Source organism: Ambystoma mexicanum, chromosome 7q (genome assembly GCF_040938575.1).
Source record: "Ambystoma mexicanum isolate Mex_15411 chromosome 7q, UKY_AmexF1_1, whole genome shotgun sequence".
Classification (NCBI taxonomy): Eukaryota; Metazoa; Chordata; class Amphibia; order Caudata; family Ambystomatidae; genus Ambystoma; species Ambystoma mexicanum.
The window spans coordinates 126,964,720-127,036,808 of NC_090941.1; positions in this window are offsets into that span (position 1 = coordinate 126,964,720).

The window sequence follows — 72,089 nt, forward strand, 5'->3', positions numbered from 1 at the left end:
CCTCTGCCTGCATGTGGGTACTCCACATAGGCATGCTCCCTTGCCCCTCCACCCCCCCCTCTGCACCCCAATTTCACCTTTGCACTGGTCTGCATCAATTTTGCTGTTAAGTACTTGCCTGTTCCTGCGTCCTGTCTACATGCTAACTTCCACCAGCCAACCTGCCAGACATATGCTGTGTGGTACATCCTTTGTACTTTATGCAGGGTGTCTCACTTGGACTGTGCCGATGCCATTCATGCTCCATGTGCATTCCATGCATGCCCATATGTGTCCTTGACTGAATGATCATTGTAGTACGTGTCCAGGGTGACCTACATTACATGGCATTTCATCAGCTGTTCCATGGCCACTGTGGCTCAGTCCTGTGTCGCACACATGTTTAGGGTGTGACAGTCTGTGTGGGTCACAGGCCTCAGCCCGTTTCATGCCCAATGACTCTGTCCAACTGGTGTAGTGTCTTCTTCATACGTGGGTGTACTCCAGAGGTTTCATCATGTGACCTGCTTACTGTTCCATCATCATCCGCTGTCACTGGACTCACATGATGCAATTGATGCTAGTCAACACTGTCTGTCAATACACAGGTCTATGGTCATCCTTTTGATACCATGCAAGGCATCCCTGCATTTGCACTTGGGGGGAGGGCTGGTTTGCTTGTAGCCATGCTACCCATTGCATGCACATTGCACGTGATGCCTGAAGTTGACCTTGCACTGCCTTCACATTTTCTGACACACATCATGAAGTACTTGTACATGTAGATAATGAGTAACGTACACATTTGCTGCACTGCATCAACTCACTTCTGAGCAATATAACCCTTCTACATGCCTAATCACAGAAGCAATGTCAAGTTGACCCATCATGCATGGCAGGTTCTCTTTTGTGTGTGACATGTCTGCTTGATGTGTTTGGTGTCTGTGTGATGTCTATGTGTGTGTGTGTGTTGTGTGCTTCTAACATGTGTAGTGACCTTTTTTCTCTCTACTTTTCAGATGATGACGCAATGGAGCCAGAGGATGGTGTTGTCATGCCAGGCACAGGGTTGCTATCACTACAGCAACCCGGCACAAGTGGGGGTCGTGGGGTGGTAGGTCATGAAAACCCACATGTGCTACAGTCCATCTTGTCTTTGGCTGGCAATGAGTCCAGCCCTGATGACCACTCTGACGTCCATGTCGAGTTGGATGTGCATCAGGTCCATATGTCAGGGGTGAGTGATTCTGATGTGGGCACTCCTCTGTCCGCGACACCTGCACTGAGGGGTCAGACAGTGTTGGAACCTCCGCCTGTGATGGATCGGGGTGCAGGGTCACCCTCCACACCAGTCACTGATGTACCTTGGCCATCACGTTGACGGGGGCATGTAGTCGTGCAGCCACGGGCGGTGCCAACACAACGAGGACACCCGGTCCTTAGGTCCCGCAGGTGTCAAGCCCAGCAACGCGGTGGACGCACGCTACCGCGGTATACTTAGTGGGAGCAAGACATGACTGCCAATGATGAATGCCAGGGGGCAGCAATGGAGAACATCGCTGTGAGCATGGAGCGTGTGCACCAATCTATGCTCCCCCCTGCTAGGCAGGTGCTTCTCCAGCAGCGGGCGGCACGGTCCACGGCCCGCTCGCTCAGGCTGGGCATGGCGGCCTCAGACAGGGCACGCCGGACTGAAATGTCTCTGCGTCAAGCAATTGCTGCTCACACAGAGGCACACATGGAGGCCCTGAGGGCTGAGTATGAGTCCCTCAGATCCACTCTGGGTGTCCTCTTGATGTGCCAGAGGGCGCGGTCAGAGGAGAGGTTTGAGCAGCTTGAGCATACCATCTCGGCTGAGCTACGTGATTGCCGGGAGGTGCATCAGTTGTCCAGCCAGGCCTTGCAGGATGAACTCTGTGTTACACGTGTTATCTTGCAAGAGGAAGCACGCGTATCACGGGAGGTTCTGCATGCAGACCTACGTGTCATTGCCACACAGAACCAGGCTCACCCGTCCAGCAGACTTGCTGCCGACAAGGGGCAAGCTGTGGCTAGGCGTGGTCCGGCTCCTGTGCCACGTCCTCCTTTCCAGGAAGAGCCAGACTCGGACGACAAGGTATCTCCCACATAGGTGGGGCTGTGCAGGCGTTGAGCCATGGAGGTTTTTTTTTCCTCAACATCATCGCATGTGGGTGTTGAGCAGCACCCTGTACCTCCCCCCTCCTGGGTGCCCCCCCTGGGTCGTATGTGGCCATTTTTGATTTTTTTTTAGTTTAGTTAGTTAACTTTCAATTTGATAGTTAGTTTATTTAGGTAATGTAGGTTTTTCGTAGTTAGTCTAATTAGTTAATATAGTTTAAAATTGCTTGTCTATTGTGCTTTTATGTGACGGTGGGGTGCTTTGTGGCTTTTGAAAGCATCCACTGTCTGTTCCAGCTGGTATTTTGTTGTTGGACAGTTGCCTTGCCCCACAGTGTGATGGGCATCCTGACATTGTAATTGTGGTATCCTATGTACATGATGTATTCTGCTGATCAATGGCTGTTCATGTGTTGTGTTTACCTTTCAGGTGTGAGGGTATAGTTGTGGTTTGACATGCTGGGGTGTACACATGGGCAATGTTCACATGTGATGAGGACACTGATGGTCACTTGATTGCACATGCATGTATTGAGTGCATGTCCCTACTGACACACACACTCGCACTATGATCCACAACATGTACAACCACCCTACCATGTCCACATGTGTACTCAGTTTGCCTTCTGGGGCCCACTGTGTCCCTGCAGCACATGATCTATGACCATTTGTGGATCCTCTACATGCATGATTTTTTTTAATTTAGTTTGTCGTTTTCATGTGATGCTCAGGGTGTGCGTCACACACAATGGCTGGTCACTATGCTGTGTGCTGAGCAGTTTGTTGCAGGAGATGGACACAGCACACATATTATGCAGTGTTGATTTTGCCATGCACAATGTGCATGTGTACAGGCATTCACTGTTATGTTCAAGCTACAACTGTTGTTATGCATTTGGGTATGACTTGCTTTGTGTGGGAGGTTGTTGGTCAGTAATTTCATCTGATTCCATGTCAGGCATCATTGTCTGACGCCACTTTGAATTTTTCACATGTCAATGTGTACATTATTGTTACTGTGTTGGTGTTTTGCTATTGCTTGCCATGTCATGTTGTGGTTTTGGTGGCTTTGTGTGACATACCAGTGATGGTCATGGCCTGTTTTGCAGGTCTGTTTAATACACACCTTTCATATGTACCTTTTGGTCACACAGGATTGGTTAGGTTTGAGTAGCTAGGGATGCACACAATGTGGCACTTCCATGGCAACATTCTCAGGGTGGTAAGGTTGTGACAGTTGACTGTCTCTTTGTCATCATTGATTGTCACCTGTTATGTGCCAGGCCTGTGTGCACTCCGCAGGGGTGGGAGTTTAGGTGAAAAATGTGGCCACAAGCTGGGTCCGGGCTGCCTCGCCACGTGCCCTATCCCCTCCCATGGGCAGCGCCTGTGCCTGTGGTTGGGGATGTGGGGGCACCACCATGTCCACCAGTACGCTCTGCCGTGTTGCAACATTGTGCAGGACAAATGCTGCCACAATGATCCTGCACACTACTGGGGGTGCATAGAGTAGCTGGCCGCCAGAGCGGTCAAGGGAGCGGAAGCATGACTTGAGCACTCCGAATGTGCCCTCCACTCTGGCCCTGATTGCAATATGGGCAGCGTTGTATCTTACCTGGGGTGGTGTGGTGGGGTTCCGGATTGGCGTCATCATGTGGTTGCTCAGAGGGTAGGCACTGTCCCCTGGAGAGGTGATACTGGTTGTGATTATTGGGGTTTGTGTATTTGTCTGTGTGTGACATGCATGCATGTGCACGGGCATTTGTACTCACCTAGGAGCCATGCGTCGCCATGCTGCCCAGCTTCCAGGGCACGGCTCAGGGCAGACATTCTGTATATGAAACTGTCATGGGTGGAGCCAGGGTAGTTTGCATAAACAGAGGTGATGATTCCCTTGGCATCGCATACCACCTGTATATTGATGTAATGCCAGTGCTTGCGTTTTCGGTAAATGTGCTCAGTGCCCCTAGGTGAATTTAGGGCCACATGGGTGCAATCTATGGCACCAATCACTTTGGGGAAGTGTGCCACCCTGTAAAAGTCCTGGACAACGGCCTGCCTTTCTGCGGGTGTTCTGGGCATGTAAATGTGCCTGCGGACTGAGGGGCGCGCAGTCATGATTGCCAACACCTGGTGTAGGCAGCGTGACTGCGTTGCCTGTGAGACCCCCCCCACTATGGCAGTAGTCTGCTGAAATGACCCAGTGGCCAAAAAATGCAGGACATTGAGCACCTTCTACAAGGGGCTCAATGCTTGGGAGCAGAGGGTGGGGGATGTAAGGTCATCTTCCCACTCCTTGACCAGATCTAGGATGATACGAGGTAGAAACCTATACCTGCCGTAGACCTGGTCATCAGGCATCCCAAAAAGGCTAGTCGGGGGGGCAAATGCAGGCCCTGGCTATTCTCCTCCTCCTGCGGTGTCCCGCGATCAGTGCTGCGACAAATGGGGCATTCATCGTAGCGATATGATGTGTTTGTTGTTTGTGCGTGCTTTTATACCGTGCGCAGAGACGCTTACGCCTGCCTTCCTGTGGCGGACGTGTTGATGCCTGTGCGCGTATTTTAGCATGCGCTTGTTTCCCGTATTCAAATCCATGAATACGAGTTGTTCGCGTGCGTGTGGACGTTCCGTGTATTTGCCTGCAGTACTTCCCCAGTTACGCCTTCTTTTTCACGCGTTGTTCCCCAGTCCGTGCATTGCGCCCGTGGCCCGCCCCCTTTTTGGTGTTGTGCTTGCCCCTGTGCGCTTCGCGCACGGTGTTCGGGTTGTTGCAATGATGCGTGTGCCCGTGTGCGCCACGCAGGGATTTGGCGCACAACCAGTGGAAAACACACACAGCGCCTTCCTTGAATCGTCCGCGTGCGCTTGCTTTCTCACACTTGCGCCACCTTGCGCCACCTTGCGCCACCTTGCGCCACTTTTTTCAGCGCACATTTGTTCCATGAATCGGCCCCAGTATGATGTTTGGATAACCGACTCCTAACCCCCAACAATGAAACGTATGACCAAGATGGTATTTGTCTTTTTGCGACCTATTCTTTAACGTGTGATTCCAGTTGTAGATTTAGAGCCCTCTTTGTTGCATCAGATGGACATTTCAGACCACACATCGACCTCAAAAGCCTCACCTCTTCAGCCAGTAAATCTTAAATTGTATCAACACATAGCTAAGGCAGCCTCTCAATAGGTCTAGTGATGCATTCAATGACTGTATTTTAACCCATGCCCAATAATAAATTAACCTGTACTTGAAGCACGTTTTCCCAAGGGTCTAAGCCCACAGGCCTTTGAGATCGCTGGACAAGAAGATTATGGTAGTGAATGAATTGGAATGTGTGGCCCCTAGGGCAAATGTCAAATGGTTATTTATTAAGTAACAGCACAAGAAGTTGCCTACTCCACATGCCAATGCAATGAGCCCAGCTGACCGATTGACCCGAGAAGCACCATCCCAACACCACGTGTTCCTGAGCCAACCACAGCACTCTGACCCTATGACACCTATAGGTGCCCGCTCTTAGTGACCAATCCCAACTGTTCATGTGCCCCTTAGGCCTTCCCTCTGCTTGATGACGAATTTTGTGTATAGAAGTACAGTGTAACGTGTTTTCTGCAGAGCGCTCTCTGCGTGAGCAGAGTAGATTCTGCTTGCCCTATTTAGATAAAAGCCTTTTCTTAACACCAGCACTTGGTCTTGGTCTCATTCCCTCCTGGGGTGTGTCTTGATTGACTCCATTGGGAGAATTAACTGTATTTTTGGGGGCCTCTCACTTACAATATCAAGAAGGAATCTATGAATGGCAGAAGAGACCAGGAGAAGGAGGAGAGGGTGAAGAATACAAATGTAGGAACTGTGCCCATGAACGTCTTCTCAGGAAGCGTTGAGACGCAACGCTTTGGACCTGTCAGGAAGCTTTTTTTCTGGGTTTGTGTCAACGTGACGTGCCGCTGACATGTTGCGCATTGGATTGTGGACGCCATCTTCGAATGGGCACCGTAGGCTCCATTGGTGGTAAAGACTGCATCGGCGGTGCAGTGCTCAGACTGTAACAAATGACATAAGCAGGCAAACCTTTTGTTACAATTGCTGAGATTGGCCCATTAAAGGAGGCTTAAAATAGACAATTCAAACATTTAAAAATTAGTAAATAGCTTGTTGAAAAAAAACCTTATTTGAATCATTTTGCACTTCAGAAGAAGGATTTCACTGGACATTTATTGGGGGTGGGGGGGGCAAACACTTTCCCCCAGCCAGTCAATGGGAACAATTGGAGTGACCTACTGCTTGGACAAGGCCTCACTGCTGTCTGGGCAATGAACCCATGTATGTGCTCTCTGGCAGCCTTTCTGGTTTGGAAGGGCAGATGACGGACTTACCTTATTCTTCGAGGCCTTGGAAGCAGTCCCATAGCAACTGAAAATAAATGGAACATTATACGGCTCTGCTTCCCGCTTTCAATCCGACTTAACTGCTTTTGAGTCATTTCAAGCTTCTTCAAGATCCACAGAGCTGACTTTATCCTTCTGCACATTTCCGTCCAACTTGAACCATTTCAACACTGACTAAACCCATTGGGAAGCATCTGACTCTGACTCCGCAACAAGTCAACCCACTGGAAAGCATCTAACATGAACCATCTCAACGCTCACTCGAACCTTTCGGAAGCATACAACTCAAAATGTCTCAACACCTAATTCACAAACTGAGAAGTATCTGACTAGAGAGGCCTCAAAGCTGTCTTGACCCATTAGAAGTGCCTGGTCGAATGCTGGTGCAAACTTCTAGAAAGCACCTAGTAGCCTGTTTCAATGCTGTGAAGCCTACAGAACAAGACAAAACGGTATGTTTGGTCATTTGTATGCCATGGCCTTGTTATAGGGGTCCTAGTGACATTTTCAAATGCACTTGTTACCTTTTTAAGAGATAGCCATGAAGTTGAACATTTTTGCAAAAGTAATTGCCTGCAGACCCTTTCTTCATACCCAGAGTGCCCCCTTCCATCCAACATTCTGTATATTGTGTGCATTCCCTTACAGTGTATGGCTGCTCTTCTTTTAATTGTTTGCATATTATGGGCCTCATTACCCGGTAGGCGGTGAGCCATGGCGCTATTAGCGCCATGGCTCATGCCGGTAAAATACCGGCACCGCCTTGGCGGAAAGGGGATTTACCGCCCCATTCCAGGGTTGGAGGGGCGGTAAATCCCCCTTCCGCCATTGCCCTTCCCCATTCCCATTTCTGCCCCATAGGGCTCTATGGGAATGGGGAAGGCGCTAATTACGGCACCGCAATTTTGCGGTGCCGTAATTAGCTCTGAGGTCCCTTAGCGGGTTGGATTTTAACGCCTGCAAAAAGCAGGCATTAAATCCCCCAACCCGCAAAGGGACCTCGTAGTAAGGCGGTAGGGATTTACCGGTACTGGTATTTTACCGGTAGCGGTAAATCCCTACCGCCATCCGTGTAATGAGGCCCTTAGTTTAATTAGAGACTCCTTTTTACATAGAACATTGCTTGGACTTGTATCTTATTTTGGAATCACAGTTTTATTGTTTTTTGCTAGCTTTCTTGCTGGCTCTCACCCCTCTTGAAGAGAATAGCCGGTCAGATAGCACAGTGAGGTAAGTGTTCACCCCTGATATCTGTGTGCAGCCCACTGTGGCAGGTTAGAACCCCAGCAAGGTCAACTCAGCCTTTCATCCTTCTGAGGCCGATAAATTGAGAACCACTATGTGGGATAATAATGTCTTCTGTTATTTCAGTGCTCTGAGACCCTGGGTGTGTAGCGCTATTTCAAAAATACATTATTATTCTTATTATTATTAATTATTATTATTATTATTATTATTATTATTAATAGCCTGCCCCGGTCCATGCTAACTTAAAGAGGCAAAGGAAGTATACCTGTCAAGTTGTACACGGTTCACATTTGTGATTGTGGTCACTGATGGTTTAATAGTAGTGTTGGAATGATTAGGAGATTAGAAACCATTACTCATCCTTGCATCCCTGCAGATCAATGGTTGTTTGGTCAGATGCATCCTTTTGTTACTCTTCTGTAATTATTGTGCAGCGCTTTGTTGTTCCCCGCCAGGTTTGCACTACATAATACCACACACATACATTTATGGTAAGAATGTTGTCCCTTTGGGTGCAGAAAATATGTTTTCTACTGCTGCAATCGATTTCTTGTCAAAACATAGGGTCAATTTGGGATTCTTTTTTCGTGTACTGTCCACATCAAAGTGTTGGCTCCAGCAATAGTTTCAGTTTTTCACTAATGTATTTGTATGCTAGATATTGCTGCAGTTCCCCTGTTTCGAATATGAATATCAGCTTTGTTTTCAAATGTTCACTTTAGAGATTGTCTTCACTTTATATGTATTTACATACATTGACGGTGATCATCAAATATTAAGGTTCATATCTTGGAGACAAAATTATCTTTCTAGTATTGCAGCCATACATGTGAATAGGTTCCGTCTCATAAACCGGAAGGAGATGTGCCAAAAATAACGTTCTGCTTCTGAATTAGGCATTGCATTAAATCACTGAGTAATCCCTCCTGTTTGTTGCACTGCTCTCGTAGAAATGTATAGTGTCATCTAGCCAATCCTTGCTTTCCAAAACCACAAAATATGCAATTTGTTGTCAAGGTGATGTAACACATACAACACGTTTGGAGATCTTTCAAATTATTTTAGAATACATTTCACATTAAAAAAAAACAAAAAAACAATGGAAGTCCATTTTGACTACAAATGCAATAGCCAAGAATGATATGGAGGACTGTTTAAGTAAACAAAATGTGAGAGAAATTGTTATTATTCTCGTCCATCTCTTAAGACAGTGGTTTTGAACTGAGTTTCATAAAGTGCATGAGTGAAGTGTAAAGTTTTGGTCTCTGAAATCTTTTGCAGTTAATAAAAGAAAAGTCTATCACGGTGTGTTTTTCTTTCTATAGAACACTAGAATTAACATATCCCATATTTTAGACAATAATCTTAAGATCTGTTTATGTCTGTGGAACAAGGGAACATATTGTGGTTCATTAACGTTTACAAATGAAACGGAAAGACAGAACTGGTAACCAAACAATGGATATTAATGAAACAACTCAGACGGGAAAATCAATATATAAGATAAGGAGCCAAGGCTGTCTTCATAATGTGCTCATTTCTGAATGCAGTTTACCTTCTGAATAATGTATGTATTGATCTAATTACATAAATATTGACTTTTTTTGGAATAAATCCCTTTTTTATCTTAGAATAATTGCTACATCAATTTCTGTTTTATGTAACGTTATTAAATTTAGACTTGTTAATTATATTGAATAGGGGCATGCCAATGAATAAGATATGAAAGGTAAAATCATGGTCTAGGAGAGCGTGCATAAACAAACATATATAGATTGTGCTGAATATTATGCAATAGAAAGATGTCGTCGGTCACCATGTTTAGATGCATGCTAGAGCTCTGCGTGTATTAGTTTGTGTATTACTCTGTTAAGCCAAAAACGATTTACACAATTTGTCAGTATAATGTGTTTGGTGTATACGATTTGGAACTGCAGACAACAGCGCTTCATAAATAAATAAATAAATAAATAAATATGAACATACATACATACATATACATATTACACATTTCATGACGTGTGTGCTCTACCCAGGTAATCCAAACATGGGCACAAGTCTTCAATGACAACCAGTAGCTAGAGGGAACATATGTTTGTAATCTAGAAACCACAGCCAGTGACAGGGCATTTGGTATATCCCTCAGGTGCTTTGCACTTGGGTAAATTCTATAGTGTGGAATGGTGTTGCCAATGTTCCAACACGTGTCATGCTTGCATGGTGCCTAACAAGGCAAAATCGTTTGGCAGAAGGGAGGCATTTCACCCAGAATCCAGTGCATGTTGTCAAACACCTACACTTGAGAAGGCCCTGTAGAGACGAGGAACATATTGGCCATCAGTCAACCCCATACAAGTACAAACTTAACTGAGTAAAAAGCAAAAGGGTGTACACCTTCCTTTATTACTAAATATGTTTGCTTTAGCATAAATGGAAAGCTACCATTCTGCCCCGAAGCTCTAGCTGATCCCATGACACTTGCATGTCAACTTGCTTCACTGGGCACTCCTGTATGGATGCAGAATCACTCCACCATCACAGGTCACCACAATTGTTTATATCGCTCATGTGCACAAATAAGTCTCATAGCTTCTGCGATAAATCATGGGTGATACTTGTTTGAGGTACATGGGCCATGGCCAGTATAATGTTTGGCATTGCACGTGTGCAAGTAAGAGTACGTTTCAATTTAAGTGCTTGGAGGGCAAGTCACAAAGATTTACTAATCCACTATTTCAGTTAAACCACTGCTTAGCAAGAACACATGGCAGGTTGGTATCTTCCCACAAAAGAGTCTGGTCAATCGCAAATGCCATTTCAGGGAATGTGGGAGACAGTGACAATGCTCCGGGTGCAATGCCATGGACAGTATTTCCCGGCAGATCAGAATTGGTGCATGAGGCAGTGAAGGCCATTTTATGTCATCATTTTGAGAAGCACAAAACTGAGCTCTTTTTTTTTTTAAGCTGGGAGATTTGCTGTTTTGATGTGACACAGGGGATCTCTGTAATCAATCTTTGTTTTATTTCTGGAGAGGGAGTATTCAAGTTGTTTTCATTTTCTAAAAACCTGGAAAAGAATTCTAATAAATAAAAAATATACACTAAAATGACAGGTTAAACTTTGTTCAGATTAGTTTGGTGCAATGTTTTGGGTTTTGAAGAATAACTTTAAATGAAGGATAGATATTGTAAACACTGGCATCCTACTTCAGGATTCAGGTTGGAATCCTTGTGCATAGGATGGAATCATATGACACTCACTGAAACTTTAGTCAATTCAATTCAATTCAATTCAACTCAAAATGTGTTTATTTAGATTGATATACAATCATAAAACAATAGACATATAATCATAGCATATAAAAAACAGTCAACTAAATGATTCCATCAGTATTTAGGATGATGTATTCTAGATATAACTTTTGATCTTTTATAATATTCTTTTAACAATGCCTATGATTTTCTGCTACCTTAAGAATCAATTTTTCGTGAGAGTCTTTCTGATGCACATTGCCTGTCCAATCCCAATATCTAGTGTCCCTGCTATCACTGCATCTTGCAGAGTCAGGCAGAAAAGAAAAGCAGGTCTGAAATGATAAAACCATAATTGAAACAGACTGTATTGTTTTCCTTCTGATGACATAATAGGTTGGGCAGAAAAAGGTAATCGGCCACAGTTTCCAGATCAGAAGGACAAAAGGACACATCTGGAAATCACACTGTTTCCCAACCATTTCCCTCCTACATCCGTATTTAGAGGGAGGGGATTACATCTTAAACACACTAAATCAAAATGGCTCCTATAGTTGAACACCACTCCAAATATGGTTGCAGGCTAGATGAGGAAGAAATCACTAGGTCTGCTCAATAAGTGGGTTTTAGCAGATTTAAATGTTCTCTGTTAAGATTCAGCAGTTCTAACAATAGTACCTTGACCTTTTCGCTACTGTATTTATCAAAACGCTCAGGATTCTGAAACCAATGACTGACATTCATGGAAGCTAAGGTCTTCTTAACATGCGATAACCATTTAATCTTACCAACACCAGCACTCGCCATTACATCTTTAATTATTTCCCTTTGATCATACAGTTCTGGGGTTTGCTCAAATGACATGCCTTTGCTTTTTAGGCTTTATGATGCCTGCTAACTTGTAACTAAGAGCCTCCTGCACCCGAATGTAATCTTAAATCTGTGTTTCCTCTGTAACAGCGCCTCGATGCCTCATGGGCTGCAAGTGCGCTTAACAAATGCAAATAAATAAATAAATAAATAAAAGACCCAGTACTCTGCTAACTGATGAATGCCCCCTATAAACAGAGAGCAGGTGTTTGTTTGCTTTCCTCAGCAGGCTCCCTTCTTTGGAATAGCCTCCCGCTGCCTCTTTGACTTGAAAAGGACCTCCTTAAGTTTCGGAAAAGCCTCAAGACCTTCCTCCTCTCCTCTTCCTTCACTCCCTCTCTGCATTGCTAAATGCACAGTAGCTTAAGTGCAGAGCCCTTATGCATCCTCGAGGCCCTGACCACTTCTTTCATCTCAGCTGCTGTCCATCCTCTGCACTTGCTTCGGTTCACCCTACCCTTGGAGGTTGAACTTACCCTTTCATCATAGCACTTCACCTGCTGCTCACCATGAGCACCGCAGCACCTGTCTCATACCAAGAAACGAGCTGGGGGTAGATCTCTGTCTTCGGCTGGGGCCTCTCTCTGGAACAGCCTCCCTGACATTCTGAAACTTGAGGAGAACCATCTCTGGTTCCGGAAGCACTTCAAGACCTTACTCTTTGCTTCTGCCTTCACTCCTAATCTACCCCGCTGATCTGTTCTGCTTTGGCATCGTGTACCTGGGAACACTCTGATTCCAGGCCCAGGTACTTGCTCAACTTGCCACGCACCTGCACTGCCTCCAGGCAACCCTTGCACTTGGGTCTGTTTCCGTAACCTTACAGTCCCCCCCTTTTTTCTGCACTTATAAGACACCCCCTGTATGTGCCTTAAACCTAGCACTTGCCACTTGCTGGATGCACTACCACTGTTGTTGTTTGTTATTTATTTGCTCAGCACTTTCCACTTCTTCCCCTCCCCCCTGAACTCTCCCCCTTCCCCCTCTCCTGCACTTGCATGTTCTCAATGTCACTGGGCCTAGTAAGATCGTTGTTTTTCTTCTCCCTTGTTCCCCTTCCTTGCTTCGTTGTGCTCTAAAACACCTGTGCATGAGCACTATACAAATAAAATAATGATACAAATAAAATATCAATGCCACCCTCCCCTGCACTTGCACGTTCTGAACAACACCCACAAGGCATAGTAGCATCATCTGCCCCTCCTCACTATCTTTATTTAATTAATTAATGATTCATTATTGTTGTATTTACATTTTCTTTCATCACCTGTCCCCATTTCATCCCTTATCCATCGACAATCCTAAGGTATTCCAATAGCCAAGAACAACGTCCAATCCAAAATGCCCAAAGCCAAAAGTCCAAGAAAAAAACAGAAGAGGCAGTCCACAAGAGTTCCAGAGATGCCCAGAAAAAGAGGACAATCCAAAGACGAAGTATCCAGGCAACGCAGAGGTTCAAGACACACAGTCCAGAAACCAGGAAATTAAATTAAAACACAGCAAATGGCTAAGTACTGTAATACATTTGAAAAGCGATATGTGCTGTTCCAAAATCACCTTTACACTGCTGAAAGGCAGACTCTCATGCATCACGTGACCAATATGTGAGCCCCGTGATTCTGTGAACGTCACATACATGTAGTGCAATATTGTCCAGGGGCACCGACGAGCCTCCAGTGAAGTCTGCAGGGTTGCTGTGACTGTGGTAGCAGCTTTCTTGTATGGTATGTCCACTGCAGACTGAGACTGGGGAGGCAGCGAGGAGAGGCGTCGGTGAAGCAAGGTAAGCGATTTGTTGGGAGGTGCCGGGCAGCGTGTAACAGGCCTTCACCACTATGAAGCACGAGAGAGGTAAAAATGAATGCTGTGCCCCCACTCCTAGGAGGCAGGTGAAAATTCAACAGTGCCCCACCCCTGCCAGACAAGAGAGACCTACAAATTGAGTGTGCTCACCCAGCACTGAGAGACATGAGAGATGGGCACCCTCATCCCTGCTGAACCAGACAGATGTAAAAATCGAGTGTGTGTCCCCAACTCTGCCAGCCAGGAGATGCCTAAAGCAGGACAGGCAAGACATAACCATGAAGTGTGCATTAATTCCTGCGGGATAAGAGAAACATAATCCTTGAATGGGTGTCCGCACCCCTGGGAGACAGGAGAGTTGTAAAAATGCAGGTTGTGACCTCACCCCTGCCACACTTGAGAGACGTAAACTTTCAGGCTGCACTCCCACCCCCGCAAGGCAGGAGAGATGTACACATTGAGTGTGCAAATTAATCTTTGCAGTCACTGGAACATCTATGGTAAATTGATCATGCACACCTGTGTTATGTATTGATAATAGATACAAAAAATGCATCTGACTGATATGTCACATAATCACTTTTATTGTTCATCACCATCACTAGTGCAATGCAATGTAATCTCTGCAGGCTCTACAGACTGCGCTATTAGTATGAAAGGAAACCACAGAATCTGCCATCCCCCCACCTCTGCCCAGGCTGCCCTCTCGATTGGGACAGAGCAAGCCAGCCATCCTCTCATGTGACAAATATGTGCTGCTTACTTTCGGGAACATGTGGCAGTGCTCGTGAAAACAATGGCATCTTGCCATAATCCACTGAGATACAGGGATCGTTCATTTTAATGAACGCCAGTTGTTCTAACTGGGCTACAGATATGCATCTCCAGTAATAGGGCCAGCAGTATTAACACGTGATCTGATTGTACACTGCCTGGGAAGCAGATCAATATGTTAATGGCTACACGGATAAGTGTTGCTGGCCACACAGACTGCTTGGAGGAAGAATACTGCAGTGGATCATTGTCTTTGTCAAGCTGGCCATTTGCTCCTAAAATACACATTCAATATCCTTGTAGCTCTACGCCAAATAACGCTACCTGTTTCTTTTCAAGGATCAGAAACATTGAAAAATTAAGCCTCTGAAATCTAGTCCTATAGATGTGTGTCAGAGATGCTCACCCTGTACGGGATTCCTCTGGTCCTGACACTGTTGCAGAGAAGAGGGGACTACCAGATTCAAATAGACTGCTCACTGGCTTTTGGGATGCTTAGTTGCTTTTGCTGCCTTTCCTTCAAGCCTTTGCTCATCAAGCAAGTGATCTTACAAACACCCCTAGTGTGCAGTCTTACACGTTCCAACATTGTCCTCTGTATGTGTTGTCCTTCTGCCCACAGTCTGTGATGCATCCATTTTAACCTTAAAATGGGGATCAGTGAATGATGGCAAAACATATTCAATGGCTTCTATCATGCACTTTCTTAGTGGGTGATTCTGAAAGATAGCCTGCTGTTCTATCACCAGCTGTGCAATATCTATCTCGCCAGTGTTATCATGTTATATTTTTTTCTCAAAAACATTCTCCACCCTCCCCACTCCCCATATGGTTCCGACTCTCATATTCGCCTTACTTAAATTGTATGTAATGAACAATATCATGAGTGGTCTTACATTTCTTCTCTCATTCATCAACCTCCCAGTACTTCTAGTGTGTGGGTCTGTCGTGTGTGGATCGCTGTCCTGCCTCTTCTATCATAGTGATTATCTAATATATCCTTGGTATGTAGCCAGGCATAACAAACATAATGAGGGCTCCCAGTCTCCGTGGACATGTGATGTACATGTAGTCTGATGATAGGTATGTCAATAGCGACCCCCATTTTCTAGTGGAGCTGTTTCTGTTTTCTGTTATATCGGCGGTCACCTTCTCTAGAGCTAGGAAATTCCACAATCTAACCACCAAATGTTTATATGCAGTGTGTCTCATTCTTTCCATCTGGGGGCTATCACTGACTTGGCAGCCAATAGCATTGTAGTGATCACCTTCTCATTATTGGTCTGTATCGGGGAGTTCTTCCTGCTAGGTATGCCTAATAGCACTGCTCCTCGATTGAATGGAGATGCACAATTGATGCACTGAAATGTATAGTATGGGTGTTAAATGATTTACACCCAAGATCACTTTTCTAGTAGGAAGGATATGAAATCGCTTGGAGATGCTAGACATCGTCCTTTTGCCCCTTGAATCGAACACTCTGCTTTATTTTTGCTTTAGTGTATTTCACTTCATTTCCAGGATTTGGACATGGCTTTTGATGTGCTTAATATGTTAAAGGTTTAAATGTGTTTAACCAATAAAACATTAAAAAAAATCTAAAGAAATTGAGATCTTTAGTCAATTACCTTTGAAATGTGTTGTAAAGCATCTACCCAACACAGTTTTATAATCGGACATTCCCACCACATACGTAGGAAGGATCCCACCACTGCACAGCCCCTACCACTATTCTCATATCTATCAGGATATGTTTTACGTAGCCTCAACAGGGTTAGGTACCATCCTAGTGTCATATTATAGGCTAATTCGTTCATCCAAACCAAGGTGGAGGCACTTTATTTTTTTTCTCCATATATATTGCCATTCCTCTTCCGTCCTTTCCCTGCCCAGTTTGTTTTCCCAGACCACCATATAAGCCTATTTTCTGCAGTTTTGTGAATCCTTTAGGATACGTTAAAGAGTAGAGACCTGTATGGGTTCTGATGAAACATTCACACTTTCAAACCTGTTTAGAGGTCTGGTAGCCTGTTCTTTAATGTCTGTGTGTTGCACCCAGTGTCTGATCTGTAAATATTGAAACCTGTACTTCTCTGTGAGGTTAAATTCATCTTTACATTTCGGAAATGTGTATTTCTCTTTGTTTTTAAAGAGGTCAGACATGCACCAGACTCTGTTAAACCTCAATTTCTGGAAAGCCATGAGTATGTTGGCTGGGCTGAAGTCTGAATTGTCATGTTTAGGCATGAACGGAGATGTGTAAGTGTTCAAACCTTGCATTCTGGCCAGTCTAGCCCAGCTATCCAGGGTTGTCTTAGTAACTTGTTAATATAGAGGGATTTAGGTCAATCTACCTTGGAAAGCCATCAATGTCACCACTTGGAAGGTGCTCGTACTGCTGTGTTCATAGCCCAACATTGTTTTACCGCTTTGTTCTGGCACCGTTCTCTGAGTATTTGAAGTTAGGCAGCAAAGTAGTATATTTAAAAATTGGAACTTTGCAGCCTGCCTTTTGTATGGGGCACCTCAAGAATGTGTCTCGAGACCCTACTCCTTTTTAATCTCCAAATAATGCATGTGGTAATTTGTCTAATTGTGCTCTTGGGACCGGGACTGGGAGAGCATGGAATAGATAAAGAAGACAGGGTAGGGCATTCTTTTTGAGTACATGAATTCTCCCAAACCATGACATGGGAAGCTTTATCCATTTTACTATGTCTTCCCGAATGCATGAAAATAATCCTGGGTAGTTGGATTCATACAACCTATCTATATTCACTATTTTATTTACTCCCAGATATTTAATATGATTGTTGGCCCATCTGAAAGGTTATTTACTGTCCAGGTATACTAGTACTTGTGGAGGCACAGCTATTCCTTCATGTTTCCCTGTAGGTCTTCTAGATAGGATTCAGGGTCTCTAATGGATAGCAGAACAGCATAGACAAATCAAGAGATTTTATTTTCATTACCTCCAAATTTGATACCTTGAATGATTCCTTGAATGTCTGTGTTGGTTCATATTTTTTCTGGCTTGGGGTTCCTTGCTTAGTGCAAATAGTAGGGAGGAGAGATGGCAACCCTGCCTCATACCAGGCTTTGTGAGAGATCATCGCTGGCCTTTATTCTGGCCAAGGGTGTTGAGTAAATGTTAAAAAGATCCATTTAAGTATGTTTTCCCCAAAGCCTGGTTCCTCCATAACCATCTTCAGGAACTTCCAGCTCACTCAATTAAATGCTTTTTCAGCGTCGAGTGCCAGAAGTATCACTGGATCCCTGGAAACCACAGTGTCTTATCAGATAGGTTGTTAACTTTCCTAATGTTATTAAAAGCCTGCCTCCCAGTATTGAAGCCACATTGATTGGCATCTATTAGTTGCAGGAGGAGCTTCTCCAACCTTAGCACTAGAATTTTGCAGGGGATGTTCTCTGTTTGGTGTTTAGTAGTGCAATAGGCCAGTAGGATCCACACTTGTCTGTGTCCTTTCCAGGTTTGGGTATGACCTTGATCGCAGTCTCAATAACTATTTTGGAGATTCCTTTTAAAAGTGTCCCGTCCGGCCCTCTGGGGCCAGTGCTTTATTTGCTTTCATAGATTTGTATGGATTTTAGTATATCCTCCAGGGTAATGGGGGCATCTCATTTCTCCTTCTGCTCTTCTGTTATTTTTTGCATCTTTGCTTCTCTTATGTACTGATTGGCTTGAGTCTCATTCCCCTCTTCAGACCTGTATAGCCATTCAAAGAATGACCCGAATGTTTCAAGAATTGCCTCAGTTTCATGTATTTTGGTTCAATTCTCAATCACTAATACCGCTATTCTTGACTGCTTTTTTTGTTCTGACTAAATGCACCAATAATGTGTCTGTTTTTTTTAATCTTTCTTACAGAAGGTCTGCTTTAAATTGAGCAAACCCCTTTCAGCTTTATTTGGTGATAGTGTGTTCAGTTGACCCCTTATATTAGTCAGCTTTCTCATCTCTTTTGGGGGCCCTGTCCTTCTATATTTCTCTTAGAATTTCCTTCGCCATTTTTTTTGTTCAGGTTATTCTGCTCCACAATACTAGGAATTTCCTCTTTATAACAGGTTTGACAGTATCCCACAGATTATTCTGCAAGGGGTCCGAGGATGCATTATTATTAAAGAATGCTGTCATCTCTTAGACTATTTACCGCCTAGCAACCGGGTCCTTCAGCAGATCTCTATGCAGCGCCCCCACTCGCAGGCTTGGGTGGTGGTTTCCAAAATCGACAGGTAGACTGACAGGACTGTGATCTGATATAGTTATATCTCCGATCTCAGGTTCTCCTAATGAGTCCCTTAGTGTGTGAGGTGAAGATGTAGTCTAGCCATGTGTAAACGCTGTGTGTGTGTGTGTGTGTTTGTGTGTGTGAAAGGTACGCAAGGAAAAGGTATATTCTGTCTGTCTCTTATGTGCCGTTTGCCATGTGTCCATTAACCACAGGTTCACAATCTTCTGATTTAGCGGTTTAAATGCTTCTATTCCCCCCACTGGTTCCCTTTCGAATGCTGTAGATTCCTGTCCATTAATATATCAGTATAGTAGTGTGAGTATTTTCTCTCCAATAGCACATCCAATTGCCACATATGTTCCCTCTAAGTCCTCCAGACATTTGACACTGTAAAGCCATACGTCCCTTGCATAATATTGCCACCCCTGTTGTCTTTTTCCACGCGAAGTCTAGTTAATGAATGGGGAAGGCTGTGTTTTTCAGCCTGAATGTATCCTTCCTAACCAGGTGAGTTTCTGTAACTAGTGCTATGTCTGCCTTCACGTCTTTAAGCAAGTGGAGCAGGTGTGTTCTTTTGTTCAGAGAATTCAGCCCTATAGTATTAGGGGAACTTATTTTTTTACCATGGTGGTGTGGTGTTCTGTGTCTGCACTTTCCCTTTATCTAATGCTTGTAAATGAGAGCAAGTCATTTGCTAGGACCCCTTATTCCCTTCGCCTCCAACCCCCCCAGAACTGCATTACATGATGTAACAGCTTCCCCCAGTTTTAGCCTAGCAGTCAAATTATCCTTTGCAATATTGTTTTCCACATATCTGACATCTCCAGGTTTGTTCCCATGTTTGTTTGTCAAAGGTAGTCACATGGAAGTCTCTCCATACCACAAGCCATACCTTCCCTTTAACCCTTTAATCATAAGCAATCAATGTAGCCATATCATCTTGCTCCTTACTGAGGTCTTAATCAGTGGCCTTCTTGTGGGGGTGTTGCCCACCATCTCATAGAGATGAAGCCGTCTGCACTTTAATAACTCATTTTCTGTTATTCTTGGCTGTTGACAATTTAGTGGTTTCATTTTTCTTTCTTTTCTTCTTGGTCCGGGCCTGCTGTTGCAGCATGCCCATATTTAGTAGTCTGCATCCGTGTTCTAGAGAGTTGATCACATGACTTTGACCCTGCAGCTTGAATTGAAGGCCCATTGTAAATCTACATCTTTATTAAATGTCCTCACCTATCAATATGTGGGAACCTGCTTCAGTTGCCTGCCTTTTTGCAGGCAGCTGCTCATGAGATCCATGTACAGTCAGACTTTTGAGTTCCTAAAGAGTATCTGACCTCTCGTTTGTGCCTCTTTTAGGATGATTTCCTTAGCTTCATAGTTCTGCATTTTGCAAACCACACCACAGAGTCTCCTGTCTGCATTTCTGGCACTGTTCTGTCCAATTCTGTGCGCTCTGTCTAACTCTGTGGTGTGGAGTTGGTTCCCCGGAATCGTATCTTAAAAAGCACCTGCAGCATGCCCTTTATGTCCCCACCTTCTGCCCCTTCTTTTAGGAATTTTAGACTGACATTATCTCGCTGTGATCTTTTGTTCAAGGTTCTCACATTTAGCTTCCAGGTCGTGCACCGCTGTCAGCAAGTTCTGGATTTGCTCTTCTCCTGTTGGACCTTGTGAGACCATTTAATTCACAGTTTGCTCCATGTCATTCACTCGGTCTCCAAATGCAGACAGATCTGATCTGCGGTCGTGGATGCTTTTGGCAACCACTTTTTTCATGCCTGCCTTATCCTGCATAGGTTGTCCTGCAGCGAATGGAGACATTTCATAAGATCTTCCTTCGCGATGGAGACAGGGGTGTTCTCCTGTCAACTTCTATGTCCGGCATCTGTACTCTCACAATGAAAGTTAGTCCTGTGGTGGTATGTTTCTCTGAAATGCATTTGTCCATGCTCCTGCATGGTGCCCAGTTTAGCATTTTTGAGGTTTTCTCCATCTATTGTCTTCTCTCTTTCACAAAATGCAGCCGACCCTGGATTCCTTGGAGGGTCTTCCTGTGTAAACGTGGCCCAGCTGGATCTACTTGTTTCTCTCATTATGCTACCTTCAATATGAGGAGGGGGGTATTATCTACTGATGTCAGCCCGGTCGGTGTCTAAGCTCTCCCCTGCCAATTCCTTGAATCCGCCTCAGCATTCTCTGGATTTTTCGCTCTGTGATGCCATGGGCTTTCATTTGTTAGGCTCTAGGGGTGATTCAAGCAATGAGAAGCTGCCCTTACCTCCCCTAGCTGGACAGTGTGAGCAGCTGCATGGTCATCACCTTCTCCTGTTTTCTCGTATGCACTGTCCATCCAGACCGGCTGAGTATCTAGGTCACCCCCTCCATGATGGAGGTGAACCAGGCTCCCTGCTCTTTGGCTTTCCTCCCAGCCTCTAAATGTGTCCAGACTCCACCATGCCACTTTCTGTTCATTTGTCAGGCCCCTCACTTCTTAATGGTCAAGGCTTTCTCAGGGCTCACAGGGTCTCTTGGGAGATGAGCTGCCTTACCTTCCATTTCTGGAGCATGGGAAGTCACTCAGCCGGCCAGTATTCTTTGCCATTTTATATCTGTCCTCCTTTTCATCGGGGCCTGTTGCTCAGATGTGAGAGTGAGGTTGACTGCTCCTTCATAATGTTTCCCAGCACGGTATTGCAGTCATGACTCCCCACTCTTTCCATCCTCAGCATTCATCCTGCTTTGCCGCGCGGGCAGCCATCCTCGGCGGTGCTGTGCTTCATCAACCTCTGCCCTTTTGTGATGGCGGCAAACCATGGGTCGCTGCTTGCCTGAATTCCTCTTAGGCTCCAGAGGGACTAGATGGCATTGCATGAAGTCTTGACATCACCCAAGTGTTTCCTCCCCGGGCAATACTTTCACCGGGATACTCTGCCCATTTCGGGCTGTTCTTTGGTTGCTGTGTCCGAACTCTGCATAGGAGCATCGGCCCCATCCGCCATCTTGCCTCCTCCCACCATTATGAAGTTATTTTGCTCTTCTGGACAGGTTTATTTTCAGCAAGTAGATAGTTGGCAGTGCCTCCCTCAGTGATATAGAGCATTGCCAAAACGCAGTGGACCCGATTCATGGAATATTTGCCCGCTTCAAAGTGAATGTGCACTGCTGAAAAGTGACTTTGCACTGCCAACACAAACCCTGATTAAGTGTATTTTTGCTGTGCAAAGTCCGGGCAAAGCCATTTTGTACTGCAAAAATTACTATGCACTGACCTTGCCCGAACTTTGCACTGAAGGAATACACTTTGCACGGTTACATAAATCAGGGTTTGTGTCAGCAGTGCAAATTCACTTTGAACCGGGCAAATAATCCATGAATTGGGCCCTGTGTGTCTACCTCAAATAGCCAACACAAAAAACAGACATTGCATATGATATGATATGATATGATATGGCATTTCAGAAAACAATCCCCAAGTGCAGGGGTTGCCAGGAAGGCAGTGCAGGAGTGTGACTGGTGGGGCAGGGGACCTTTGCCCGAGATCACAGGGTGGCCAGGTAACCAGTGCAGTTTCAGTGTCAGCCAGGAAGTCAGAAAGGGAGAGGTGTGGGAAAAAGCAGAAGCAAAGAGAAAGGGTTTGAGGTGCTTCCAGAATCGAAGATGATTATCCTCAAGTTTCAGGGGGGGCAGGGAGGCTGTTCCAGAGGGAGGCCCCAGCCGAAGAAAGAGATCTACCACCAACTTGTTGCTTGGAGAAGCGACTGACCCTGAGAGAGTTCGAGGCAGAAGAGCGAAGAGCTCGAGAAGGAAGGTATTTAGGAAGAGAGAGTTGAAGGTATTGAGACCCCAGGCCCCATAAGGCCTTGTGGACAATGCAGAGGGTTTTGAACTTAATCCTTGCGGCCACTGGGAGCCAGTGCAGAGATTTCAGTCCTGGAGAGATACAATTCTTGGGCTTGAGGCCAAGGACAAGTTTCGCAGTCCTGTATGAGCTCTCACAGGGATGGGTTGAAAAAGGCTGCATCCATGTCTGGACTGTAACTGTAGCTATATTCAGTCACTGCATTGCTTCGCTAACCCAGCCAGCCAAATACATTCAAAGTTCAATTCCAGTGGGATAGATCCAATATTTTTAGCAGATGGTGTTGAGTTTGTTCTACACATAAAACACACTCAAAACATTTCTGACGTTATATCACAGGCTGAAATGAGAGCAGCTCTTGTGTGCCACATCCAGCATATTATTGTCAGGCAAGCACTTGCTGACAAAATGTGTCACTGTAAGGTGGATAAAATGTGCAAAGCATGACATTTTGCATTGCGTTCCATATCCTGAATGCAGCAATGCCAATGGGGCCACTATCTGATGCCACAAATCCCAATTCTAGTTGCAGAGTAGCAGATGCTTGCTCCTTTGTGACTCTTACCAACCAAACCTTGCATACAAATTCGTTTGATGATGGAAAACTTGCAGCTACTCAAAAGCCTTTCCTTGCTCGCCACTAGAGCAGTCGGTGATTAATGTGCTATTACACTGGACCCCATTGACACTTTCTAATGAAGGTGTGGGAGTATGCTTTCTAGACGGTGGTCTGTTTTGGGTTGATACATTTATGTATAAAAACGTGGTACTATATAAGACACACATACTTTTCTGGAGATGATGGCATGTTTTTCAGCTAATTTGCATGCCCACAACATATTGCTTAGTAGGGAATTTCAGGGATTGCTACTGGGTGGCATGTGTTGCTTGTTGAGTGAAATTATTTATTATATTCACATGTTTGAAGAGGGATTTCTATGCATACTTGAGCGCAGTCTGTTTTGGGAAGATAAATCTATATACATGACTTTCCATTTGCATCAAAGACAGTTTCCTGTAAAAAAATAATGTTTTTTAGTTGAATTGTGTACCCATAATGCATTGCTCATTGAACCTAGATAAGAAGTGATTTCCAGGGATGGCTGCGGGTAGGTGGTGTAGCTTCTGAAATGGTCGATTCTATTAAATGTAAATGTTTTCAGCCATTTTATAAGCCAACCATGACCTTGATTAGGTTTGCTCAACGTACTCAATGCTCAAATCACCCAGATTTTTGGGCATTACGATCTGGATTTGTTTTCATCAGGCTGGTATGTGTGTTATTGTGACTTTGTGAGCTAGCTGTGAATGGCAGGTGTCATTCAGATTGCACAAGTGCATAGGATGGGGAGGGAGGAGAAGTGTTCTGGGTGAATTAAGTCACATTTTAACTGAGGGCTTGTGTAACTTGTCCTTGCAAAATATGTATTTTGGTTTTGCATGTTCTGTTACGTAGTACAGATTTTTTATTGTGCCTGCTCACAACTTTAGTAGTTCCAGAGAGCCTGGTTTGCCTTGATGTTGTTGTATTGTGCCCCTGCTGCGGTTGGCCAGACTTTAGACTTCAGGAAAAAACAGGAGCAGGGGGTAGTTAGGAGAGTGCTAAAGTGGGTACAAAAGAAGCAGATGATGGGAGGCATGATATAGCAGGAAAACATGTATGTTTGTGATAGTTTCATTGCTTGTGGATCCGTTCGCTTGAACCATTAGTATGACTGCATTATGCTATATTGCTAACGGTTTCCCCATCCTCTTATTGTATCAATATACATGTGTTTACCATTTATAATTCCCACAGATGTATTAATCGATACCTAATTGTTTCAGTTATTTCTAGTACAAGATATACCTTTTGAGCTCTCTGTATTCAGACATTTCGAATATGTTTTGCCTCTATCATTTCACTTTTGTTAATGTTTTTCTTATTATAGAGTTTCGCCCAAGCAAAGTTAGTTATTTTTTTTCTTGAATATTCAACATACGTTTATCCAAAGTGATATATAGTTTACATGTTCCTTCATTTATTTCTAGAAATGTGGTACGCCTTATTCAACTTTGTCAATAAACTGGATACTGTCTAGAAAATGCTTATCAATGGCCTTTCTACTCTCCTTGTTATACATTTCAAGGGATTGCAAAGCCCATGCTTATCTGATGTGATCAAATTATAGCATTGATTGATGAGCTGGCAATGTGATGTAGTTCTTTACAGATTAGAGCATGACCAGTTCTAGAATATTGCTTATGTTTTATATGGAATTTTTTCCATATTTCCATCCACAATCTTTTCTGTGGATTGTGTTTGTGCCAAGTATCACTGTTAATCTGAAAGGCCCTCAAAATCCTCTAAGGGACCATGAATACTCAACTCAAAAACATGATAGATGTTTTAATACAATATGTAATCACACTCAGTTTTAAGATAATACTGGAAACAACAGTCCAAATATTTATTTAAATAAAAGTGTAGGTAATTTGTATATTATTTGTGTGTGTAAAGAGCTCTAAGTCCAAACATCATTTAAGATCAGCAGTTGAGCTATCATTAGCACAACACAGAAAGATGTACAAATCGTGCAACAAAGCCTCATACAAAATACAGAATACATTGATGTATCCATCATAACTTAACATGATTTAGTCGCTCACCTTCTTCAGAAGTATGTGAGACTAAAGAGTAACAGTAATATAGTAATTATTTGCACTTACAAAATCACAAAGCTCACCCCCTCACCCTGCTCGTATAATATATGAGTGATAGCTTTTAGACGTAATCAACAAAAAGACCAATTTCCAATAGGCTGTCCTCCCTGGAAGGCAAGACAAGGAAACCCATATCATAACTGCCTCATTCACATCTGTGAGGGTAAAATCATTATCACAAATCTATTGTGTAGCCAAACCATAATTACCAGGTTATGAATCTCCACCACAGGTCTTGTCAGTATTCAAAGACCTAGATGCAAATGCAAGAATTATGCAGTAATAATTGAAACATCTACACCCAAATAATCAACTCAAAGTTTAAGCTAGACTCTCGATGTCTCCTCTTACCAGTATTCATATCATTGCATCATTAACTTGTATATTTATAGTGTTAGCAACAGTTCACTGCAATGAGCGAGTACAGCCAGTGCTACGTGTGGCAACTCAATGATGTCAGTGCACATACAAATTGCGGTTCCAAACATATGTATGATGTCATTGCAGAAAAGCGTGATGACGTTACACGTGGAAGACATTAACACAATGGTGGTTCATACAGCATGATGTTGATACAGTGTTTGTGCACAAGATCCAAAGTTCATAATTGGTTATGTACATACTGATACCTTTTTTACCCAAAAAATTGACTGCATCATAAACTATCATCGAGTGTATCAGTTTCATTGTCAAATTAGACAATCCAAGCTAGATAAATGATATAAAATCATACAAGTAATAACACAGGAGTTGCCCATCATTATAAATATGTGTAAGAATGAATAAATGCAAATTCCCATGCAATATTATAGAAAAATGCAGGAATGTGTAAATTACACAACATTATGTAGTTCATTATGATCATTTAGACGACAAGGTATTACCTTAAGTTATCCAGATAATCTATTCAAAATGCTTGACACTGTCTAAACTATTCTCATAGTTTCATTTTATGGATTACCTCTAAAACACATATTTGACGTTCAGGTACATTATGATGATTCCCAATGTAGCGTCGAGCTAATGGTGATGTGAGATTCTTTCATTGTTCCAACGTTGCAACGGATTTACACTTTTTGATTGGTTTTACCTACATCATATTTACCACACATTTAATCCCACGAATGACTCCCTGTGAATCGCATCTTGTAAAATGTAATTGATCAATTCTAGTGCCCTTGCATGGATGATACATGAATGAACCTTTAACCATGGAATTACAATTAGCACAATTAAGACACACAAATGTACCCTTTCTCTTAGGTATAAGAACTGTTTGCTTATCTCTATAGCCACGTTCAGAAAAAACTAACAATTGGCATAGATTGTTACTTCTCCTGCAGGAGACAATAGGAACACTAGGAAACACATGGTTGATGGATCCATCATGTGTGATCAGATTTCAATTTTTCAAGACAGAGTTTTTTGCAACAGTTAAAACACTCTCATATATTTAATTACAATCCACCCCCACATGTGATTGGACAAAACTATACAAAGAAATCCCATTTTTCTCCAATCCGTCCATTCTCATTGGCGCTTGTTATCTTCACTTCCATCTTCAGATCATATTCATAGCACACCATTTCTTGGGATTCGTCCGTGGTAGGTCATGACATCATCAAACAGTTAAACATTTGTGTACAAACATAATTCATTACTAGTCACAACTGGCACGAGCCCTTTAACCTTAAACGTAATTGCACATGGTTTGTATGGATACCTCAACAACATGAGGAAAGCAGAAAAAACAAGTTGCCCTTGAACTAGCAATAACCATCTCATACACCTCAACTTTTACTGGCGTCCCGGAACATTCTAATCTAAATGACTACCATTTCAGCACGAACAACACATCTGAGAATACAATGAAAACTGCGTATCGATCACTTTAGCCCCCATCATTACTTCTCCCCATACCTTGTCACCTGGAGCCACTTCACATTTGCTGCAGTTTGGACACGAGGTGTCAGGAGAGAGGAAAACAATGGGCCTCATTACGACCCAGGCGCTAATGGGTTAACGGCGCTGTAACAGGCTGCAACGCTGTTAACCTATTAGCGCCTAATTACGAGGTCCCTTTGCGGGACCCAACCTTAACGACCCCGCAAAGGGACCTTGGTGCTAAGTAGGGTGCCGCAATTTGGGGCACCGTACTTTGCGCTTTCGCCATTCCCATTGAGCCCTATGGGGCAAAAATGGGAATGGGGAAGGGCCATGGCGGCATGGGGAATTACCGCCTGCCAACCTTGGAATGGGGTGGTAATTCCCCATTCCACCATGGCGGACACCGGCATGGACCATGGTGCTAATAGCACCATGGTACTCCGTCTGAGTTGTAATGAGGCCCAATGTCTCTGTGTGACTAAACAGTTGCTACTGCTCAGTAATATCCATTAAAGTCTTTGATGATGCTGCTGAAATGTAGTTAAAAAGCTTAGTCCCTTGCAAAGGTTCCTGTTTCCCGTCACCAAATAAAGTCATTGATTTGTCCACATACGATTAAGAAGGGGATAAAGGGGGCACATATATGACCTTGGGCATTGGGCGGGCTAGGACAAAATGTTCCTTTGGGATAACAAGGATTGGAACATGGTGTGTAGTGAAACTGCACACCCCTTGCCAGGCTGGAAGCAACCACCTATAAACATACAATCCATATGTCCAAAAAACAACCAAAAGGGCAGTTGTACCTCCAGCCAGATAGGTGATGCAACGTGTGTGGCTGCAGTTGCCATTTGTGCCAGCAGGCACATTGCGATCGCCCCTAAAACACAGAGATAAATGGTTAAGTGTCTGTGGGCCTCATTACGACCCTGGCGGTACGGAGTGAATGGCGCCGTAAAAGGTGCCAGCACCGTTCACTCCGTACCGCTGCATTACGAGTTCCCCTCGCGGGACACGGTAAGCACACCTGGGAAAACCAGGCGTGCTTACCGGGTCCTGCGAGGGGAAGAGGGAGCAAACAACGGGCCATCTCGTAATGGCCCGTTGTTTGCTCCCTCTCCCATTCCCATTCAGCCCTATAGGGGCTGAAATGGGAAAGGGGAAGGACCGTGTCCGGGTCCTTGGAGGGTGGAATTACCGGGCCTTCCGAACTCGGAATGGCCCTGTAAGTCCTCATTCTTCTGCTCTTTACGATCTGTGGCTGAACATTCTTCATCAGTAGGTAAAACAGATGCTGTGACTGATAGCCCTTTAAACTGCCCTTGGACCGTGCACACTGATAGGTGCACCAGACACAGTGTGTCTGCTAACTCTACTTCATTTGCGATGAACACGCTAGGGACACTAGAGGTGTGGGGGAAGAGAGGGCAAATGTAGCAAAATCCTACAGATCTCTCTCTCCCAACTTTCCTCAAGTCGCTGGACCACACATCTGTTGTGAAACCATGTGCTACTATTGTGGGGTCTATTTCATTATCCTCATTGTTCAAGAAATCAACATCAATATTTCTTCTTAACTTAAGCAATACATCCTCGGATTCTGTAAAACTAGATACATGTAAACGTTTTAAATGTACACTTGTTGCCATCTGCAAACATCAGGACAAAAGGAAAACAAAGAATATATAAACAATTAACCTAATTAACATCATGAATTTGAGTATATTCTTCCTTTTCTAATCAAAGGGATTCAATTCCCAGATTTATATTCATACCACCCTTTTCCACTGGAATGAACTGTGGATCCTTATGGCATAATTAACTTTGAGCCTGCTCCTGTGCCAGTGGAGGGGTACCGGTATCCCTTCGTGGATCACTGACGTGGATCCAGCTCTTGTTCCCCTCAATCTTCACAGCAGTCTGAGTCACATCAATAACCTGGTGCAGCCCATGAAATTGCTGCTCATTCTAATGGTGTATGAAGGTCCAGATGTAAATCTGGTCTCCCGGAAGCAGTTGTTTCTTGTGCTGAGCGTCAGTTTTCTTGTCACTTTCTCCTATAGACTGTTGATAAGAAGACACAACCTGTGAAGATATAATCTTGACACTTTTGTTTAAAGCCCTAAGTACTCCCTAAACTCCTCACCTGGGATCTCTGCAGTCTTGAGTGCATCTGATTCAGTGCATGCAGAGGAGAGAGGTGCGTGTAGCCTAAGCCCCATCATGATCTCTTGAGGTCTGAGGTGGTGCTCTTTCCCTGGATGATTTCTTAAATTAAGCAGTGATAAGGGTAAGCAGCAATACCATGACTTTCCTAAATCATTGCATATTTTGTTCAACAAATGGTAAGTACGCCGCTTCCTTCGCTGCCTTGTCTGCGGCATCATTATGAGGGCTATAGAGTTAGTACAATTAGTATGTGCAGTGCATTTATCTATGCCTACCTCTGCGGACAGTGTTACTGCTTCCATTAGTCTGGATAGCAGTGCAGCATGCTAGACAGGAGTCCCGTCAGATCTCCTAAACCCTCTTCTCTAGCACCTTCATAACCATGAGTGCACAGTGGATGTGACATACGCAGAGTCAGAATAAATAGTGACTGCCTTCTCTTTACGCATCTCTATCACCTGGATAAGTACCACTAGTTCTGATGCTTTTACTGAGTAATGCAAAGGCAACTGTCCCTTCAGTCTGACCCGGTATTCCCCTCCACAAGGCCCACACCGGCTGCACCTGTATGCCTTTCACCAGTGTTCAGATGAATTATTGAGGATCCATCAACAAACAGTACCTCACCTCCCTTCAAGGTAGTCTCTTTAACATGTGTACTCTCTTCCTATTCTCCCTCACAGGTTGCACAATCATGAACAATGTCATCAGGTTTCACTGGCTCTGCTACAAATGTTGCAGGATTGACTAGATGACATAGTACAGGATTTATCAATGCATTTGATGAAATAACTTTGCATCCTGAAACTCTTTTGGTCATCAAAGTCAACTTGGACGTTTCCAAAATTGCAAAGACTGCATGATCTACGTGCAATGTCACTGGAAAGCTCATGGTAATGGTTGAAGACTTTTGAAGTGCAAAAGCGTCTGCCGATAAAGCTTGTTCACAAGGGAACTGTCACTGCATCACTAGGTCTAGGTTTCCGCTATAATATGCTAAAGGTTTGTGGCCAGCGATGTCTGCTGGGTCAGGACCGCTATTATCACCTACCCGTTCAAATGAGAAAACAAATAAAATGGTTTGTTATAATTCAGGGACACGAAGACTGGAGATTTGCTGAACGCAACCTTGAATTCCCAAAAGCAAGTTACCATTTATTCAGACCATTCTATCCGACCCTTCACCTTTACGCTTCCTTAAGCCCCCGCAGGAAGGGCCTCACATAACTAGAGTAGTCAAATATCCACGATCTACAATGGTTACAGAGTCCCAGAAACTGCTGCATTTGTTTCACTGTGCCTGGCTGAGGTGTATTCTGAAATGCAGTGGCTCTCTCAGGCATTACCTTCCTTCCTGCGGGTGATATCACTTGCCCCACATATAGTACCTCTGTCTGGCAGTATTGCAATTTTCCTTTGTCCACTTTGGAGCATGGTGAGGAGCATTACTGAATCTCCTCAACAGTGTTCTTCTGAAGTGCTACATACTAGCAAATTATCCACGTACTGGATTACCATACTTTATACAAGTAAATTCCCCAAATCCATGTGAACCACACTGTTAAAAACACTCATAGATTACCAGTTCCCCTCGGGCAGACTTGTGTGCTCAAATCTCTGACCACGGACCATAAACACTGTGAGTTACTGAGAATGAGGGAGTAAGGGGAACAAGAAAAAACATTTTTTAATTCAATCACTGTGAAGTAGGTCAACCCAGTAGGGATATTAAAGGGAATGGTGGCAGGATTCAGTACCACTAGAAATGCTGCCTCAACAATATTATTGAGGGAGCACAAATCCTGGACAATCTTCTGACTGGACCACTTTGATTTCTTGACAAGGTAGATGGCCGTGTTACATGGGAACACAAAAGGTTGTATTACGCCTTGCTTTAACAATGCCATAATGGTCTCATAAATATCTTTGTCCTCCTCTCTAGACATGGGGTACTGCTTAACCCTATTTAATATTGCACCAGGTTTCAATGTTATTTGTACTGCTCCAACACTCTTTAGCAGCCCCACATCATGAGGATTGCTGGTGCATAAATGGTCTGGCACATTTTCTAAATCCTCCTTCTAATGTGGCGATGTAGTTTGTACAATGCGAATGGTCTGTGGTACTTCCCTATGCGTTATCGCTATCTGGCAAGGCACCCCAATGTCAAAACCATCTCTCCTGTGTCTTCGGAGTCTTCGAACAATTGCTCGTCTAACACGTGCCTTAGCGACAAGGTCAAATCGATGTACAGTACTGTGCGCTATTCTCTGCCTTCCTTATCTGTGCCCGAGAGAACCACTCTGTTCTTCTTGATCACTACCGCCTCTAATAAAATCACAACAATGGTGCATGGTGTACTTCCTGGAGCACAACAGGCCAAAACAAAAATTCAATCGGTACGCGCCATGTCTGGTTTCTGATCCCCAGGACCCAACTAAAAAAAAATTACCCCATAAAGAAACACAGATGAATATACAGGCACTCACTTACAATGCTTTCACTGCAGTATGCATGCAAACGCTCTGTTTCCCTTACCAGGTACAAACCTGGAGTGGAGCATACTTTACCTAACTCTGTGAAAGCAATCAACATTCGCAACTTACTCAAGTGGTCTCTACCCAGAAGTTTCACCGGGGGATCTGTACAATACAACAAAGGAGCAGATACATTTTGTGTACCTGCCTTAATTCGTAGATCTTCAGTATAAGGAACCAACAGGATAGCCCCAGAGAAACCCTATATGTCCATTGTTTTACCTGACAAGGGGAACTTCCCTTCATAATGCAAGATTTTGTAGCCCATGTGTTGACCATGAATGAGAATGTTTGGTCACCTACCTGCACACCTATCCAAAGTTCTTCTTCCAAATCGGTGGACAGGACACATCAGAGACCACTGTAGGCTGTCCTAGTCCTGTTCCATATTATCGCAGAGCAGCAAAAAAGGACTCTCTCCAAAAACACTTGCTCCAGTATAATGAGTAAAAATTCCTTAGTGTAAAGGATTTTTCTTCCATGTTTGTACCAGTGCTTGTACTGGTACGGTTGGTGGCATCCCATAGGTCTATGCAGCGGCAGTCACTGGTTTCTATTCAACCTGTGCCTGCCTGGAGCAGATGGTAGGGTTGGGGATTGCATCTGCTGAACTCCCACGTTAAAGTACTGCACCTGTCTCAAAAATATTTTGATACATGTCAAACCTCCAGCACAACCAACACTAAATCCCATAGAACCCTTGATAATTATTTCCCATGGGTCCAATAAACCAGGGACCCATTCCTCTGAACCTGCCAAATGACACACTTCCACGTGGAAATCCTCTCCTACCCCTGGGAAACCCAGTAATTTGCCTTGGACCTGCAGCATACCCGTCCATCCAATCCAGTGTCATACACGATTCACCCTGGCCCTGTTGTCCCAATTGCCACTGTTGTCCCTCCATAGAGCTAGTAATTACTGCCCCTTCCAATCTGATATTTGCCAATTTGTTCTGAACAAGTTTGGACTCTGCCTTTTGTGCCTGTTCTATACTCTCCTTTTCCTTTTCTTGCCTCCTTTTACAGAAATGCACAATGTGTGCCTCAATGCCTACCGCTTTATCTAGATCATGCTGAACTTCCTTGCAGGTTGCCTTCTTTAGCATGTGGTAAGAAATTGCCACATTCTTTTCCCACGCATCTTCTGTCTCTGCCCTCCAAATCTCCTGAATTAACTGGATGTGTGCAGCAGGATCATCATCCAATTTCATTGTTTTTGGCTAGAATTGAATTTATATCAGCCATATCAGGATACATAATCTGCAAGGCACCTGAGCCCTGCAATTATTAACAGCTTCTCCATCGTGGGCATTTGTATCCAACTGAACCCCAGATATCCTGATACCTCCAAAGCTCGTCTGACTGCTCCCCCATTAGAGCTGTGAAGAAGATGTTCATGTCCCCTGGAGCAATGGAAACTGTGTTGCACCTGCTTTTACTGAGGTTTTCCCCATTTCTGCCCAGCTACTTACTATGCCCATGTGAGTACCCTGGGGTGTCCTAAAACCCGATGGTGCTGTCGCTGCGACTGGAGCAGGAGGCAGGGCTGCTACACCCCACTTTCCCTGCTCGACATGCGATTCCTATTCCTCTTCTGGTCCTGTTATTCCTTCCCCTAACACTTCTACAGACACAGAAGCAAACACTAAACAGGGTGCTGGCTGCCATCCTCCTTGCTCAAATCCTGTACCCATGGCAATATTGATGTTGTCCATGTTCAACTTGACCACCTTGATAACCGATTTATACAACCTAAGAAGAACTTGCCCATGCCTCCACCTTCCTCTACATTGTTTGCATGTCTATTCACTTCTTATCGCTCTTCATTACTCTGCCACCGTAACAGCATTGCCTCTTCCTCCACTAGCCTCAGAGCTTCGTCCATTTATTCCTGTTCCAGTTTCTATACTACCCTTCACAATCTATCCTATTGTAAAAAGGCATAGGGCCTCATTACGACCCTGGCGGAACGGGTTAAACGGCGCTGTAAAAGGCTGCGGTGCCGTTCAACCCGTTCCGCCACATTACGAGGTCCCCTTGCGGGACACGTTAAGCACGCCTGGGAAAACCAGGCGTGCATACCGTGTCCCGCGATGGGAAGAGGGAGCAAACAACGGGCCATCTCGTAATGACCCGTTGTTTACTCCCTCTCCCATTCCCATTCAGCCCTATGGGGGCTGAAATGGGAATGGGGATGAACCGTGTCCGTGTCCTCGAGTGAGGAATTACCGGGACATCCGAACTCGGAATGGTCCGGTAAGTCCTCATTCTGAGGACACGGATGCGGTTTTGCCGGCTGCCATGCCGCCAATAGCGGCATGGCTACCGGCATACCTCGTAATGAGGCCCATAGTCTCCCCTCAATCTAAACCCTTCATCTACTCTTCTAATTGTCGGTCTCACTCTTTCTCTTTCCTTCACCCTTAATCTCTCTATTAATCTAGCAGTAGGGGGAGTTATTCCCTTTCCACTCTCCATTCTCAGCCTTTCTGTACCCCTAACCGTTGAAGGAGTTACCCTTCCACTTTCCTGGCTGTACCATTTCCTAGGATCTATTGCTGGTGGAGGTGTTACCTGTGTCCATCTCGTAACCAATGGAGTGGTTTGAACGTATGGTCTGTTTAGCCTTCTACAGGTATTAAAGGATAGCACCCATATGGGGGCGGTGTGGAAGCAATTCTAGCACCCTCCTTTTTCAGCCACTCTTCTGAGGTTTTAACATTATGGCCCTTCCCTCCTTTTTCATACATCCTCCATAGCTCTAAGATGTTCAATTGGTTCTCTAATTCTACACATTTATGCCTTTGAGTTCAAAAAGTATGCAGGTTTTCCAATATCCCCTTATCATAGGTCCCATTGATAGGCCAAGAATTGAGCATTTTACCCTTAGTTCACTGCCGCCACTCCCAATGCTATTTTGGACTCTTAACCTTATAACAAGCAAGCTCAAATGGTTCAACAGAGTCCTCATGCTCCAACCCGAGTTATCTAAAATAGTTTCACAAAAACACACAGAAGGCAAACCCATGGCACAACAAAGCTCCACCCAAAGAAGCTCCCTTGTTCCCCTTCCTGGTTTCTTAATATGCCCCACACTCACTCACCTCACTCGATTTCACTGCAATCACGTTGCTTAGCTATTCACTTGAGCTACACTTCTCATTCATACACAAAAGACAGCACCTTATCAAAAAATACACACCAGCCAATATTTCTGAAATGTCTCCTCACTCAAGCATAGAAGGTGTGCAATGCTTTTCATTGGAAAAATGCTGCTCTTGCTGTCTTTATCTCTAGTACGGTCTTCTCTACTACAATACCATCTTTCCCTGGCTAGAAAAGGTTTCCCCTTCACTACTTCAACTAATCAAGAAAAGCGAGGCGAGGGCTGTAGCCGCACAGTCAATACAGAATAAAGCATGCCCAGAGTTTACTCCCAGAAGGTATCTATGCGTGGATTTACCATAAAATTCCACCTCACTTCTAGGTGAGGGCCTCAGCCATCAAGACAAGCAAACTGAAGGGTGTCAAGACAATGGACGTGCAGGGTTGGATACTACCTCACACCTCTAAAATAACGAACTAGGTAAAAATATATACAAAGGGCTTACAATGAAAAACAGTTCACTCACTCCTTCAAAGCATTGACCCTTTCAACCCCCGTAACCTCAACTAACTTTCCGCATGCACTTAATAAACACCTTAAGTCGAAAAAACACTACTCTTCTAACCCTATTTCCCCTCTTGCTTTACCCCCTAAAAGTGCACTCGCTTGGACCCAAAGCGCTTTGATGTGGTCAGGGGCGTAGGAGACACATAAAATCTGGGGGGGACAGGGGACATCTTGGGGACTTCGATTTATTTATTTCTTTGTTGTGTTTTAGTCAAAGAACTCGACTTTTCACAAAATTAGCAGTGTATTAAATTACAAATATCACCGTATAAAACAAGAGAAAAGGAGAAAAGAAAACAGAAGAAAATTAAAGTATGCAGCAGCAAACAACATGTCTTTGTATGTTGCATTTCAAGATTTTTCATCTGACTATGAGCTCATGATTAGAGAGAGGAAATAACAATTACTTCCAGTGTGCCACAGCTAGGATGCCAGCTCGTTAAGAGGCAGATCACCTGTAAGTGGACTCCAGCCAAATAAAGGAGTTGAAGCCTTTTCTACCAACTGCAAGTTGCTACTTTTTTGTGTGGGGCAAGGAGACATGTGTGTCTCTTGGAATGGAAAGACGGGGGTTTCAAAGAAAGAGGAAATCTTGTTTGTACCTCTGAGTAAGCCCTGTTATGGGAGTAGAGGGACCAGGTGTGTGATGTTGCTGCTTTGAATGTCCGCCAGGGGGCGAGGGGGTACAGCAAACAAGGAGGATGAGCGATCGCAAGCCCACCCCTTATAAGAACTCCCCAGGTCCGCGGCCAGATGTGTCGGACCCGGGGGATGTCTAGTAGGTGGGGTGTATGTGGACCCAGGGGGGTGGCCAGAGGGGCAGCCCGCTATGTGGGCTGCCCCTCTAGCGCCCCTGCGAGGGCCGGGCCAGCCTGTCACGATGAGTCTGGTCCCTCTTATTCCATCTCATGCTGGCTCCAGAGCTTAGCCTTTCTTTGCCTTTGTTATTCTGAATGTAGAGCTGGACTCTGTTCCTTTCTCGTTTAACATTTGCTGCAAAGCCTGATCTATTGAATCTCTCACATGCTACTAGGACGCCAGAGCATGGGTCCTCTGCCCTGTTACATTATTCAAAGAGCCCCTCTGGCCTTTCTTTGCCTCTCCCTTGGCTCACTGCTTGCTTACCTAATACATACCTCCTTGCTTCAACACTCAACATATTCTCCCTAACACAGCAATGGCAGCTGCAGTCTGTCTTAACTTCTATTTGTTCTGTGTCTTGAATTGGCCTCTAATTTCCACTTTTCAGTCTGCAGGGGGCAGGGGAAAGGCATTTGCCAGTCACTGCCATGATGGTTCTACCTGGCCATAAGAGGGCAACAGCTAGCCAATATTGGAAGAACGTGGAATTTTATGTCAGAGGCTGGTAACTGCCTTGCTAATGCCTAAACAAGAGACACATATGTCAACAAAGAAAAAGTTGTCCCCTTTCCCATTGTACAGATTTCTAAGAACCCTCCTACCATTGGTGGGGGCATAAACTTGTTCCTCCCAAGTCCCTGTTTGAATCTTCTTAGGTGTGGGACAAGGGGACTACTGAGGGACTTGCAGCCTTTCTCTGCGTGGGTTGGGGTCTATGTCTGCTTCTACAGTTTGTACCACGCCTTTGTTAATTCAGGCCCTATATGTATCAAACTGGAGACAAATGACCATCTACAAGAAAGTATATTGAAAAATAATGATTTATATAATACAAGTGTGTAATGTGGTGATGACAAGTTCACAGTGGCACATATATAGAGTGTGTAACAGAAATAAAGATAAATATAAAACAAAGTATAACCATGTTTAACTTTGCATTTTCAGTGCCAAAATTTAGTACACAAAATAAAGAAAACATAAATTCAGCTTCAATGGTTCCTGAGCACATATATTCCTCATGACATCTGATCAAACTTGACATTTACAAATCATGTGCGGGATATTATGTGTATGGTGAGGAACAATTTCTTCTGGGGTTAATCATTTGAGAGTGAATTTATTCGCAGATATCTCTACTCAAATGTTTAGGGTGATTTTTTAGGGATTTAGGTCTTTGGACTTTTAGGGATATCTCAAAAATTAACCAACGTGTTCAAAAAACATTTGTTCGACACACTAAAGCAAAGAAGGATTATTGTGAATGCTGTCCATATTCTTCTTTGGTACGCTGACTAGTGTGCACACTTTTTGGTGCTTCTGTATACTTGGGGAGTATAGGGCACCTTCTTCAGGGCGTCCATTGGGTGGACCCTGTGTCGAGATCACAAAAGAGAAAACACAAAAGGAAAAGTGTGAGGGTTCCTCAGGTTTAGGTAGCTGGAAGTGCAGCTAAGTATTCAAAGAGGGGAGAATAAAGGGGGTTAGCTCTGGTTACCGGCAATATTTGAAGCTTGGCCGGTATCGGGATCTCAAGTGACCTGGGGGGGTCCAGGTGGGCAGGTCACTCACAAAGGACCGGTGGATAGGCGACTTCTGGTATAAGCTGTAGAGGGCTTCCTTGTGTGATTGGGAGTACCTTGTGTACTTGATCCCTTAGTGGGGACCTATTCCTCCATCGTTGTTAGGCTGTCCTCCGATGGTGCTGGGAGAGGAGTCCAGAGAGAGAGGCGGGTGTACACTTCTCTGCGGCAAGTACCTCTGGGGGCGTCAAAGCCTCTGTCTAAAGGAGAGAACAGGGTCTGGTGTTAGCTGGCAAGGTCCTGGTGGATGGTGAGCTGTGCATAGTAGACTAAGGATAGACTAGTGGTGCAGCCAGGAAAAATGCACAGGCATGCAGGTGAAATGCCCCGGGTGTTGAATCGTGTCTACCCGTGAGTGCAAGGGGGACCTGGTGCGGTGTGGTGAGGATGGCTTATGAGGGGCCATCGTGAGCTGGGCAACGGTATTGGTGCTGTGCCTTCCTCTTTGTCTTTAATCCCGTGCTAGGGGGTGGGAAGGCTCTGATCAGGGAGGTGCCTACTTCGTGGTATAGATCTAGAGCACTGGGGCTAAAGTGCTCAGGGCCATGGTGATAGCACTGCTAGAAACACCCTTCTTTTATTCCCCGTGCATAGGGGCGGGGAAGATCAAACTAAGCAGGCTGTCACCTGTGGCGAGAGGCTCCTGTGTGCACTTCTCATAGTCGTTTGCTCTGTCTCCTGTTGCTGTCCGCGGCCGCTGCGCTTGAGTGATACTGGAGCGGACGCTGTCAGATAGTTATGGTGACCGCTTTGAGGAAGCTGTACGTGGGTGGTGCTGCGTGAAGCGTAGTGGGGCTGGTAGCACAACGTGCTTCCTGATTGGATGCCCTGTGTTGTCACAGTGACGAACGATGCCTCGGCTCGGAGGGCCCAGGGTTTGTTGCTGCTAAGAGCAATGCCGTGAGTGCTGTCTCTGGGCGTCGAGTGGGTGGGTGGGAAGAGGCTAATCATGCAAAGTGGGACAGAGTATGAGCCCACGGGGGGAAAAAGGGAGGGGGGAAGGGAAATGCACGGTCGCACCAAGTGAAGATATCCACTCCCTGTCTATGCTAATTCCTGCCGCAGGCTGTGAGCACAACACAGACCAGTGCGAAGGACAGGACTGTCTTTCACTAGGAGGTCATATTTATAGGGGGAGCTGGGGCCCCCCAGGGAGTCCAGATTGCGGAGGTGTCCCCATGGTGTGTGGGACCTGCTATTATGTGTGTTGAGATCAAGAATCAAAGATCAAAAGAGGCTGGGCTGGAAGGATTCATTCAGGCCATGATGGTTTGTATCTAATCGATGTATCCATCTCGACTCCCGTTGTATAAGGCTTTTCAGGATGTCAGGGCCTCCTTTGACTTTCTCATGTACCCACCAGTTGAGGTCATTTGGTGTGGTCCTGGCTGCAACGTAGTGAGAGACCAATGGAGCGGTTAGGTTATGCACCTAATCCGTGAGCGATGTTCGGATATACGTAGATTCACTGCTCTTGTGGTCTGTCCCACGTACTTAAGTCCGCACGGGCATTTGATACAATAAACTACACGTTCACTCTTGCAGTTGGTTAGATCACGGAGATGCCAGTCACGCTGGCCTATTTTGAAAGTTTTTAGTTTATTCGTGAATTTTCATGCCGTACAGTTGCCACATGGGTGATGTCCTTGTAGTGGTCGTAGAACTCTTTGTTATTGGAGTCTGAGATCAGGTTGAAAGAGGGAATGTACCAGTGATTCCTTCAAGTTCTTACCTCGCCTGTATGCAAACCGAGGTGGTGGATCGTCTGGTAAGTTTAATTTGGCTATGTGCCAGTGTCTTCGTATAGTTTTCTTCATTTGTGATGTATGTACCCCATGGGTGATCACAGATGTCATCTGGCCCTCATCCTCTCCATCCTGCCTTGTTTGATTGTCTTCTTCTAGTAATGTTTCTCTGTTCGTATTTAGGGCTCTCTTGGCTGCTTGTTTGAGGGCTGTTTCTGGGTATCCTCTGGTTCTGAGCCTATTGTTGAGGTCTTTAGAGTGTTTCTTGAAATCATCCTTGGACGTACAGTTCCGCCTGACTCGTAGGTATTGTCCATAAGGCAGATTGGCTTTAGTGTGACTGGGATGGTTGCTAGTATGATGCAGTAGAGTGTTACAAGCAGATGGTTTCCGATATAGGTCGCACTCCAGTTTTCCGTCCTTGTGTCGAATAATCAGGTCCAAGAAGGCCACTTGGTTTGTTCTGTATTCCATGGTGAATTGAATGTCTTGGTTACAGGTGTTTAGCCATTGCCAGAAAAGTACAAGGTTGGTCTGATCTACCCGCCATATAAGAATGACGTTGTCTATGTACCTAAACCAGGAGCACACGTGAGTCATCCAATGGTTTGTTTGTGATAGTACATGTTTTTCTTCAAATGAGACCATGTACAGGATGGCCATACTCGGGGCAAAAGCTGCCCCCATTGCCATACCTTTTGTTTGCAGATACATCTGACCATCAAATGTAAACAAATTCTTTGTGAGTGCTATGGTCATCAGTTCGAGGATGAAGTTCGTTGGGACCCTTTGTTGCAATGGGTTTCTGGTGAGCCATTCTCGTGTGCACTCGATAGCTGCCTCTTGTGGAATGTTGGAGTACAGGGCTTTTAAGTCCATTGTGACCAGTATGTCAGTTGCTGGATTGAATTATTTGCCCTCGAGTATAGTAATCGTGTGCTTTGTGTCACGTAGATATGTTACAGTTTGCTTGCTCAGTGGTTGTAAGAAAGTGTCTATAAATTTACACAATGGTTCCAGAATTGAGCTGCAACCTGACACAATTGGGCGTCCCGGGGGGTTTATGGGGTCCTTATGGATTTTAGGTAAGGCGTAGAAGCATGGTGTGCGTCCCCCCTTCCTTATTAGAAATGCTGCTTCTTTTTCTGTCACCCATTCTCGTTGCATTGCGAAATCCACTGTTTCTGCAATTTCTTGCTCCAGATTTTTAGTTGGATTGCTGCGAAGGGGGGAGTAGCATTCTCGATCTTCCAGAATGGTAAGTACCATTTGTCTGTATTGAGTAGTTGACAAAATGACTATTGCCACTCCTTTGTCTGCTGGTTTGATTATAATGTTTTTGTTATTTTGGAATTGTGTGAGGGCTTGTCGCTCCTTCCATGTTAGATTGTATTTAAGTTTTGTCTTCCTGGTTTTCAGTTTTTAAAGGTCCTGTAGAATGCATTTCTCAAATGTTAGTAGTTCAGGCGGTATTTGGTTATCCGTCGAGGTAAAGGTGGATCGTGGATGTAAGCCTGTGTCTTCCACTTCTTCCTGTGCATTGGGCTCATGCTGCATAAAAAAGGTTTGGAGTCTTACTTTTCGTAGGAATGTTCTAATTTCCATCTCCAAATCGTACCAGTTGGTTTGCTTGACCGGTACGAATGTAAGCCTCTTGTTCAGAATGTTTTTCTGTTCTTTAGTAAGATCTATATTGGCCAGATTAAATCTAGAAGTAGTTAAGGTCTCATCTTGGGGAGTTAGTACCTCGGTCGTCTCCTGCGTGGTCTGTTGCCTGATTTGTTTCCTCTTGGGAACGGGCCCCATTGGTGGGGGGGCATGGTTGGTTGCCAAAATGGCCTCCTCCTAAAAAAGGAAAGAGTTGAGGTGATGGGTAGGGGTAATTTGGTTGGAATGGTGCGGCCGGTTGTTTGCGTAGGTCATCCGAGGATGACCCACTGCTGGAGCCCCAATAATAAACCCCTCTGTGACGGTTCCTCTGGGGTCTCGCTGGTGTTGAGCCTGGTGATGAGCCCGGGGAACCTCCTGTATTGGTGGAGGCGTAGTTCTCCGCAGTGTAGGGATAGACAACTTCTAATTGAAAATCCTTGATGTCCTTCTGAAGTTTTTTCATTTTCCTACTCAAAGTTGCAGTTTTAAAGTCCTCAAACTGTTTCTGGAGGTCGGTTAATATGTTCCTTGCGTCTGCTATTGTGGTGTCCTCTCGAAATTTCTTCTCTTCTGTATCCAATTCTACTTGCATTAAATTACTCTTTCTTTGTGCTGTAGTGATCATTAGAACCATCAGGTCCCGACTGCACTTTGTGGCAATGAAACTGAAGTTCGTTACATACTCTTTGTCGTCCAGGAATAGACAAGGAGTATTTCTTACTACCAGCCCAGTGGGTATGATGCTAGCCCTTAAATATTCACGCAGAAAGTGAGCATGTAGTTCAGTGCGGAATGTTCACTTTTTCAGATGTAAAATGTTATCGCCTGTGTTGTTGGAATTCGATAGGGGGTTGTTATCTGCTGTATCAAAAAAGGAAGGTCCAGATATAGTGTCCTGGATTTGTTGTTCTGAGAAGCTTAGTGTGGCACTTTCTGCCATACCTGAAGGGGATAGTCTAGGTTGTCCTATGTTTGTGATCGTTGCCAGCCTGGGTGTGTCTCAGTGAGAGGCAGTAATACTTGGGAGAGCAAAAGGGTGAACAAAACAATGGTTGGACTAGTGTGGTTAGGTCTCTATTTCGACCTGTGGTCCTAACCTAAGAGTGCTAAATAACCTAAGCAACTTGGTTGCCCATATTGGTAACAAATAAATGAACCAATGGTTCTAGAGGAAGACCAATTCAATTTGGAAAAAGGGGACTAGGTCTCATATAATACATATGTCAACAAAGAAAAAGTTGTCCCCTTTCCCATTGTACAGATTTCTAAGAACCTTCCCACCATTGGTGGGGGCATAAACTTGTTCCTTCCAAGTCCCTGTTTGAATCTTCTTAGGTGTGGGACAAGGGGACTACTGAGGGACTCGCAGCCTTTCTCTGCGTGGGTTGGGGTCTATGTCTGCTTCTACAGTTTGTACCACGCCTTTGTTAATTCCGGCCCTGTATGTATCAAACTGGAGACAAATGACCATCTACAACAAAGTATATTGAAAAATAATGATTTATATAATACAAGTGTGTAATGTGGTGATGACAAGTTCACAGTGGCACATATATACAGTGTGTAACAGAAATAAAGATAAATATAAAACAAAGTATAACCATGTTTAACTTTGCATTTTCAGTGCCAAAATTTAGTACACAAAATAAAGAAAACATAAATTCAGCTTCAATGGTTCCTGAGCACATATATTCCTCATGACATCTGATCAAACTTGACATTTACAAATCATGTGCGGGATATTATGTGTATGGTGAGGAACAATTTCTTCTGGGGTTAATCATTTGAGAGTGAATGTATTCGCAGATATCTCTACTCAAATGTTTAGGGTGATTTTTTAGGGATTTAGGTCTTTGGACTTTTAGGGATAGACACGACTCTTGCCTTTGTTTCTAACAGTAATTCAGTGGATGAAGAAACCCGAGAACACACATATTGCTTATAAATGAAGGGGATGATGTCACACTTGGTTAAGACATTTTGATCATGTCAGGTGCTAATTTCCAGCTGCAATTAAGCGATTACCTTTTAGACTTCTGGCTTTAAATAATGTTAGGATCACCTGGAAAGCACAGAGGTTGCTCAACAGGGTTCCTGGAGCACGAGGGGTACCCTACTCGTGGGCATGGATGATTGGAGGGCATTCTTGCTCTGGTTTGGAGCCTTGCCCCTACAGATAAGATGGGGGGAGGGGCCTATTACCTTTGGTTACAGGTACCCTTTGAGGGTGGCCACACATTGCCTCCTGCTTTAGCCCACTAACAGCTCTGCTCAGCAACTTTATCACACATACCTGTCAGGTGGCATGTAACTCAATGCTACTAATGTCATCAGCCCCAGAAGTCTCGAATCCTTTGCCACATCAACTAGGGTACAGGCTTGCCACCTGAGACTTACCCATGTCTGAGTCTGCATCTGTCACCCTGTGGGGAAGACACACACAGAAAGAGCAGGGCACAGTGCCCTTGTGGGTTTTTCACACTTCTTCCTCAGGGTGGGCACAATTCACTCCTCAGAGAAAGTGGCACATGCTGGGCAACATTCTCCCACTTTGACAATGTCACCCAAAGAGCGAAATTGGCCATTTGAAATACCTCTGTCGACTTATTATTGCGCAATCCACACTGATGGGTTTAAGCACCTGCTTAATGCGAGATGGCAATTAAGGGCATTTGCGAACACACTCAAGAAGCACAGGGCACCCTCTTACCAGCGACATTCAATGCTCACTCATTCTGATCACGAATTGGCGTTTATCTGGGGTCATGTTAAATGTATTTATTTATTTATTACATGTGTAGCATCACGCAAAACCCCCAAGCATCAAGGCGCAAAGTAAACTCCATGGAGTGGACCACTCCATTGGCGCCCGTTTTTACTTTTCCGCCACAAAATGGAAGATTTTAGCGTAAAAGGCAGGTGAAATCACATTGCTTTTCCACTTTGAAAGAGTGTAAATACCTTGTGCAATTAGAGATTGCTGGCAGAATTGACAATGGCTTCCTCTGGACTCTGCCCGCTTTTAACAGGTTTCATTTCCAAGCAGATCCCATAGGAATCCCTTTCCTAGTTTCCAGCATGAGAATCCATGCTGGCAGTAAGGCTGCATTTGTCTGGTGGAGCGGGAAATACAGGGGGTCCTGGTGTGTCCACTCAGCTCCCAAACTCCACCCAGAAAATGCATGAAAATCTGACCAATTAGAAAAAGCAACAGTAATAGTGTTTTCCACCACTTTTTCTGAACCAATTGACCTGGAAAATGCTGTGTTGCATCGGAAGCTGAATGCATTCACTCTGACTATTATCCCACTGGAAGATTAAGCCAGGTGCTAAACACAGGTGTTACATATTCCTGTGCGCAATCTGCATTTGGAGAATTACCTAACTGGGCTAACTTACAAATGATATGTCCTCTGGGGCTTTACCGTCTTAACCCCATTAATGCCATGGGTATTTCCCTCCAGTGCCAAGGCCTTTTTTGGTGATTTTGGTATGTCGCCATTTAATCCCTTGTAACTTCTTTGTTACATGAGATATTTCGGCCAAATTTGGTCCCTTTTTTCCCACATCTAGGCGGTTTTAGCGCCACCCAGGAATCCTAGTTTGCTATAGGGGGGTGAAAGAAAATAATCAAAAAGGAGAACATATGTTTTTTTTTCAAAAAATGCCAATAAACTGTTGTGCAAAGAAGCCTGTGGGTTTTCCTTGTAGGAGCTAGGAACAAATGGTTTGCTGAGCTGGATTCATCATTTTCCAGGCTTTCAAGAACAGATTGAGTGGAAACCAAAATAACATATTTTTATATGCTAATCTGCCGTTTTGTGAGAGGTAGGCGATTTTGGCGTTTTTTGTCCAATAGGACATGCGTGGACGGAATGGCAGAAAAGGGTAGGAAAGCTGAAATGGAAGCCAGAAAGGCATACATTTCTGCAAAGTAGACAATATTCCAAGTTTAGGAAGGGGTGATTTGCACAGGTCAGGCAAGAACTATGTAGGGAAAGATTCCATAGTTTGGAGGGAAATCGGGAAAATGACAGAAAAAAAAAATACAATTTCCACACATTTCACTCTGGTTACCCACCGAAACATGCAGCCAACAAACAACACATGACCTACCTTCCCACGTTCCGACAGGTTTCCCGACAAAAACCGTACCTCACATGTGTGGGTGCACCTACCTGGGTGCAAAGGGAAAAGCCTAAAACACTGGTAACCCCAAATATTTTCGCACAGCAGATTTTTAGGAATTTTGCTCATGTGGACAACCTACAGATTTGGGCCGAGGGAGTCGAAGCCACGAAGGAAAACAGGGAACCCCATGCATTTCCGAAAAGAAGACACCCGTGGGAATCCACAGAGGTCTGACTTGCACGAATCGTCCCATAATTTATGACCCACAATCCCTGACAAAGTCTGAAACTTAGTGGAAAAAACAAAATGTTCACTTTGTCTGGGATTGTGGGTAATACATTCTGGGGTGAAATGCATGGGGTACCCTGTTTTCCTTCGTGGCTTCTACACCGTAGGCCCAAATCTGTAGGTTGCCTCCCCAAACCCTTTGGGGGTTACCAGTTGTTTAGCCTTTTCCCTTTGTGCCCAGGTAGGTGCACCCACACATGTGAGGTACCGTTTACATCGGGACACCTGTGGGAATGTGGGAAGGTAGGACATGTGGTGTTGTCAGCGTGTTTCGGTGGTTGGCAAGAGGGAAATGTCTGAGAATTGTAGTTTTTTCACCAAATTTCAGATTTGCCGGGGATTGTGGGTAATACATTCTGGGGTGATTAGCGCAAGTCAGACCTCTGTGGATTCCCACGGGTGTCTTCTTTTGGAAATGCATGGGGTTTCCTGTTTTCATTAGTGGCTTCGACATCCTAGGCCCAAATCTGTATGGTGTCCACATGAGCAAAATCTGCTCTGCCGAAAGGCTTGGGGTTACCAGTGGGTTAGCCTTTTCCCTTTGCGCCCAGGTAGGTGCACCCACACATGTGAGGTACCGTTTTCATCGGAACACCTGTGGGAACGCAGAATGGTAGGACATGTGTTGTTGGTGGCGTGTTTCAGTGGGTGGCCATAGTGAAATGTCTGAAAACTGTGGTATTCCACCAAATTTCAGAGACGTTTCCATCTGCCCACCCACCGAAACACGCTGCCAACAAGAGATGTCCTACATTCCCGCATTCCCACAGGTGTCCCGACGAAAACAGTACATCACATGTGTGGATGCACCTACCTCGACGCAAAGGGAATAGGCTAACCCACTGATAACCCCAAGCCTTTCGGCAAAGCAGATTTTGCTCATGTGGACAACCTACAGATTTGGGCCTAGGATGTCGAAGCCACCAAGGAAAACAGAGAACCCCATGCATTTCCAAAAAGAAGACACCCGTGGGCACCCCCCTTTTCACTAAAAACATCCATGGTGGTTTAGTGACCCCACACCAACCCAAAACATGTTAAAACATTTTTTTGTTTTTTTGTTTTGCCTCTTTCCTAGGGGCAGATTGTGCTAGCAATCTGCCCCAGGGAGGGCTACATGAGATGCCCCTATCCATTTGAGGTGGGGGGAGAGGGCCACCCCCCTTTCCACTAAAACCATCCATGGTGGTTCAGTGCCCCCCCACACCCACCCAAAACAAGTTATAATTTGTTTTATTTTTGTTTTGCCCCTTTTCTATGGGCAGACGGGCGCATGGGTGTGCCATCTGCCCCCCGGGGGGGGGCAAAACATACTGCCCCAGGCTTGGGGGGTGGCTCTGGCAATATTTGCAGTGGCCTACCCCCCACCCCAAATGGATGGTGGCATCTCATGTACCCCTTCCTAGGAGCAGAGATCTGCCCCCAGGGAAGGCTACATAAGGTGCCCCCATCCACTTAGGGTGGGGGGAGAGGGCCACCCCCCCTTTCAAACACAAAAAATCTGTGTGGTCTAGTAGGCTCCCCAACCCCACCCAAACAAGTTATTATATATATATATATATATATATATATATATATATATATATATATATATATATATATATATATATATATATATATTGTTTTGCCCTTCCCTAGGGGCAGATAGCACATGTGTGTGACCATCTGCCCCCAGGGGGGTGGCAAAATGTACTGTCCCAGGCTTGGGGTGCGGGGTGGCTCTGCCAATATTTGCAGTGGCCTCTCCCCTCGCCACAAATGGATGGGGGCATCTCATGTACCCCTTCCTAGGGGCAGAAATCTGCCGCCAGGGAGGGCTACATAAGGTGCCCCCTCATCCACTTAGGGTGGGGGGAGGGCCACCCCCTTTCAAACACAAAAAATCCTGGTGGTCTAGTGGGCCGCCCGACCCCACCCAAAACAAGTTATAATATATATCTTTTTGTTTTGCCCTTCCCTAGGGGCAGATGGGCACATGTGTGTGGCCATCTGCCACTGGGGAGGGGGGTCAAAACGTACTGCCCCAAGCTTGGGAGGGGTGGCTCTGCCAATATTTGCAGTAGCCTCTCCCCCCCACCCCAAATGGTTGGAGGCCATCTCATGTACACCTTCCTAGGGGCAGAAATCTGCCCCCAGGCAGGGCTACATAAGGTACCCCCATCCACTTAGGGTGGGGGGGAGAGGGCCACCCCCCTTGCAAAAATCCCTGGTGGCTAGTGGTCCCACCTGCACCCGCCCCACCCAAAACTATGTTTTTTTTAAAAAAACATCTTTTATTTTTGTTTGCCCCCTTCCCTGGGGGCAGATGATCACCCATCTGCCCCAGGGTATTGCCCCCATGCTTTGGGGCCAGGGGGGAGAGGGCAGCTCACATAGTAAGCAGCCCAGCCCCACTTCAAAAACAGATCCCTGCACAATATTCTGGGTGGATAAATGACATTACATCCCCCCACTTAAAATTGTGGGGGGATTTGTCGCCCCTATCCCCCCATGTCCTACACCAATGGATGTGGTGCTCCGGTAAGTCGTCCTGCACAGCTGGACCACAGTACCATGCCTCCAGGGAACAGACTGGCCTTTAACCAATATGGTACAAGCTATCGTTTTCACTTTGCACAAAAGACTGGTCCTCAGAGAGAGGTGCCGCAGCCGAGTTGGGTGGACAGGAGACCCCAATGTCTCGGAAAGCCTGGGGTCCCTTCCTGGTTGCCAAATGTATGGATGGGTCCCTAATCACCCTAACCAAGCAGGCCCAGCCCTTAGGAAGCAAGTGCAAGACTCGCTAAACCACATAAGCTGACATATTATATACATTTTTGCAACAGTTAAAACACTCCCATATATCGTATTATAATCCACTCCCACGTGTGATTGGACAAACCTATACAAAGAAATCCCATCTTTCTCCAATCCGTCCATTCTCATTGGCCACTTGTTATCTTAAGTACCATCTTCAGATCATATTCATAGCACACCATTTCTTGGGATTCGTTCGTGGTAGGTCATGACATCATCACACGTTAAACATTTGTGTACACACATAATTCATTACAAGTAAAAACTGGCCTAAACCTTTTAACCTTAACCGTAATTGCACATGAATCGCATGGATACTTCAACAACATGAGGAAAGCAGAAAAAACAAGTTCCCTTTGAACTAGTGATAACCATCTCATGGCCTCAAATTTTACTGGCATCCCAGAACATTCGAATCTCAATGACTACCATTTCAGCACGCACAACACATCTGAGAATACAATTGAAACTCCTCGGTATCGATCACTTTTGCCTGAACATTTACTTAACCCCATGCTTATTGATGGGCAAAAAAAATGGCTGAATCCCTCTGCAAAACTTCAATGCACTTAAAGAGATTAGATCATCCTCCTGCAGAACTACCAAACCATAAACATTGTGTCATGTTCTGCTTGGTTAATCATTGTTCCTCCCCTAGCCCTCAATCTTGCAGAACTAGATTTTCCCAACCACCTGAAAATCACTGCACAAACTGCTGGCTGCAGGGTCAAAATGAATTCATAAAAGCTCACTACATACAGATTTATGAATTCCCTTTGTATGGTACTCAGTGTTCATGTATGTTTAATAAATATTAGCTCTCCTTTACAGTGGGTTCTTCAAGACAGGGTGCCCTTCGTCGCATGCACATTAGGAACATCTTTGTTGCGTCACATCCACAAGAAGGAATTGTGTATATATTTAATTTGGTGATTTTAGCATTTTATCTTTCTATGCCCGTGCCAATCTAATATGCATCAACTTTAAACAAAAAGTAACACTAAAGTAACATATCCCATTCACATTTACCTACACTGGATATATATGAAATTGCAAAGTGTGCCCAGTTCGCTGGACCTCAGTCACAAATATGGAACGCACAACATGAACCCCTCTTTATCTCCCTGACCTTTCCTAAGCACCCCAACAGTAACTAGCCACAAATGTTAGACCTTTCTGCAGTATAGTATTTTCAAACCATGTAAGTTTATAACTCGATATAATAAAGACTAAGGCCCTCATTACAAGTTATCTGGAACAATGCAGGTGATACTGTCAATTTGGTAGTACATTTTCCGGCTACCGGAGTGACAAAATCATCAACATATTCCGACAGAGCAGGCGCAAGCACCCTGCAATTCTGGAAATGCTGTTACCAGCCTCATGATAACACCAGCAAAAGTGAGAAATGCCAGTACTACTGTGAAAAAACATGCTCGTAACTAGAGCGGTTCCGGTGCCCATCGTGACGGAAACACCAGTAACGCTGCTTCCGATGCTGGCAACACCGGCACCGATAACACCGGCACCGGAAACAGCATCATTGCAGGAACTGGAAGCTCACTGGTGGCCATCTTGGAAAACACAATCCATTTAAAATCAGGCATTACCTGTTGCCATCCATCTACGAAAACAACACCACAATGTCTGCAGGGTCCCAGCCAAGGTCTACTGAGGTCCAAATGCAAAACCCCACTTCACTGAGGCCGAACTTACAGCCCTAACAGATCACATTGTGGACAATGCACAACGGCCGCACAAGCTAGCACCGCAAGTCGGCCACATGGGAGAAGGTGGTCCACAAAGTCACTGCAGTGGGGCCCATCACCCAAGCCTCCAAAGACTGCCACAAAAGGTGGGACAAACTGCACCAACAAGGGCGCAAACCTTTGGCAGCACATCGTTGGGAATCCATGGCCACAGGAGGTGGAACGGCATCTCCTTTCAAGCTGATGCCTTGGGAAGACAGATGCAGTTCCATCAAGCATCTTGAGGGGATTGAGGGCATCGAATCTGCTGAGGCCAGAGCAGGGACCCAAGGTGACGGCGGTGAGTACAACAAGCCACACCGGAATGACCAGCATCGCACACATTGTGAATACACCCAACACATCAGGGAAATATGTACAAAGAAAGGGGTACTAAATGTGACATCAACAGCAAATGTCATCGAGCACAAATAGGTTACAGGGGTGTGGGTCAAAGTATGACATGCAAATGCATCGTACAACAAAAGCATCCACACACATGAGCACTGGCCATGTGTAAAATGGCATGAATGGATTATTAGCACATCCCCAATGCACAAACAACAACAAGCCACAGTGTCATAACTGCCACTGAAATGGACTCACACCAAACAAGTATGAATGCATGAATCAGTGCACAATTGACCCCCAGATATCATGTCCATGCCAGGGAATATACAATGGAGTATTTGTGTAATGCAAGTGTGTCGATGTGACACACAAGTGGCTAACCACTTCCTCATCTCTCCCTAAAAGGCACATCCACTTACAGTGACACCGTTGGACCCTCAAGAGCCCGTACAAGATCTGGAAGGACTGCCTAATGGCACACCCCCACCACTTTGCTGGCAACGCCTGCTCCAGCATCCCAGGTGAACAGCCACCACCACGAATGCAGCCAGTGGCCCATGCTGAAAAGCCACCACCAAATCAGCCAGTGGTACAGGCTGCAAAGCCAACACCACCACCAACTCAGCCAGTGGCACAGACTGCACAGCCAACACCACTACCAACTCAGCCAGTGGCTCAGGCTGCACCGCCACCATCACCAACTCAGCCAGTGGCACAGTGAAGGCGGACATACTATGCGCCCATTACACATCAGCCCCTGCTCTACCATAACAGCACATCTGATGAGGCATAGGCACTGGATGGAGGGAAAGTTACTGATGCCTCACTCGACTGCACCCCATCTTCAACCCACACCTTCTGTCCCTCAAACCTCCACAGCCAGCCATGCCTGCCAAAACCCAGCATATGGGAAATGGATGGACGGATCCGCTCCATGGAGGCCCATCATAGAGAAATTGAAGACATAGTACGTCAGCAATTAACTGAATCCAGGATGAGGCAGGAGTCTGTCCAAGCCAGCAGCTGGTGCTCTGCATGTGCCCTGGGACACACAACATCTGCCCTCTTATGGGCAAACCTGCCCATGGCAAGCGCCATGCCATGAAAAGGCACTGGCAATGACATTGCATACAAGCACATTAGACACTTTCGTTTTGGGGTGTGTGGGGAGGGGGTCTGTGGGAGGGGGAAGTGGGAATGTGGGGTAGGAGGGCACAGGGTGTTTTCTGTAGATGGTAGTTTATTTCAATATGTTACATTCAACACTTTCAGCAATGTGTGGACAGTCCTTCTGCCCTTTGCTATTACTGTGAGAGGCAGCATGGTAGTGTTGGGGGAATGTTCTGGGTGTGGGTGTCAGCGTGAGCCTGTTGTACTGTTCCTGGATGTATTGGGTGCACCAGAGGGGAAATGGTGCACCTGTGGCCTCATTGACCCCACAATGGCCCATTTAACGCCTGGTCCATGGTGCCAGTGTTTCCAGCATGGATTTTTCGATACTACTGCCATTTATATGTCGGTTGTAAACAAATATCCATGCTCGTAATGTGCCTGTGGTCCTGTGAAGCCGGTGTTATCCACAGGTGTCTGGGTGGTGCCACTACTACCGTTGTCTGTGTTACTGGCACTGGTAGCACACTGTGTGGTGTTACCGGTGCCAGTGTTTTCTGCAACATGGCTCTAGATTGGCTGGTCTGGTAATAGTACTGGTACACTGTGCTACCAGCACTTTATTACCAGAACACCTAACATGTAATGAGGGCCTAAGTCTTTTTCTGGGGGGGCACACCGAGCACAGTTGTCTTTTTTATCTTCCCCCATTGAATGGTCTTTTTTGTATAAATATGTAGGGTGTAGGACCCGTAACTCTACTTGCAGGTGGAGTGTCGTAGCTAGTATCTATAACAGTTTCCTGTAAAATATCTTTATCAATTTCAATGCTCACATCTGATGATTGATCACTGCTTCTCTCTGGTACTTTCAGACACCTCGAGTTATTGGATGGCCTTTTTGAAAGATAATTATTTGTCCAGATCCTGTAAACCTCCTGCCATACATAGACTACACCATAATTGTAATCTAGAGTATCCCCATGTCATTTTTGAATCGTTCTCTGTTCCAAATCTTTCTTATAGCCAGATCACTTATGGGCCACTTCTTCCAAGATTGTTGACGGTTCCTCACTGGAGGTAAACTGAGTCAAGTTGGTCTCAAGGTCATCAATTTCAGTGTCAAGTTTATCAATAGATTTAGAGAGTTCTTCCATAGTTACCAAAATGAGGTCTAATAAGCATTTGTTCAGAATTCTCTGCCATTTTTGCAAATACTCCTTATTATGTTTGCATAAAGTAGGCTGTAGAGATATTCGCAAGCCCCTAGGTTTTCATTTAGTCTTAAAGTATTTCCTTAGTGCTGAGGCATGGAGTTTCTGATTAATTTATTTCTCAATCAGAAATTCTACCTGGAGAATAGTGTCTTGTTTATTACCAACGCTAGTAATGATATGATGAGTATCCTTAATGATATACTAGATCCTACTGGTGCGCTCAGTTGTAAAGCCTTAAATACCAGCCTTTTTATCGGTAAGTGTATTGATTTTGGACAAACACACATTAATGGTATAACTCAGGGTGCAGAATATCACATGTGGTAATGGTAAAAATGTCATGTAGTTGGGATACGTGTGCCACATATCAATCAGGTTTAGGTATCTCAGAATCTCCTACAAAACACCACATAATTTAGAAAGGCAGTTTCTATTTAATTACTTAGGTGATTTTATGAAGCTTTAGCTTTTGCATAATTGGACAATCACCACCCATAATATATGTGCCAGAGAATGTTGTTAGTGTTTCTTTACATTTTATATATGACTCGTGATTGTTCATATTTGCTACTTGGAAGCTTGCTATAGTTAAATTACCATATTATTTTCTGAATTTGCAATAGACCATCTCGCTCTGGTGTCACATTTTCTTGTGTTTACTTGATTTATGTATTTTTAAGTTTGTAAATTGCCAACCAGTGGTATTTGTTTTCTGCTGTTTGTGGTTAATATGTCACATTGATTGCATTTTAGAAATGTAGGTTATTATCTCTGTATATGTGTTTCTTGCAGAGCACTTACATCTGCCTTGCCACCAGGTAGTTCATGCATGCAATCTTTCGGTTTCATTCTAGACTTAAATATATTGATATTCTATAATAAAATATCAAGAGTGTTATCATCTAATTTCTGAGTTAATAATGTGTTTTTATTTTAAAGTATGCCTGGCCTTCTCTTTCTATCTATCCAATTGGTTTCACTGCAAGATGGAGCAGCAATTCCTTGTTATATATTATATGGACTGATCTGATTTGGGAAAGGTTGTGTGCACCTTTTTTTAATCAATAAAGTTATAAGCATCTGTGTGGCTTGTTGACAACAATGGTCTATTATACTCTCACATTTCAGGAACACACTTTTTTGTTTGTTCATACAGTCTTTTAAACCCACAATCGGTGTGTTTGCCCCACTGCTCCAATTACTAAAATGTTAGCTGTATCCCATTGGGGACCCTCGATGAAGATTGAATTGTTGTCTGTTAGGAAAGATTTCTCTTTTAGGAAACTTTCCAATCCATATTCTATGGACCCCAAAAACGTGTTGCTTTTGTTTTTGAACCTGTCCTGACATTTTACAGAGAATAGAAGCCGTCATCTTCACCTTCCTGGGCTTTTGCTCATTTTGTCATGGTGGACCTCACCAGCCCTTCGGGCTATCAGTACTGGGAAACTATGTTTGCCTTTTGCCTTTTTACTTTTTACCTGTTTGGGTAACTTTTTAACAGTGCACACAGCATCTTACATCGCAATGCAGTTTTTATCACCCCAGTCTTTTACACTGGGGATTTTTGGTTGCTTTTATATGTGCCTAGAGATAAGCCGGTGGCAGCAGTTACATGTTTACCTTTATTGCAGTACTTTTGGTTTGCATGTTTGTGTTTACCACATCTGGCTACTAATCATGGCTAGTGCCCTAAAAAGGTTGTGTCAACAGATTTTTTGATTGTTCCTTGGCCATATTGTTTCTTGGCCTTCTTCCTGCCCTCTCAGGTCAGGAAATCTCTAATATTGTCATGCATTTGCCAAGGAAAGATGCTGTTCTCGTAGACTAGTGCATGCCATTTGTGTATGTACCCAGGAAGTGGATGGAACTGTGTGGTCGCACTACACATCTGCGGTGCCAGAGAGTCTGAGGGTTGTGCATGAGTGAATCTGATTGGACCACTGCTTGCTGTTCAAATGGTTCATATCCTTAACAGTGGTGTCTTGGACCTGCTTCTAGCCAGCATTTGGGATATGAAGAGGACTCCTGCAGACATGTCTTCATATCTGTGTTGGAGCCAAGTATCCTGAGCCGAAGAGCAAATGACTGAACATCTGTGGATGACTGCCGAAGAGGCCTGGTGACCCTTCCTGCATTTGGCCTTCTGAAGCCTTGCCACACTACCTGATCTCCAAAGTTCTCTGTGGTGCTTCAACCCTTGTACTGGTGGGACCAACAGCCTCAATGCCTTCTCGAGATCCAGCTATCCTGAGCCCTCAAGCTAATTCCTGGACCACCCGGTTGACCAACAAGATTTCAAGTGGGCTGCCTCGACATAAGTGTCTCTATTGGCCCCCAACTTGTGCTGCACATCACCTTTCTGCCAAGCTTTATCTTCCTAGCATCAAGAGATACTGTCCTGCAAGGTCTTCTTCGACTGCGACTGGAGAGACACCTGCTGTCGCCTAAGTGCAGTGAATGTCGCTGGAACCTGCTTTCCTCCATCTGGTAGAGCGTCCTGACGAGACCTGCATCAGTGTCTGTGGCATTTCTTCATCATAAAGGGTTGCACCTCAGCTTCTGAACCCGACCACAATCTGCCTTGCAACCTCAGCTCATATGCATCTCCTATTGGATACAACAGTGGGAAAACCTACCTCCAGCGACTTCCAGTTGGCCGACCTAGTCACTTAGAAAAATCAGAGTCAGGGGGGTGAGCACATTCAGCTGCCTTGTCTCCCATATAATAAACCTTAGAATATACGTTGGTTTATTCCATTCCATCGCTTTTTGAATGTTTGTTCTAAAAGTTGTTCTAAAGCATAGGACAATAATTTTACTTGACTGTAATATTGCTGACAAGTTTTCTGGAACATTTCTCACCACAACAAGAACTCTTGCTACATTTGTCCCCTCTTCTGCGAGGAAGTTTTTTCAATGGGCACAAGGGCGCATTGAACATATGGATTGGATTTATAAAGTTAGGGTATTATTTGTGTGAACTGGTTTTCCTTACTGCAACATTGCATAGCTTCTTTTAGATGTTTAAGTGAATAGTATGTATTTCTATAAACCCAAGGTGACTATGTATGTTTGATAACTGAGTGTTGTGTGACAATGTTACCTGTTTGCTTCATTTTTCTAGTGTGTTTTGGGCCTATAATAAATAGAGTATTTTGGTACTTACCTGTCTAAGTGGAATTATTGTGTGCTTCACTGTGTGAACTCATTGTCGACCCCTAACCACACTCACTCACTCCTGATACTAAGCCTTGACCAGTCCCAACGCTTACCTTGATTGGGTTTGGCTAAACTTTCAGAGTTCCCCAGTTCACTATAACTAGGATGGCCTCCTGAAATCTGTCCACCAAGCCATATTTTACAAATCCATTTTAACAGTGCCTTCGTGCTTGACAGCAGTCGGTCTTGTGTTGATAAAGCTTGTGTAAAAGGGAGTTATCCTATAGGTTAGAGCCCTTTAAAGACAAATGCATGCTGTTCAGCAAACTTGCAGATTCACAATGTGTTGTTCAGTGTCCTTGAACTGGAGGCGAGTTTCCAGGAATGGCTACTGGATGGAACTATGGCATTTCTGGATTGTAGGCTGAAATGGCATATTCTGCTCTCACATGTCGACTAGAAGGTTTAGTTCATGCATTATTTAAGCACTCCATAGCAATGACAGTGCTTCCTAAACATACCTTATGCCCAAATCTGATTCTGAAGAAATTCTTAATGTTGGTGAAACATGTATTTTGTTTTCTGTCTTCTTGAGAGCAGTGTGTTATGGGGTGATGCAGTGATATATAGAAAGGTGCTGCCAAATAAACCAAAAACATTTTTCTGGAGTAAGAATGTATGCTTTTTTTGCTAATGTGTATACCCACCAGACACTGATGAAAAGCTCTGGACTGGAAATGTATTTTCAGTCGTGGCACTATGGGCTGTTGGCTAAAATGACTTATTCATTTTCTTTACTGCGAGACTGTATTCATAAACCTGTCCACTTTATATTACTGTACCAATACATATTGGACAAGTATTATTCTCACGTGTTCCTTCTTGTATAACGTTGTTTCAGTTAATTCTAGTAGAAGATATACATTTTGCAGTGCCTAGTTCATTTAATTTCTAATATATTTTGAGTTAGGAATACATGTGTGAGTGACTGCTGTCATGACTGCATTGATGCCTGGGAGCATGAGTGGGGAACGCATCTGGATTGAGAGACTCTGCTATGTAGTGCTCTGTTACTGGTCTGCCCGGCCTGCTGGCCCCTCTGTGCAAGGCTTGGAATTGTGATGTTTGAAGATGCATCTGCAGCTCATAGAATGTTAAGAGTACATGTTCTATATGTACGTCAGTTTAGTGCTGAGATGGGATGAATTTGGTGGCCAGTGAATTTCTCCTGTCCATGTATGTATTTGCAAGGCGTGTTGATGAAGTTACATCTACTAAAGAATAACACCTTGTAAGTCAAACTTCCTGGTTCCTGAGCCAACATCTTGAAGCCTCCTACTTATGTTGCACAACTAGCGATGAGATTGAAGAGGGCCACATGCATACAAACATAAATTAACAAAAATCAGTGAGCCTCGAAGTGGTCTAGAGGACTTCCCCCAGTTTACCTGTGCCCCCAACCCTTAACAGCTCTGCCACTGAGAAAGCAAGTTCGATTCTTACCATTTTCTGGCAGCCTGTCTAGCGAGGGAAAGGGCTCTCTTCTCTGAACATTAACTGTAGCGCTTGCAGCTCTGCTATGTTCATCTGTGTCCCTCAAACTCAACCTACGGTTTGTTTGCTCAGCAGAAAATGAAGGCAATGTCTTCTTTAAACATGAACTGCAATCCTGGGTATCCCTCGACACTTCACCAATTGTTTTCTCACAGTGAGAATGAATATATAAATTACATTTTGGAAGGGAGCATTCTTCCATTTGACTGGGAGCACAGTGGCTTCCGAGTAACAGTTTCAGATGGAGCGGGAGCAGCCTCTCTCACGTTCCTAACAGTAATGACGATGAACCTCTCTGGACGTTGTTCTCAGTTAAGAGGTGGTCCATCACTGGAAGGGTTCCCCTTGACCCAGGTAAACAACGTTAGCAACGTGTGAAAACGAAGATTGAGGGCCTGCTTCACAGAAGCCTTTTATAAAGGCGCAATCCCATTGGAACTTGCCCTGTGAATCAGGCCCTGAATGTCTAGTCCAGTGACTCAATGACATTGCATAATGACGGATAGAAAACAGGTTATATTACGGCAGACATAACTCAGCACACATACAGTCTAGGAAATAAAATAGCATTCAAAATGCTGATAAGCATGTGACACTGCCTGGTTGGCATGACCATGCCAGAAATATATTGCTGGTGTACACGTGAGGAGGAACACACTGTGTCTTCGAATCACCTCGTGAGACTGAGTCAATGGGAGTCATTACGACCTGGGCGGTAAGGGATACCGGGCACCGGTAAGGAGACCGGTGCTGATAATCCCTTACCGCCCTATTCCAAGGTCCGTTGGCGGGAACCGTAAGGAACGTGTCGTCTGACCACACGTTCCTTACTGGTCCCGCTAAGGGACCAGGGCGCTAATAACCGGCTTGCAAGTCGCGAGCCCCTTATTAGCGCCCTCCCCATTCCCATTGAGCCCTGTGGGGGCTCAAATGGGAATGGGGAATGGTTTGTTCAATGGGGACTTACCGGTCCCGCCAGGGTCGGACTGCACCAGTAAATCCCAATTGAACAACATTGGGGCTGGACCCGTTATTGGAGGCAGTCATGGCGCAAATAGCGCCATGACTACCACCAATCTCGGAATGAGGCCCAATGTCAGTTAGACACAAGACAGGCAACTTGGTGAAGGTTCCGTGTTGAACTACTTGTTTTCCAGAGTAAATTCGATGGCTCTGGTGCAGCGAATGATACGATATTGGGGACAGCGAATGATAAGATATTGGGGACATCTGAAGTCTGATTCTGTTCCTGTTCGTGGGATGTGAAAATCCCTTGTCTTTTATGTCAATGAGTTTGCTTTCACTGCCATCTTTATTGATTTTATTTCACTCGATCGGATCCAGTTGCATGATTTTAGCTTTGGCCAAGATGTATTTTTTTGTTAACTTTCTTTGTTCAAATAGCCCTTAAAAACCCTTAAAAACCCTTAAAACCACCAGATATAATGAACATCACATCCAAGCCGACAGCGCCTTAACCCACATAGAACGTTCTTGTGGTACACAGCAAAACATTAATTGTACAGAGCAGTGCAAACCCTGGAAAAGGTATGGAGGACACCATGTACACCGAGTCAACATGTCATTGCTGCCACTGGCACCCTGTCCATGACCATCATTATCAAGTGAAGCTATAAAAGAGGGTCAGTTTGAGGCCTAGCCTTCTCCTCCAAGTACCACCTCAAGAAAAACCAAATGTCTCTGGGCCTGGAGGAAGGGTGAGTCAGTTCAGAAAACAAAGTTCCTCACATTCGTTGGCACTGATTAGTTCATGCACCCACTGCTTTAAAGTGGGTGCATTCTTGTCCATCCATCTCACAACAATACATGATGGGGCTAACAACAGGGCTGATACAAGAAACTTGCCTATTATTTTAGGTGTGATTGGGCGAAAGCAAAGTAAACATATCAGGGGACAGAGTAACAGTTTTGGTAATGGTTGCAAGTGTATGGTTGACCCTGTGCCAAAACTACACTATTTAGGGCATGCCCATGTCATATGTATAAAATCTGCCTCAAGTAGTTTGCATTTGCGGTATGCGCCAGTCGCTGTGTGGGTCAAACGTCCTAGTTTTTAATAGTGTGGAGTATGTTTGATGCAGGAAAGGATGTTGTAGTGCCCTGTGTTTGTAATTGAAAGAGGTGTATCTTGCCTGCTAACATATGTTGTCCTATTGTACGTCACCAATCTGTAAACCTATTACAAGCTCCCATTGCATCTTAGCTGGTACATCGCAGACCGGAGATGTGGTCATGGCAAGCTTATAAAGTGAAGAGACAGTACAGGATGTGATGTCAAAAGTTATCAGATATTGCAAACCGGAAACTCCCATTTTCTTCGCCAGGTATGCACTGGTATTTGGTTTTTACCTCCCCTTTGATGCGGCCGTAGAGAGGTGTGTTGGACCTAGAGGGAGTAGATTGTTCATGAAACCTGTCTAGTGGTATGAGTTGGCTGTCTTCAAAAACCTTGTAAACACCCTTGTTTATAGTTTGGGTATGATCCCCTTCTCTTTTGTACACAGAATGCTTTCAACGTTATCCCGGAAGGTCAGCGGGGCATCTGAGGCGGACAGTGCATACATTTGGTGTAATTTCTGCAAAGCCCATCACGTACTTTCCACTGGGTCCATTGATGCACAGTGAAATGGGGTAGTGTCGATCGGTATCGACTCAATGACATCTGGCCGTATTAGAATTTTCTCTAGTTTAATACATTGGGGCATGAGGAGGGGGTTGATACCAATGGGTGGCATGTTGGAACATGTAGACCAATGCATATATTCTAAAGCGTGGTAAGTGAAAGTCTAAGTATTTGGAAGTAAGTTTCCCAATTAATGCGGGGAGTTCACCCCAGATAAGATCAGTGAGGATCAAATGGATTTTGCTAAAAATAAATGATAGCAAACAGATACATGCATTTTGGAAGGAGTACCATTTTGATCAAAGACACCCTGAACATAAAGCATATGAGTAAGCTAGTCCATCTTACCAGCTTGGGTTGCAACTTTTCTATTAGGGCGATATAATTCAGAGAATACAATAGAGCAGCTGATCGGGCCACAATTATGCCCAAATAGCTGGTGCTAGTTACTATTTAAAGTTCTCACAGTTTGTGCCTGGTACCGTATTCCCTGTCATGGGGAACAGTTCAGACTTTTCCTAGTTAATTTGCAGTGCTGAATGTTGACCAAATTCAATTATTTCATCGACCAGTGGCTTAAGATTGTGCTCAGGTTGTTTAAAAAACCAGGTCATCAACATCTGCATATAGAGATAGAGATAAAAACTGTCATAGGGTGACCCACCACAAATAACTTTGATGACTCCCAGACAAGTTCCAAGGGAGTTTATTTGAAAATATTTACATGGCTGTATCTTCTGGGAAAAGGTATTTATGACTAAGGTTTATGGTATTTTCCCTAACATGTTGGCAAACTAACTCCTTTTGAACGTTGTAATTTTTCCCTGACCTTTCCCGCTTAGTACTCTAGGAAGTTACCTATGGTGCCTTATTTTGCGGGCGTCACTTCTCTGTCTCACACCCAATCTTTCCTGACCCTTCTCTACTCTGGGTCCCAAGATGGGCTCTTCCCACCGTACTAAAAGTCCCTCTGATCTCCCACTCTGCCTTTCCACCTCCACAATTTGATCTTCCTTCTCATCTGACTTCTTAACACCTTCACTTACTATTATCGCTACCTTGTCTATTCTCCCGTTGCAATCTGTGTCTCACTATATGTTGATTATTACTATTCTTCTCCCACTCACTGTCACGCTTAGTATTCTGGCTCTCCTATTAATTCTACTCCATACCTAATCCTCGCTATTGCCATATACTACCTTCTACCACTCTACTGCTACTTCTGCTCACTACCACTCTCTGCACTTCACTCCACTTCCAATATTATCCTTTACCCCATTACTACCACTACAACTAGTTATTCCCTCTTGTTCACTTGCTATTCCACTACTCCCACTACCGCTATCTCCACTCCCCAATACTACTACATCTACCTATCTCCATTCTCAACTACTACCTTCACCAATAGTACCACTAACAGTCCACTACTGGTACTCTACCTCTACTCCTCATACGTTGCTCTGTCATACTCAAGCACTCCACAGTCTCCCTTTTAACACTAGCCTCTGCACTCCAATCACTCTTGCGCCCTCTGGTCTCTCTGACACCTCCTTCACCACCTCCTGCCCTCACCCTACTAACTCACATTCAACCATTTGCATGCACCTGCTTAAATACCCCACCCTCTCCAAGGATTGGCCACTTTCCTTAGCAAATCACTTACCTTCATTGAGGGTGTGTGACAGGGGAAGTCTTCAGAGGATGCAAAAAGGGTTTGAAACATTTCAACCTGGACCATGTACTGGTCCTTAGGGAACCCTTATCCTCAAATTATCCCTGGATGGCCCACAATGGAGGCAATTATTTTTAATAATAAATATTCCCGGGGGGGTTACTAGGGGTTACCATGGGGCCATTATAAAAGGCTTTTTTCAAACAAAATGAATCCCTGGTGTGCTAATGGTTTGTTTGTTTCAACCACACTCTCCTTTTTCTGGTGGCACCCGGTGTGGTTGTGCCCACTGCATCCAACACCGAAGCACAACCTGATGCTCTACTATGCCGGGTCATTGTGCCTGGTCCTGCCTCCCTGGCTGCCCCAGTGGTATTGTGGCAGTGCTTCCCAACCACCTCTTCCCATGCTGTTGGGAACTTCATGCCTGGGCCAGCTGGAACAGCAGCAATGTCCTCCACGGGTCAGGCTCCCACTCCCTCCCCGACAGGGCCTGAAAGCAGGCCCAGCCACGAACCACAGATTGATTAAAGAATACGAGGACCCCTAACTGCAGGGTGTTCCCAAAGGATCGCCGCCAGTGGGTCAATCAATAGGGCAAAAAGTATTGAGGAAAGTTGGCAGCCCTGGTGTGTGCCCCTGCAGAGTGAAAAGTGCATCGAAGAGATCCCATTTGTGGATGCTTGGGAGGTGGGATTAGAGTATAGCAAGGATGCCAGCGAGATATGAGGGCCAACGCCCATTATGGTAAGTGTTTCAAACCAAAATGGCAATTCCAAGTAGACAAATGCGTCTAGGAAGGCAGCTAGCTAGTACTTCTGTGAAATGGATCTGTCAGGTACAAAGTTGGATTGAGCCTCAATTACCATTGTGGAAGGAGGAGGGGAAGTATTCTTGGTGATAACAATTTGGTGAGTGTTTTGTTGTCTAAATTCAACATGGACAGTGGCATATAAGATTTGTGATCCTGTGAGTCTTTATTTGATGCAGTGACTACCACTATCCTGCCCTCATTAGTTGAAGGGGGCAGTTCACCTTGCTTTGGAGTTGCATCATACATTGTTTGGAGTTCTGGCACCACAATGATTGCATAATCTTTATAGAATTTGGGTACAAGGCCATCAGGGCCCAGAGCCTTCCAGGATTGTAGCTCAGCAATTGCCGGCATAATATCCTCGTCTGTGGCGTCCTTTGCTCATCGCTCAGCCACAACGGCGTGGCTCTATCCAGGAGCTCAACCAGTTGAGCTCACATTCTACCAAGCCTTGAGGCATATACTGAGGTGTAGTGCATATGAAAGATCTGGTTAATTCCCTTGACATCTGAAACAAAATTTCCTTGGGACCCTTTTCTTGCTTAATTATCCAAGCTAGCGTTCTACCGGGACTGTCGGATTCGGGAAATCTCTGAGCTGCGGTTTAAAGTACACATATTTTGATTTCCCTTTCAGCTAATTGACGGAACTCAGTGGGGGAATATCAGTGGGGTATAGAATTTTTCAGGCGTTCTTTGCATTTGACCCATTCCCTATGCACCAATTTTAAAATGCCTTAGTGAATTTGAAAACCATGCTCTTGTGCATTAAAGTCAGTACAGCTCTCGATGAGGTGGAGTAGCTACCATGCCAACTAGGCTTCCCTATTGTCTTGTCACAGACTCATGTTTAGACCCAGTGAGATGTATTTCGTGTACAAGTATAACAACAATTGTATGTCCATGCAGGTAGGTGAACATCTTGCGTGTCTTGATAGGGTTATTCAATATGCATATGTTCCATGTAATAAATCTAATCGCAGATTTCTAGTGCAATCATGATGTAAATGCATAAAATAATACATATATTTTCGGTTGTGTCGTGAAACAGCAGGAGAGGACCGGAAATAATAAGCATGATATGTTATCATTGTGGAATTGGTAAGGCACATAGCATTTATTCATGACTTTTTGATTTAGCCTCTACCCCACCCACACCAGTGAACCCAAGGTACCAGTGGAAAACCCCAAACTGCACCAGCACCTGTTGAACAGCATGACAATGTTAGCAAACAACTAATGCACTACCACATTGGGGGTGGGGGCGTAAGCAGCCCACAGTGTGGTGAACACATCCGGCCGTACCAATAAAGGAACATATATGACTAATCAATAACAGAGCATAGACCACAGGTCCAAGAGGTCAACGATGAGGTTGATTCGCGCCCATGGAGGATTTGCAGAAATTCATCGTTTTAGTAGGAGAGGTCAAAAAGTGACACTTTTTGCTGAAAATAATTTTGAGTTTTACTGGGAACAGCATGGGCTATGTCACTTGCTTATCACGTAAGAACTTGCGTACCTTGTTGAATGTCTTTCTGGCAGATGACATCATCAAGCTGAAGTCGGAAAATATCTTGTTATTAGCAGACTGGAATTGTAGTGGGCCCATCTCCCATGGGATCCTGAAGAATTAGATCGCCATCATGGAAATCAAATATTTTGGCAATTCTCGGGTGGGGCAGGACCTGGAGCTGCTCGTGGACAAAGCGATCTATGAGCCCGCTTTACCTGGAAGGGCGCTGTGAATACTGGATTTCTGAGGATCCATGGCAGATGTTTCTCCAGGAAGAGTTCCAATGAGCTAATTGGTGTTGATTCCGGGAGCACCAGGATGCGCACATTCTTAGGCCTCGAACGGTTTCAAATGTAGTCGTTCTGAGCTTATTTATTTTTAAGTTCTGCTTTTAGTGTCTCCACCACTTCTTCCAGATTGTGTAAGGAATCTTCTGATTTGGAGATTCTCTGTTCCGTTTCTGACACTCTTGTACATAACTTCTCAATTCGTGCATTGGATGATGAGACCTTTGCACCTGCACCTTCTTGGAGGCTACACAAAGCATTTGGGTCAGTGGTAACAACCTCTATAGCATCAGCTTCGGGGCCATTTTCCCTTAGTTCCAGTTGTGTGGTTTGATGTGTGATCCTTCTGGCATATCCGTCCAGCTTAGCTTGTTATTTGGAAGGTGAGCGCTTCGCAGCCATATTGAGTGCAAATATCTCAATGTGGTATCACAGTCAAGCACCCACTAGATTGCTCACCAGACAGACAGTGATGGGGCAGTGTGTTGCCTTTACTGCCACCCGTACACAACTCTACTCCCCGCGTGAGTATACTTGTGGGGCACTCTGTGACAAACTATCGGGATGCACACTATCCAAATGATATCACTAGAGCTAGTTGTGGAGGTGCCTGATCCCTCTCCCACTTTGCCATGTTGTCTGCTTATTTTGGGCAGTCTTCATGTTGAATTAAGGATCAAAACTATAGGGTCTTCTCTGGCTGACCACCTGCCAAGTGACCAGAGAGAGCTTCAATACCCTCACCACCGAATGTACAGGCTGTCACCATGGTCTCGATGGTGGCTGCTCTGCTCGGTTGCTGCAGTCCGGTTAAGAATCAGAATGCCAGAGATGGTGATAAAGCCTCTACGTGCGTCCTACAAATTATGCAGTTCAGGCGCTCCTGGGCTCCACCGCTGTGGTGGTTGCCCATATGTCTTTCTGCCCATGCTGGTGGAAGGATTGGTAGATCACTGTGTGTTTGATGTAAGCGCCAGCAGGTTTTAACTTCTAGGGGCACCCATACTACTAGATCGAGCTCCATGCACCGCAATTTAACTGACTAGAGTTAATTGGGGAGGAGTGTATCCCTGCTCTCACTCCTCCATGGGCTATCTGCTAGTCTGGGGGTGGTCTCCATCTACGGTATGAGGCTTAATATATAATGGGGCCTCTCCATTCAACACCTCGTTCCTTGCACGGAGAGTGATCGAATATCGTCCCCGATTATCTGTCACCAGTGTTTAGGTGGCAGCCGTCGTTCCTGGGTGCCAAAATCCAATGAAATATAGGGGCACCAGAGGCGGTGATGACGTTTTTGCATGTTCACTTTAGATGGTGCAGTCTGTGCACTCCCAGTCACCACCAATCCAGAAGTCTCCAATAGACTAATGCATGTGGGTTGCCGAGCTCTACAAAGGCAGCCATCTTTCAGCTGTGCAACAGCGCCCCCGTGGCAAATATTTATGATCAATCTTTTATGTGTGCCTCGGTGGTTATGAATAAATAGATGTTAGATGCTGTGAGTAGGGGGTCCTCTGATTGTTGTTGTGTCATCCTGCCTCATTGCAGGCTCCCTTACAGCCAGGTTTTATGGTTATTAAGTTGATTTATATTACGCACTACTGCTATTTGCATGGTCTTCTGGCACTGTTACGGCTCTGTAATGTAAAGTGGGGTGGGTTGTTTAGGGAGAAAGAGAGGGATAAGACAGGTGTTGTGGTCATCTGCTGATGCATGTAGAAACAGGAGGAACTGGTGTCTGTGCGTGCATGCTTTCTCAATGTGATTTGGTTTGTGCACTGTATGTTTGTTTCCTAATGGGCGCCGTCTAGTGATTGTGCTGTTGGGTGTTGTAGGGTATTTTGGTTTTTGAGCTGGTTTGAGAGTAATAGGCTGTTTGGATGTTTTAGCAGGGTGGTCACTAGTCACAAGGGTGTGTGTGGTAGTTGTGTGGTGGCAGGGTAGTTGAGAAAGGAAATGGTTAGTAGGTTTTCGATGGCCTCTGGATATTGTTCAGCAATGCTATTGTTTTCTTTTTGTAGGGTGTTCACCTTTGCTTCAGCATGCAGATTCTGGGTGTAGATTGGGCATTGTTTGGGGTTGAAGTGGCATCCCCTTAAGGTTGACTGTTTTCTTGATCAGGTTTTATCCCGGCGAGTTGAATACGCAGGTGTTTAACCATTTCCAGAAGATTAGGTGGCTTCCTTCTGTCGTCCTGATTTCCTTCAGAATCGAGTTCCACAATTTGGCTATGAAAATGGAAAAGGGAGTTCTTGCGGGTTTAGTTTTCTCGTAGTATCTTGTTTTTATTTGGAGGTTGGTATTTCATTTATGGTAAAGTAGATTGTGGGTAGTTGTTGAGTAGAATGTTGTTTTGTGATATGACTTAGGAATGTTGTAATATGTTGAGAATGCACCACCAATTATGTGAGCTGTTTATCCCACGTTATGCAGGTATGTTAAGGAAGTAAGCTATGTAAGCCTGTTCTAGTTAGGAACATGGGTCACAGATAACATGTAAAAGGACATATCCATGTGGTGTGTGGTCTCTTTAATTAGTTAACTGTACAATCATTAGAGTTTAGTTCAAGAAAGATCTTACATCTTGAATTGCAGAATACAAGTCAGTTCACTCTAGAGTTGTTTTGGTCAATTGTATAATGCACGCTAATGTATTGGCATGATTGGAATGTGGCAAGTGTTTGACGTGCTGCTTATGCAGGGGCTCATGAGTGAAATGGTATAGAAAATGTTGATATGTAACGTGGAGCATTGTTTTGAATGCAGTTGTTCAGTAAATGCCCCGTAGTGTGAGGACATGTGTTGGAGAGCATGTGAGTGGTGTCCTCGTTTGTATCTTGTGGCATTATTGTTATACACGTTGAAAGTTTGCTGTGTGTTGGTTTAGTCATCGTTCTGTGCAACTGTTCGTCTGAGGGGTGAGTGTACCCAGGGTGGCACACTGGGGTGTAGTATTTTCTGCCTGCTTGCTTGGTGGTGGCCTCTGCTGGCATGCAGCATGTGAGAATGTACCTAGGTGTGGGCAGCATAGGAACACATGTTGCTGGTGTGTCCACAGACTATGCAGGCCTGGAGTGTGTGTGGTCAATGATTGGTGATTCCTACCAGAGTGATGGTGAGATTGAGAATGGTTGTGCCCCTACTTCACATACGCATGTTGTCCCAGGGGGTGAGGAGTGGGAGCCAGATATAGGTGCCTGTCTTGGGGGAATTCCAGGTGTTTCTTCCCCTGTTGGGCCTCTCTGTGGATGGTGTGAGGGTTTTAGGGTGGCTGTACATTTCGCGGATGTCCTGAGATGGCATGACATATTCCCTGCATCACTTGAAGTTGAAAGCTGGCAAGTTCCTTCTGATTATGCAGTCTTGTCTCAATCTCACAGACATGGGTCATAATGGATAGATGATGGCAGTCTTTCTGGTCACCCACTATGTAACGGTTTGGTTGCCCTGCAGGTCTTTACTTTCAATATCAGATCTCACAAATATGGTTGAAGCATGTTGTAATTTTGAGCTAGACCATGCAAGGTCCAGCATTCTAATATTAACGCTACGAATAGTACAGGTTGTTGGAGATCCAAATACCTGCTCAATTAATATAATCAAGAAAGGCAGATGGTCAAAGTTAGGGAATATTTATATTAGATGGCAATAAAATAATACAAAAATAAGATTCCATCAAACTCAGACAGATCATCCATCTTTAAATTTTAAGTTAAGGTTTGAATATTTGTTAAACGGGCATACCGATAGATTTGTGACACTTGAAGCGCAACATGCATTACTTGCAAGTAAGATTAAGAAAGAATACGCACTGCATATTTATTAATTGCATTTTTTATGCATTTCCCGTAGCTTGGACCAACCAAGCAGGGCAGCAGAGAACTTTACACTAAAGTCAACATAGAATTGTTGGGTATCAGTAAAACAAGTTCATGTAAAAACATGTCAACAATCACAACCAAGCAGATGGGAGACGAGACCGTTTTGAAAGCCTATAATAAAATAACAGTATCTAGTCAATTGAGCCAGAACGATATAAAGGGAACTGGTGGAGTAGGGTTTGATCAAGTACAATAACTCCGGAATAGCGATATGACACTCTGAACAAAAACAAAAAATATTTAATTGTATTGGTTTTTATAACTATGTCACAGTTCTCTCACACATTTTGGGTGTACGTGTCAGCCCTACATGAAATTGAACATTGTGAGGACTGCAGACTCTGGAGAGCAAAGCAAGTAAAAGGAGGATCGGGGCACGGCCTGTACAATTACGGATTTTCAACTCAGCATATCTGTGATTTAGGCAGATATGCATAGTGTGATGGTAGAGAGGGATGTGTGCTTTTGAGGGTTCTTGCTTTTGGTGTGTCATTGCAATTTGATTCGAGAAGTTAAATAACTTACATGCAAGCATAGGTTTACTCTATTGACTTCCGTAGCAGTAAAACAGCCTTGCACAATGACCAAGTACCAGGCTTTTCAGCATAGCTCTCAGTGGGGCATGTAGGTGCCGGTTGATTGAAGCTGGGTGGTTTATTTTTTGTTAAACTTTAGCTTGGGGTAACTGCTATGGACTAACACATATGAAAAAGGAACCATTCAGGAAGAAACTAAGTTTGAGAGGATATCTGAGAATATGGGGTGTGAGGAAACATCACACCAGATGAATGTGTCTCCTAAAAGAGAGATTTGGCTAGGTAGTGTGTAGATAGGGCAGTGCTTCGTGGGCTATGCACAGTTGTGTATCCAGTAACGCCATGTTTTGTTTGAGTGTGGGAGAGAGGGGTTATTGATAGGGTGGGGAGAAGTGAGATGTGATTATGATAGTATGTGTAAGTATTTAAACAGCTTTAAATTAAAAGACATGTTTCTACTAAGCTTTCACTTGCAGATACGGATATCAATTTATTTAGAGTATTTACATAACAATAAGAGATGCAATTTGAAAAAATCAAAGCAAGATTTGATCAGAAAATATAATTTTAATCTCCTAGCAAAAGCAGATTCATATTTATGTACAAAGGTCTGGGAGGCACTCTACCGAGAACAAACTCAGCATGTTTGTAGACCCTCTGCAGTGGGAATCTACGCATACAACAGGATATTTGGCCATGTTTGTTCTCAGCAGAGGGGCTCCCAGATTTGTCTTGCATTTTTAGGAATTTGGGTGAGCATGAGGCTCAACCAGGTCAAAACACATGTCTGGGTTGCTGTTGGTACTCTTGTTCAGAGGAGAAGTGCCTAGCATGTCGGTACTGGACTGCCCAAGTGGGTGGGACTATACTGATATGCAAATGAGTATTTCTCCTGTGTGAAAGGTACAGCAAACTAAAATGTGGTTGTAGACCCTCCTGGAAGGGGCCACTTCCCTTGGAACAAGATATTTGGCCATGTTTGTTCTTGGTAGATGGGCTCCCAGATCTTTCTAAGTATTCACATTCACCAAAGAAATATCATACTTGTGGCTGGTACAGTACATAGTCATTTTTTTAAATTCAAAAATGTCAAATTTTGTTAATACGTTTTTTATTCGAAATGGGGTGATTCCCCCACAACCCCACTTTTTTTAATTTCTTTTTTTGTTTTACCCATTTTTTTTTTATTCTCGGACCCCAAAATAAATATATAATTTAAAAAAAAGGAATTCAACTTTTTTTTTTTCGACATTATTTTTGGAAAAAATTGTCTTTCGACATTTTTTTTTTCAAAAACATGACTGACCACCGGCTGGTACAGTACTTATTTTTTCTGTGCAAAAACTTACAAAATGATACACAGCACATTTCTTCAAACTGAACACAAAAGAACTCAGTATAAAAATGGCAACTGATTACATTTGTCAATGATTAGTGTTTAGTGATTGAACCCACGCTATGCAATGCATAGCACTGTAAAGGTACTATCCAAATAAAGGTAATTTATTTACTAGGCCTTGTGAGTATATGCGACTGTCCTGCTATACATTGAATGTGTGAGCTGTTGGGTCTTCAGTGAGTGCTTAACTCACTGAACTAGCTTTACACATAAGGTAATATTGTAATTGGTGCGTGCTTGTGTGTTTGTATTCACTGTGCCATTTGTGTTAATTCCTCCTAGGTATAGTTGTTGCAGCAACATAAAACAGCTGTCTCCTCTATACTGCATAATAAGGTTTAAGACTGACAATGTCAAAAGACTGAAGAACAATCATCATTGGTTTTTCATGTGATGTAACACTTCTTTAGGAAGACATTCTGCACAGCAGTTTCTCTGCTACAACTGTTCTTAGGTGGGAATCTCAAACTTCTGCTACATGTGCTACAACTCTATATCCTCATGAGAGAGTTTGCAAACCACATTGCATGAATCAGCTTGAAAAAGGCAGGTGCTGTCCAGGTAAGTGGAGATCACAAAGGGTTTGTTGCAGGTATACGGGCCCAGAGCTGTTCCTTACATTCTATGTTATTGGGAGCTGCAATTCCACGTGCCCAGGGTGAAGGTGCGTCCTTAGTCCTGCATCTACACTCCAGGAAGTTGTCTGGCACCTACAGATGTTCCTCAACCTCCAGTGATTGGGATCGTGGTTTTAGTGCACAGCCAGCAGAAAAGCCTTTGCCAATAGCAGCGTCACGCCTCCACCCCCACACTGTTCCCTAGGTTTGGGTAAGGGGCAGTGATTTCCTCTGCCTTGGTTTCTTCTCTGAGGCAGATGATTTTGGCAAAGACTCTGTCCCCAATGGAGTTCGTTCAGAGTACGAGGATTATTCAAAGAAGGAGAGAAGGTTCTTTCTTCATAGAGACAGAATGTCATTTGGGATTGGTCCAAAGAGATCCTGCTTTAATAGGTCCACGCTGTTGTTAAAAGTGCTGTTTGCCTTCTGGCATGACACCCAGATTGCCTTGACTGCAGGAAATGGGGGACAGGAAGAGACAGAGAACCCAAACAAAATGACTCTATTCTTCTCTCAGTCCACTTCTCCCAACTGACTAAAGAAACTCCACCTCCTTCCCATTCCTGCTGACTCCAAAGGGAATTATGTGGTCAGCACTTGAGGGCGAGTGTGGCTTTGTTATGCCAATTCCTCTTTTAAAGCACAAGTTCCCAGGAGACATTCTGGAAGAGGTTCCTGTTTCGTGGACGGAAGGTGTTGGACTTCCTCTGGGTGATCAAAGAGTCAGCATCCTGGCCATTTTCCTACAAGTTGGTTGTTAAGATAATCTGACCAGACACCAATAGACAACAGTCATGTCAAAGCTGGGCCTTGCTCACAGAGCTAACGCTATGGGAGCAGAGCAGGGCTGGCCGTAGGTAGGTCCCTGCTGTTATATAGTCTGCTCTGCACACTTGCACGCTATGGCTCATGAGGGGAGAGGAGAGCTGTAATGCTCTGGTGTGCATGGCAGCACATACTGTCGCTCAGCAGAGCAGGGCTGGCAAT